The 66,056-nt window shown below is 41.0% G+C and overlaps 2 protein-coding genes across 3 annotated transcripts; one reads left to right on the forward strand and one right to left on the reverse strand.

Moving 5' to 3' along the window:
• The first annotated feature begins 10,169 nt into the window (after window positions 1-10,169).
• Window positions 10,170-57,044, forward strand: LOC118793149 (inactive ubiquitin carboxyl-terminal hydrolase 53-like). Of its 2 annotated transcripts, none has more exons than XM_036551175.1 (18): window positions 10,170-10,630; window positions 21,885-22,563; window positions 25,352-25,444; window positions 25,599-25,733; window positions 28,138-28,251; window positions 29,101-29,183; window positions 29,271-29,376; window positions 30,799-30,945; window positions 33,430-33,579; window positions 35,170-35,338; window positions 37,212-37,373; window positions 38,156-38,299; window positions 40,975-41,671; window positions 43,100-43,167; window positions 53,827-53,896; window positions 54,159-54,913; window positions 55,263-55,364; window positions 55,638-57,044. In XM_036551175.1, the coding sequence occupies exons 2-17, from the start codon at window positions 22,420-22,422 to the stop codon at window positions 55,337-55,339; spliced, it is 3,114 nt and encodes a 1,037-aa protein (XP_036407068.1). In that variant the 5' UTR covers window positions 10,170-10,630; window positions 21,885-22,419; the 3' UTR covers window positions 55,340-55,364; window positions 55,638-57,044. The 2 variants fall into 2 exon arrangements, with proteins under 2 accessions (XP_036407068.1, XP_036407069.1); XM_036551176.1 differs by lacking the exon at window positions 10,170-10,630 and adding an exon at window positions 13,602-13,704.
• Window positions 57,045-58,799: 1,755 nt separating this feature from the next.
• On the reverse strand, window positions 58,800-60,138 carry LOC118793421 (fatty acid-binding protein, intestinal-like). The gene is made up of 4 exons (XM_036551596.1): window positions 60,072-60,138; window positions 59,558-59,730; window positions 59,299-59,406; window positions 58,800-58,992 (listed from the first exon to the last, which is right to left on the reverse strand). Exons 1-4 carry the CDS (start codon window positions 60,136-60,138, stop codon window positions 58,942-58,944), a joined length of 399 nt encoding a protein of 132 aa, XP_036407489.1. The 3' UTR covers window positions 58,800-58,941.
• Window positions 60,139-66,056: the final 5,918 nt, after the last annotated feature.

Genomic DNA, 66,056 nt, shown 5'->3' on the forward strand with positions numbered 1-66,056 from the left:
GAAGCAGGCTTCCCAGCAGACTAGATTTGAGGAAATTTGGGGATGAGATCATCTTTACAAAGAAGTGGATGACATTATCACTCCCTAAGTAAACATTTCCTGAAGAATTTTATCAAATTATTTTGTATTGTAAAAATTTATTTATTAACTTATTTGAATCAATTTTAAATAAATTAAAATTGACCCAACTACATATTGATTGAAAAAAAGACATTTATAATTTAAATATTTACTTATAATTTAAGTATTTATAATTTAAAGAATTTCTACAGTGGATTACAGCACAGGAAATAGAAATTCAAATTAGGGACAGAGGAAACTTCCTTCAACAGCCATGTTACATTTGGTTCCTGGTTAAAGACACTGCCTGTGTAAAATAGATATATTGGCAGGGGTACAAGCCAGAACAAAACAGATTTAAAAGAGAGTTTGTATCAAATGAAATTTTCCTCTTAATAACAGAAAATAAAGTGGTTTTGTACAGAGAGAATTGCTATAGAAACTAATGCAGCCAGTCAACCGATGTTAAACTCAATATTCCGTGCTCATCTCATCCATAACTCTCAGGTAGTGTAGTATTACAAATGCATTGTTGTTTCCAGGATCTAATTGAGTTTTGTGTACTTGTTCATTAATAATTCATGTTCACAGCCTGCATGGTTTATACAGTAACAACATTTTTTAAATTTTGTGGCCAACTTGTGACCAACAATGATAAAAACTTGTGGCCAACACTGATAAAAACTTGTGGCCAACAATGATAAAAACTGGAAAGGCACAAGTTTAGTAATGATGGATGGTCACAACAGCTTGGAAAAAGCAGAGTCCATGCAGAGAGTTCAAGAGTTCTCAGCATCCCAAAATATCCCTGAAAAACCTGGAGGATTCCAGTTCAGTGTCAGAGTCAGGTTACGGCTGAGGTAGGTTAAGGATGAGGGAGTCTCGATGCTTGGACTCAAAGTGCATAACTTTACAGAACTCGTACACAGCAGTGTACATTTGTATTGTTGCCAAACCAAGATGGGAATGTGGATGGGAACACAGATTTGAATCAACCTTCTTTTCTTCTGTTTTTCCCAGTGGTGTGTTCTTATGTTACTGTTGAGTACATGTTGGCCAAGTTGGACACAGTTATATGTGCACATTTATGAAATCTTTAATTGTCTGCTGTTTAAAAAATGTGGTAAAAATAGGGTAAAAGATTTCTCCTATATGAACATTCAAATGAAGCAATTTATACAGTAGACACTGGAGCCCACCCTTAAATGCTTAGATTCTACAGGAACATATATATAAACACACATAACAGACAGATTGGAGATGGCCAGGTAGCCCCACCTAAATTTTCACCAGATGGAAGTTAATGTGAAAACAAAAAATGGATTTCAAACATCAAATGTAATGCACCATAAATATGGTGTACGATAAGTCTCCTGACAAACAAATGAGGTCACTTCCTAAAAAGGCTTGACCTGGGCAACACCCCGGTGATACAATACGTGCTGCCAATTTAGTTACATATTAACTTTTCACAGAAATGGTTGTATACTGTGCAGACTACTGTTCTTATCCTGTAGCAATAATACAGTACTACTGTTAATTCGGTGAAATCACCCGGAGAAGCCTGCAGATTGAACACAAGGAGAAACAGAGGAAGTACCAGATACTTTGTGGAAGATTTTCAATGGAACAGGCCCTCTAAAGAATCTTGGAACAACACCATTGGAAACAATGTAGTATCCTGACCAGATCTTTCTGACATAAAGTGAAGAGCATGTTAAATGACCTTCCTTGGAAATATGAATAAACATTTTCTACTGGGTGCAGTCAGTTAACCCACAGATGCAGAAACACGGGGAAGTGAGAGCACTACAAAATTGATTTTCTTTATTTTTTTTTCACGCAGCTTCTGTCTACCAATCAGACAGTGGACTTTGATAGAAAAGAGGACCGAAGCCTTTGCATAGAAATGGTTCATACATGCTTCCAAGGTAAGCCATGAGAAAAACTATTGCAAGAACAGAATAAATAAAGCATTTAACTTTGCGAATGAGAGCAAAATATTTTTTTCCTTACTTTTTTGACAAGTATCTTGCATTTAGCAGAAATACTTCTAACCTCATAAAATTTTATCATCTTCAAAACGTCGAGACCAGTTCTTTAAATCTTAACTGCCTTTGAACTGAACTGAAATGAACTGTCCCGACTGAGCTGTGTGACAGAAACACGAGGTCATGTTGATGCCCTTCTTTGTAAAAGAGAAGGAAATTATGTGAAAAATGTAGTTGGACACTTGTGTTTTTCCATTTTTTTTTCTTCCAATGAAGACATTGGCACAGTAGAGTTCTCCTCTCTAATGACATAGCAGTGGAAAGAATAATGTGCATCTGATCCAAATGTCAGAGACCATTTGTTTCTCTTCAGACACTACCAAAGTGATTGCATCACTTCCATTGCAAAAGCCTTGACTACCAATGGTACAGAAAACAGACCAGCTGCTTGTATAAAAGTTAAACCTGGGCAACCAGCCTAAGTTAATGAAACATGGTCAACTGCCAGAGAATGGTGTTCGTGTCATCTGTTTCTCTTTTGATGGCTACAGTACAAATTTGCTCTCTTGTCATAAGCATGTGTAAAAGAATGTCTTACATTATGCCTGCTGACAACAAGAATTATCAGAACAAAATTTTGACATATTTTCTCCTTTTGTGCCTCACCCAATGATTCATGATACAACTTGTGAGATTGAGTCGTACTTTACATGTGCTTTAAAAAGTGACTTTTACTTAATTAATATTGTGTCACTTGTGTCACTATTTAACACGAATTCCAAAACTGTATAAGGACCCCACTTCTAGTTTTCATTATATTTAATTACAGTACAGTACATGGATCAATTTGTCTCAAGGATCTTAAAAAAGATGCATTGTGTGGGTCAGGTCTGAACAGTTAAATACTCATGCACTGCCTAACAAAGGAGATGGCTGTTCGTGCTTTCGGCTTTAGAGTAACCCATTGTGTGGCTGTATTTCACAATGATCATCATTAACAGATTATAATTCCTGGATAAATATAACACAAGCAACTTCACAGGTGTTGCCTACTCAGTCACCATGACAACTTTTAAGTGTAATTAGCCTCTTACGCAACCAAAGGCATTTACATTTTAGTACCTCGTAATGGGTAATTCAATCTCAGAGCATTGTTAATAAGGCCCTCAGAGCCAAGCTTGATGTTAAAACACTTGGTGGAGGACCTGAGAAAAATGTATGAATGAACATATGCCCAGCTCTTGTCATTCGTTATCCAATCATGCTTGATGGGGGTCATTATGGGGAACTTACCATTGCCCCTACAAAGAGGGTGCTAGGACAGAGATGAAATGAAGTTTGCTTTGAAGAGTGCCTGGGGAAAACATTACATATTACCTCACCTACAGAGGATGTTTTGTCACATCAGTGAAGAGGCCCTCCAACTAATCACCCTGAGCAAAAAAGAGATTCTTTCAAAATAAGATTCTTTCATAAAAGATGAAAATAAAAATGTATGGAACACATTTTTACCCTCCCTGACTCTTCCATTAGAACATGTTGAACATGTTGAACAGGCTACTCCTTATCCAGACTGATTTACATTGCTTAGGTTTACCATATTATGTACAGTATTTATACAGATGACAGGGTACACTATTTACTGATGCATTTGGTCTTATTTACTTTAATGAAGGATCCAATAGCAGTGCCCCATTTACGATTCATGTTTGTAACCTTCTGTTTACAAGCAAAACACCCCAAACACCACACTGCTATTTCTTTTGGTAGTGAATTGCCTTGCCATTGTAATGACTATTCTGTTACTCTAACCTTTACAGATTTGAAAACAGAACAATCATGTGAGTGAAAAGAGAGACTGATCTGATAGTGAATTGCAATTCAAGTATTTAAGAGTAATTCTGATAGCCCTAAGTTGCCCCTCTCTCCATTAGTTAAAGACATAGTAATCTGAATCTGTTCACATTAAGAGACTTGTAAGTAAAACTGTATGCATTTCATTGCAACTAGACAAGAGACAATTAATATAAGCACATTACATCACAAATGAATCACAAACCCATTTCAACAATCCATTCAAGTTTTGATTAGGACAAAAAGCCTGGAAAAACAAATCAATAAAATCATTTTATTGGTGTAGGTTTTAAAGTCAAGGGTATGATGAGGTGAATTCCTCCACATAGAATTGATTTGGTTATGTCAAAATTCCATGACAAATGTTCAATATAATAATAATAATAATAATAATAATAATAACTCCACTAAACAAGAATAAGGTGATCTTAAACAACTACAAAAATGTGAACTCATCTGTGCACATACTGAGCTCTCAAAACCCTGCTCTGAGTACAATACATCAAATACAGAGTAAAGCTTTTTGGAGGAAATAAACCTACAAGCACATTATATATCTCCATCCTTACACCATAATGTAAGAACACCTCTTACCACACAAACAATCAGTCTAGCTGTTTCTGTATATTTATAAAAAATGAATTATAAAAGAGGAAAAATAAATGAATAAATTATGAGATGAGTAAAACTCTGGTTGAGAAAGCTGCACTGGTTCATAGAACCCTGTCTTCTGTAGCTCTGATGCTGCAGTTACTTCTTCTACAATAGACTTAATAAAAGCTATGGCGATAGTAGTAGATAGAGATATATTGACTGAGCTTTATTAAATGTTTGGGGTATTTTTTTTAACTGCAGTTCCTGAGAACATGTCATATTTGGTAACCTTGCTGTATTTACAACAATATGTCAAATTGTTTCACAAGACCTCATGTAACCCCTATGTCTGCTTTCCACTCTTTCTCCTTTAATACAGGTGGCATGTCATTACAAGCCATCTCATGGCTATTCCATTTTAACAGACACTAGGTTTATATATAGCACTGTTTTTTATGTGAACTCCTGCCCCAGTTTTCTTTGACATGTTCATTAGTCTGACAACAATGTCTGGCCAGAGATAATTATAGAATAAGTATAGATTGACCAACCAGACAGCGGTGCTGAAAATGATTCTGCTCTGTCCTTCAAATGGCATTCCCCCTTTGCAGTGAAACGCTGTCCGCAAATAGTATTTTGCCATATGCCGTATGGGTGGAGTAATCAAGGTCACCAATTAATTGGGCTTTCAGTCTAAATAGACATGAGCTGATTTCTGCCTGTATGGGAGTGGTCAATACTGTTATGGCCTTTAATGGCATGAAATGGAAACTTAACAGGATTACTGGTAATTTTATGGGAGTCCCTGCCCTACGGACAAGTATTTATAATGCTTTCTCAGACTCCATTTTCAACTCAATATTTTTAGCACTTTTTGTGTTAAGCATAATTCACCATATTTTTTATCTTATGGCTCTGTACTTAGTTGATTGTGCTTAAAAAAGAGTAATAAGCTTCCAGATGTTGCGGACTTGTTATTAAAGCTTTAACCAACTGCAACAATGTTGAACACAACCCTAGTCCTTCAGTAGAGCTATCTCAAGTTGAGAAGTCAAGGCCAGCCAAAATCTCAAGAGGCCAATACAACATATCTCCCTTTAGCCTTGTCTGGTCTACTTAATTAATCTTTAATTAAGAATCTGTTTTTAAAGGAGACCCAGCACAGAGATGTGTAGTGTGCTCCAACTGTTAATGTCTTGTTTAATTAAGTGATAAATTCAACTTGAAACATACTGCAAATTAATACATTTTTGTGAACAAATTTTTATTGATTTTCAAGGGCAACAGGTAGGCAACAATGACAACACAAAAAATGAACACTTGTGGTAATCAAATAAATACAGAAAAAGTACAACTTTGCATTTGGCTTACATTTAATATATGGATACAGTATTTATGGTGTACCTCAATTAACATAAGAATCAATTTATCAACAACAGATGTCTAAGTTTCCTCTCTAGATGATAATAAATGGTCTAAAATTTTAAAAGTCATGCTGATATATACAGAAAGGCAACAATTCAAAGCCAAAGGCCATTTCTGTGTAGTATCAAGAAGAGTCATACTGTTACTAGTGGAGTATACCATATTGGTGAGTCCATATAGTTCGTTGGTTATTTGAGCTCTTATCCCATTGCAAACTTTAGGCTAATCCTGTGTCTTGGAAAACAGGCACACCCTGCAAACAACAGTACTACACTACTAGGTACAACCACATATAGGAGGTTTTCAGAGCTGGTATTAGTTTTATTGGCACCCTAAGCTACATAAGATAATTCACAGTCCCTTATCATTGTGTGCTGACATGGCTGTGGGGCCATCTTGAGCAAATTTACCCCACATGTTCATGTCAAAAGGCAGTCAACAATAGTTACTGAAGTCAACTTGCATATTTTCTTTGCATATACAGTTATATACAGGTTTTATATTAAGGTTTAATGAGCAGTAGATATCATCATTAATAGTACAACTAATTAGTTATACAGAACAATGATATTACTTAAGGATGCATTCTGCTCCAAGTTTTTAAAACTTTTAAAACCATTTACAAGACTACAGAAACCAATATTGTCCAGTTTCCATAAAATATTCTACTGAACAGACTAAATACAATTGCTTGCTATAGTTTAATTTCACCTGTACTGTATTAATTCTCTGATTGACTTCAGTACTCACACAGCACCCTGATTCAATGTTATAGTCTGCTCCATTTACAATATTCTTGCTTACCTACAGTCAAAGCATTTCTAGTTTTGGAAAAATATCTGGCACCATCTAAAGAGAGTAGAATGCTGCAAATGCTGTATATTTGGTAAAATGTTTTAGACTTGAATGAAAAGTTAAATTTATAAAAAGTTAAACTTGCAAATAAAATGACTGAAAATATATAGCACAACACATTAAACACATTTCCAGATTTTTTTACAAGTGACTTGAAGTTTACCTTTGCATTTCACTAAGACCGGATATGATTCCATAAGAGACATAAATCACTTGTATGCCTTCAGTTACAAAACAACGCAATCTGCATGGTGGTAGTTTCAAGCAGAACTTGAAAAACACAGTCACCATGATTATGCAAGTGACCTATGGGGTGAAAATAAATCTGCATACAAATATATAGGCAAAATATCTGCTTATGAGTCAGTGCTTGTGTTTTCTGAGGAAATACCAGCTCTGCCCACATCCACATAATTTACTATTTGTCTGTCTGCAAACAGGTAGAGTTTATGTGCATTTTGTTCTTAAGTGGATAACACTATAGTGAAGAAGAATGTATTCCATTGGCTAGATACCCACGCTCAGCTGCTGCACATACACAGATGGTATGGGTCTTCATATTGCCAAGTTTCCATGCATGTCACTAGTGTCTAAAGTTTGTCTTGTAGAACTAACCTCAGCTTCTCCTGTTTCTCACCCATGTCCAGAGAGGGATTCCTCCTCTTCTACAAATCTGCTTGGCAAATTAACCCTCAAGGAGACAATGGGCCCTAGAACAGATGATATTTACGGTAAAAACTGTCCTTCTACATCAATTTCCTAGCTTTATTACAAGCATGTAAATAACTCAACAAGTTCACTGTAGCGAAGTATACCTGCTTAGGGATGTGGTATGTGGGCCATGAAAGAGTCAGACAGGCTTACAGAACAATTACTTGACAGCTAGAATACTAATAATGAAAACACTAAAGAAAATGCTAAGAATACTAAGAAATAGTATGAATACTAAAAAAAACTTCACTCCAAAGGTATGATGTAGTCGTTCAAGAACACTGAGTATTACACAGTATTTTTTATGAAGTTGTATTGAGGGGATAAACTGTGGACATAAAAAACAGGATCAGAATTACTGTGCTTTCTTCAGTTGTGACTCTTTGATCAGAGGTCAGAGAGGACGTGGAGAGTCACATCGCCAGATCTTCTCCCAGCAGACCTTCCATGGAAACACTTAAAAGCGAGGATTAAGGCAACACCCGAAATCTGTGTGTGTCACTGCAGGAAGTACAGAAAAGCATTCCTGCTCTGTATGCATGACAAGGGTCATGCTGATACAAATCAAAAACCCTCCTGTTTATCCATTCTAACTGGCAAGAGCTGCATCTCTATCCATCAACAGATAGAAGGATTGTGCTATTGTAAAAAAAAAAAAAACTTTTACCATAGACATACTCAGTAGAGTTGTACTGTTTTGTTTGTTATTAAAGTAAAGTTGCTTACAGTTCTGTTTGGCTGTGAGTCTCTACAGGGGTACCTGTGAATAATATTTTCAGACTTGTATTGACCATCTTTCACACGGTGCCCCCCTCAACAGGACCTCTATTCAGTGTTGTTTTAGAGGTAAGCCTATGAAATAATGGCTAGCAGATTACTTTATTTCAGATTACATAAATGCTGTTAATGTACTTCTCAACTGGTTGCGTATGCAAGTGTGGAAGCCTTATGGGTTCCTTTGGGAAACCCTCCTGAAGGGGAAAGGCATTGTCTTCCCTTAGCTCCTTTCAAGTACTTCCTGGGGAAAGCCTGGGCCACTCAAATACACAGCATCCCTTTCACTGCACACTTGGATATCGTGTTTGATTTCCCCACTCATTCTTTTTGTTTAAAAAGCTTTTGAAACAGATGTTTATCTTGAATAAGACCACACAACCTTTTGGCCTGGTGTGAAAATTATACCTCATCGAGGGCTCAACACTAAAACCTGTACATATATTTATACATCGTCCTCTGCAAAATCTTCATCATGGCCTTAAATGCAATGCAAATGTGCTACTTAAGACGGGACAATAACAAACGCTAATGAGTAACCAGTCTGATTTTTTCTTCTGTGTGGGAGTGACAGTAAGATGTAATGTGAAACTTGGATGACCAACAAATTGTATGTTTTGTGACTAACTTTATATTTCTCATCATACTGAGGATTCTTTCTATACTGTAACTATAGTTGAAGGCCTTTCAGTCTGGGAAAACAGATGGCAGTAAGCTGGGTCAGTTACCCTGTGTAACTTAGTGATTGAAAATAACACACTTGAATGTGGAAAAACACTAAATAAAAACAATTGAGTGAGCAAGGAGTATTCTCTATTAGTCAGTTCATTTTCACAATCATGACATAAGCTTCATAGAGACACATTAAAAATAATTTACATAAAACAGAAGATTTACAGTTCAAATGTCATGCAGTCATTACATACACTTTTGCATAGCAGACGCTCTTATCCAGAATGACTTACATATAACTTACAATTTTACTTGGTATCAGTTTTGGATATTTACTGAAGCAATTCAGGTTAAGTGCCTGCACTGGTTTACCCAGGCATAAAATGGGCAACCTTTTGGGTTATGAACCCTGCACCTTACCGCTATGCCACACAGGTGCATAAATAAGGCTGTTCGGTGACATATTAACAGTGTTAAGCACTGAAACATTGCATAAGGCCACATTACATAAAAAGGAAAACGGCCAATTAAATCACCAGGGGTCACCAAGATTTATCGTTGACTTTGTCAATGCTAGCTGAGATAATGTTGTGCTGGACACAATGACAGAAACAACTTAAATGTAACGAGCAGCTCAAACAGAAGAGAAACATTAACTAGCAGTAATAATAATATTATTTAATGTCTATAATGATAAGACATGCTCCGTTGTACTGGGTAACAAAATAATGTTATATACATTTGCATTTCATGTAAAATAACAATATTGTGGAAGTTTTTCGACTTTATCCTTTTTAATGACAACGAGTGACAAGGATACGTGCACCACACTGCACACGTTTTAGTAAGCTTCAGTTATTCACAAAAACCACTAGCCGTATTTGTCCTCACGTACTGTATATAATCTAGAGATAGTACATCAAAGTGAATACCAACAACAAGCCACTGATAATCACTGATAACGCTAAACATGGCGCAGCGTCACGGTATAAAAAGTATAAAAATCCTTGTCCGGTTTCGGTTCATTTGTCTCATCTCACACCTGAAACCGGGGCCGTCTCCGAACGGAATGTGCTACCTGTGCAAATGGCGAAATGCTCATGGAAACTTACACACGGCAGGAAAGAACTGCGAGACAAACCCCTCCCTGGTCCGTGTGACAGCAGGAGTTGATGTCGGCGTGTGTGAGTGTGTGTGTGTGTTGACTAGGGGACTGCAGCAAATACTGTACACTAGAGGCGGGGTTTGACCTAGTCTGAAAACATCACTAATCCAGTATTTCAGGTGCCTAGAGTTGCTCACGGCTCACTACCGCCGCTCATCAACAAATACTACTGAGTCACACAACCAAAAAAAGCCGGAATACAGCGAGTGAAGGCGACAGTCACTGGCGTAAACTGGAAATACCAAGCAAGAAAGAAGACGCTAAGAAGTGCCGTATCATAATAGGACAAGAGCTTTTAACCAGCGGTTTATTATTTTGAGTGGATTTCGTTTGATACATTTCACGCAATAAAGCGCAGCTAATGCTCCACTTAGGGTAAATGTAGCTACAACACTTCCTCTAAGAAACTCAGTTTTTTCGGGACAAGAATTTTAAAGCGAAAGCTTGTCAATCAAGAAGTTCCATTTCACTGCTCTGTCGCGAAGCAAGCGAAAACCCTGGACTATCCTGCTGTTTGCACTTTGGCATGGTGAGTGTTGTGTTGTCTTATAAGTTCAACTTTTTCTTCGCCATTTTGCCGTTCACACGAATGCGCATGTGGCGGAAATCTACCTGAATCACAGGTAAAATGTACTGGTGAGAGGACGTCTTTCCAGAGGAGTACGATATAGAAACTTTAATGCACATTTAAAACACAAAGACAATAATTATAACAACAGTTGCTGTTGTTTCTGCACAATCGTGTGTTGGTTTCAGCGCAAACTGACCCCCAGTCGCGTAAAGTAAGCGTTTCGAGTCGTGCCGTTTCCGATACATTTAGCGATTGTAGCTACATGTAGCTAGCTAAATGGACATACAGGTGGCAGATATCAAAAGTTACGTCGTTAGGACTTTCATTTAAAGAAGATAACCACCGATATTCCGTCATTTATTAGGTTACAGGCAGTAGTACAGGGATATGGGTAGTGAGTATTTTGAATTAAATTATTTGATACGGTTACTTAAGAACCGGAACAACAATTTTGGACTCATTCATGTAGACAACATGACCCCATTGAAAGGCGCTGGTATCTAGACTACATGTTTTATTTATCCACTCCAAAACCTGCTTTCTTAAACCGGTTTATATTTGGCTAGATTTAATTTTGAAAAACCATATGTTTAAAATACAATTTTGTCATTGCAAAACTGTAGGCTACATATGCTGTTGCTGCAAAGTGCTCTGATTATCAGTATCTCTGTAATCAGGCTAATGTGTGGCCTCGAGTTAATTGATCCCCATTTAATGACACTGTTGTATGATCCATAATTACAAGGCCTGTCTGTCAACAAAATAAATATCTGCACAGTAGGTGGCCGAATTGAGAATACTTTCTATTCTTCAAAAGAAGACACTGTTTATTTATTGCTGCTATGCATATACGGCGTATTTATAACCCATGTACTACTACTAGTCTGACTACTAGTACTACTACTGCTAATAATAATAAATATGCAACACGTAATGAAAACGGCATCAGATAATCTTGGGAAGCACACATCAGTAACCCGACATCAGTCCCCTTTTCAGTGTAGATTTCAGTGTATCCTAAAGAGACACATATCTCATTTGCCTGCATCCTCAAAGTAATAAGAATTTAATCAAGCAGCCAACTACATTATGCAAAATGTTACTTGTTACTTTGGTTGGCCTGTGAAATGCCCAGAGAATGCAAAATATAGCATTAATATTGGCTGTATGATGGCAGATGTTTTAAAAATATTTATTTTCATCCCAAACAAAACAAAAACAGAATTGTTACCTAAACATGCCACAAAAAATAATACAGTTGTGTAATATCTGAATGTTTTGCCTACTGATAAAACTTCTGAAGCAAACAGCATTATTGACAGCACAACTAAAATGTATAGTTATGTATTGTAAATGGAATATAGTTCTGCCATGCACACTTACATTTGATGTGTTTGGTGTATCTTTTGCTGCAACGACTCAGTTGAAGTCATAGTAATTGGTGCAGTTTTGGGGTAATGAAATACAGAGGAGTGATGAGATATATTCAACATATTTTGTTTTACAAATTTTGGTAATATTATATTTGGTGTCCTTTATGGTAAAACATTGTCTCTAATGGGATGTAAATGTAATTTTGTGAGATGAAGACCATAGGTGGTAGAATCTTACACTTTTATTTGAACAACTCTACAACACTGTCCAGGCATGAGTTTGTACAAATTTTTTGGTTGTCTCCCAAGGGACACTGAGGATCAGAACCCATTACCTGGTGTAATATGTCTCACTTGGGCTCTTTCTCGTAGTTCGAGTGTACTTTATTTATTTATAAAAAAAGGTTATTTGTTAGTTGTTTTTAATTTGTAACATACAAAACAAGTCCATCATTTTGAAAAAAAAACTAACATACACTTTTGTTTGTTAAATTTTTGTCATTTTTATCAGAGATCCATTCGTATCTTACAGAACAGACTACAGTTGTGATAGACAGATAGACAGATAAATAGGGGGAACATGTCCTGTTATGACCCTTAACTGACAAAAACTAGAATTTTAACAAAAAAGTTTCACAAGAAGTTGTCTTCAGAGTTGTTTCAGTGACAGTTTTCTCTATGCTCGGAAGGGGGAAAAAGTGTCAAGTCAAAAAGGCATTTCAGAAGTTTGAGGTATGTTGAAAAACCTGCTGGGGATCTAAGTTGCTATCTAATAGAGTAATGCTGAGTTTCGTGATGGAACATAGGAGGTCATTAGAAGGCACTATGGAAGAGGTGTTTGTTGAGCAGAAGGCACATTTTTGTCTGCTCTTTGGTGCAGTGAGGTGTTGCCTTCAACATGCCATGTCATCTCAGTGCCTTTGTACCAGACAGGGTGATCACACTGGATATGGAGGTGTCATTTTAGAAATCCTTCCTGTACAATGATACCATTTCCTCTGTGGAGATTTTTCACATCATCTTTGTGTGGTGTTGATAAGTCATTTCTCTTCTCCATTCAGAAGAAAAAAAATTGTACATCTTCTACTTGTAATTAATCTAATTCAAACTCTGGTGGCCTTTGTATCAAGTTGAAAGCTCCTAATGTTTTAGTAACATTGCAGTTAATGAGTAACTTTTTAGTTTTTTATTAAGTAGTAGCACATTTGGGATATTTAATTTAGATTTAATTTACTTTAACAGGGTAAATGTTTTAATATTAGGTTTCTTTATGATGGTTTAGATAGACGGGAAAGAAAAGGTTGGCAGCGCTATAGCCAGACATTTATTGGCAAGACCCTGGGAAGCCAGGAACGATTTAGGAAGTTGTCTGAATAATGCAGGGAGGATGTTTAATTTCAAATGAGTCCGTTAAATTGTGTTCCAGGAATGATTTTTTTCTCTCTCTCAGCACCGCAGCAATGCGGAGCAGTTGTGTCATTGTTAGAAAGTGTGTTATTCTGTGCGTTCTGCGGTGTTGGCGACCTGTTCTGTTTCACAGGGTTCAAAGTGCTGACCGTGTGCTGGAACGCGGCGAGCCGTGGCACTCACTAACAGCCAGCAGGAAGCTCCACAGGAAACTGGTGCTGCATTGTTGCGGGAAGCGCTGGCTCCAGTCTGGTGGGAATACTGCCGTTTTCTGTTACTTTGGGACTTCAGACGGTTCTCTGTTTTCTTGGCAAATAGTTCCAGTGTCGGTCGCGCATACTTGTTTTTTTTTGTAAATTTGAAAAAGTCTTTGAGACTGTCTTTTCACATTGCTTTTTCACTTTTTCCGAAGAGTACTTTACATTTTACTGAAAGGTGTTGTCTATTGAAGTATCAGCTAAATAAGCAAATATTTAAACCTCAGATTGGATTATTAGCAATTTGTGAATGCTGCCACAGACACACACTTTTCATCTTACCCTCTGTATTTATGGAAAACATAAATCATTTTCATTTTTTCCTCTAAGTTATTAAGAGTCATGATTTTAATCTCAAGGAATTTTAACACAATTTGTTTTAGAAGCTTATGACACTAAACATGTCTCCTTTTAGCATGTTGACTGTCCTTATAGTGTCCAGAATGTCTACAGTAGACTTCAGGAATTAATTAGGTCACCTCCCAGATTTTTATCGTGGTCCACCAGGCAAGACGTTCAAAGGGGGAATGTAACGCATGATCATCTGTCCAGCTGGAGTAGACGGCTCCCTATATTTTTTCCTGTTGTCTGGTTTGGAATTGCAGTACAGGATGCTGTGTGAAGCGGGACGTTTCCAGCTGGTCAGGGATGTTTCCTCTCCCCTTCTAAAGCGGCAATTGATGAAAATTCAGTCTAAAGTCATCAGACGGCTGCTGGATTTCAATAGTGGAATGCTGCAGACCAGGCTCCGAGGAATCTGGGTCAAGTTATATATTTTTTTTTATATTTTAAGGCTTTATTTTCAGTGATAACATGGGCTACCATTTTACAGCATGCACTGGTAACCCGTTTCTGCATAATAACTTTGCAGGTGCATAATCCTTGAATGAGGTCTCTTACGCAGCAGCAAAGGAGGTAATTAAACTGGTGAACTCTCTGAAGTGTCAACAGCAGTGTAGTGATCCATTTCCTTGCACTGTATTTGTTTTGTTCATATTGTCTTGCATTGGGAAGTTCTCACCAGTGAATTTTCCCTTGTTTGTGAAGTCTGTGGGAAAGCAATTCTGGAATGTTCACAAGTTGTTTGAGGCACAAATAATGAAATGTTGCCATTTGCCTGATGCCATGTTTTTGTTTTTAATTAGTCTATCATTTCAGTGAAAACTAACTTTAATTGGGACTGAACTGGTAGTGCCAAACTCTTGGCTTTCCATTTACTTCAGGACAGACATGGAGCTACAAGAAACCTTAAAAGAGAATTAATGTAGTCTTGTCTTAAAATGACTATAGTGTCTTTTTTGGTGTAGTCTGCTACATCCCTTTCACTGACTATTACTTGCATTTTCTGTAAGGTTTCCAAGTGATGTCTTAATAGGTTTACAAAGAAGTCCACTTTAGATCCCACATTTTTAGGCATGAAAGAGCTGTTATAACTTAACCTGACCATAAGAAACACTGAAAGTGGATGTATTTCCATTAAACTGCTATTTACAGAAACCAGTGTGAGAATGCTGGGCACTATACAACTAATGTAGCTCAAGCCAGTCTGTAATGGGATCTGTTCTTGTGAAGTCAAAAGTTAGCTAAAAATGTTGTGGCTTGAATTAAGCGAGTACTGTAAGTGGGCCGTTCACAATTAACGACCTGTCATTATATATTAGGCTGTTAGAAGGGCTTCTGGGGGCTTCTGATTGCCTTGCCTTAGAACCTTAAGTTTGACTTCTCATGTAGTCTACTGCCACAACCCTGTGAGGAGGCTTACGGGGTGGCCAAAGATCAGCGCTGTTTCTAGATGGAGTGAAAGAAGGCAGTGCGTATTGTAAGATGCTGATGGTATTGCCTCTGCTAGCTCGAACAGCTCCATGACCTGACCCCTACAAACATTTCAGTGATAAAAATGACATATTGCTTTGATAGCATGAGGTTGCAGCTACTAGCCCTGTGCTTACATCAGCGGCACACTCAGCAGAAGCATTTCAAAGGGAAAGAAGATGAGGAAATCCCATCCACACCTCCCCTGGCTCCCTGCTCTATGCTGATTAAAACTGTTGACAGGTTGAGGGGTTGGCTCCACTCCGTGCCTTATCCTCACGTTATTATGCTTCTTGGCAGGTGTTCAGTGCACATAAAACAGTAGCTTGTCATTTTGCATTGTTCTTGCAAATTATTCCTTACAGTAACAAGTGTAGAGGTCACGTCAAGCTGTCAGAGGGGCATCCTTTGTTTAATGTAAGAGATGAGTGTGGGTCCAAGATGCTGAGGGAGGAAAGCATGGAGTGCACTGCATGAGCTGATAAAAGCCACAGTGCACTTGATTAATCTGGTTTATTAACAATCATATAATTTTTCATTTGAGTTTTTTTTTTAAGGTTGTTTGAAGTGTGTGTGAGTGTGCGTGTGTTTGTGTGCGTTAGCATTACTCCTCTACTTTTCAACTATGAATAAGCGTTCCATATTAATTCAAGGACGTTACTCTAAGATGCGTGCTATTGCTTCATTAAGGACAGCTCGACCATCAGAAGCACATTTAGCCAGCTGTTCAGTCCCTGTTTTATGCATGTGCAGATTTCATAGAGACACACAGTGATTCTTCATGTATTTATGCATTTCTGCTCAATGCTCAGTAGTCAGTAAAGTGAAATTCTGTTAGCTGAAGTGACCAAATTCAAAACGATTAGCAAGAAGGAAATCCTGTCACCCGTGGCCCAGACTTCTAAGGAAGGGTGGGATCGATGTCTGTTGGTGTACTGGAGAACTGTGTGACATCATGGGGTTCGGCCTCAGGACAGCAGGGAGTGGGATTCCTCTAGCCAATAACATCACTATCCAACTGGAACACAAACTTAGCCATTAAAAACACGTAAAATCGATGGAATGAGCTACTTGATAGCCATCAGAAGTGCCAAATGAATTTGGGCATGTCCTGTGCCTAGCACCACACAGGTGATGCATCTCGTCACTCAGTTCTCTAAATTAAGTCTGGTACAGCATCATGAAGCTATCTATCAGATCAGTGCTACTCTCTATGGAAGCAGTAGTATCATGCAAAGAAACATACTTGATGTGGAGCTTTGTTTGGCACCATAAGAACAGTATTGTATAGTGTGATTTTGCTTTCAAAGGTAATGATTAGGGTTATGGTCTGTAAAGTCCAACAATGTGGTTGTGGTGACAGTAATTTTATCCGCTATATGTATGTGAAATCGATTACTGTTGTCTGCCTGTATTTTATTCTGTGTTTTTCCACTAAATGCTCGTTTTGCTGTTCTCTGCCTGTGTTGTTTATGCTCTTGCTGCCCCTGTCATATGCAGCTATTCTTGTTAGGATGACCTTGTATGTACTGTGGCTCAGGATGAGAGCTTCTGCCAAATATTTAAGTAAGCAATATATGGTTCAATAATAAAATTGCATATGGCAAGCATTACAGTAGTCATCTCATAAAGTTGCGATCTCTTCCAAAAATAATTTAGAAGTGTACACATTGAATATTAAGTTGAAAATTTTATTAGAAACAGACATTTTAGCCCTGGTCCCTTGTAGCTCACCGTGTCGATGTCTTGGTTTAATTATAATTAGAATCGGCAGTGCAAGACATGATGTTAACATATAGACAATGTAGTTTAGTGCTTCTGGTGATTTCAGATCTTAATGGCATCAGATATATGAGCAGTATTTAATGTGAAGTCCTGCACTGTTTTCACAGGGAATTTCATGTTTATATGCCTAACAGTAATGGTTCAGCTGTATTTACATTCAAAGGCTATGGTAATTAAAAAGAGGGGGCAAAAAGCATGTGAATGTTAGCTAAATATTGTGTGTGAAATAAAACAGAGTTAAGTTGGCTATTGCAACAAGCAATATCACTTCACTTAAAATATATATTCTAGCAGTAGCAGTAGATAAATATGCCCCCAATCTGCTTATTTAGAGTGGTTTAGCAACAGCTGCATTCACAGCTAGACTGTATTTAGGTGTAGTGGCTGCATTTAAAGATACTTCTTGATAAGAATTATTGTTTTGGAAGTGGGTATGGGAATAGATTGTTATACGGGCCTCCGGTTGCTTTGACTGAGAGAGGTAAACATCACAGCACAGTTTATGTGACAGGGAGATATTAAAGTAGGATATTTATTGAGACGCTACAGCTGACTTTGTCAAACACTTTCAATCATTCCCATGATTATTGTATATCATGTAATAATTTTATTTTCATGAGTCACTTTTATAATTGATGGCTTTGTTTGTTCAAGCACGTGCATGGAGTTAAAGATACTGCAGGTGAGGATCTGAACATTGAGACAGTAGTTAAATGGATATAAAGTGATTATTTCTGTGTTTCTACTCTGCCTAATCCCAGAGATGACTTTTTAGCAACACCAGGCCCTAAGCGATTGCTTTGGAATGCTGTTGCCATGGAGGGCTGTGGCAAAGTTACAAATGTGCAGAGTCCCTGGAAGAGTGTTTCGGAGAATTTTGTTTTTTTTCCCTGCAGAGGAAACCTATTCAAACAAGAGACCTCTAATGGTCAACAACCGGTTCTGCTGTACATCGCCCTTAAGCCCTCACAGTCAATTAGCAGCGGCGGTTGAGAATTGTTCGAATACCGATGGATAAATGTGGCTCAGCTTGTTTCCTACTCTCAGCTTCTATCCCTGCTGGGATACACTTCAATTCTCTTGGAGATACCTAACAATTGTAATCCATGGGTTAAAGGCTAAATCTCAGTTGAACAAGAAATTAGGCAGTATTTTTGATATTTTTGGGTGTGCATATGTACCCTGTGACATTCTGTAATTCAAACATGTAGTGGTAGTCTGGTGCATTTGAAACTGCAGTTTTTATTTGCCGGTGAAGTATCTGAGCAGTTGTTGAGAGTTGGACTGGAGGAGAGAGTGTCTTTTGCTCGGAGGGTTTTGTTGGATAGGGAAAAGCTGACCTCAGGAGACTCAGGAGGAGGGAATGTGACTTGCAGGCCAGTAATCCACTGTGTACATTATGTGGATATTTTTTTACATATCTTAATCATGAGCATTGAGAACCAGAATACAATAAAGCAGGCAAAGTGAATGCAATTACATTGGTTTTAGGAAAATTGGGTCATTAGCGGTGGTGTTCATCATCTGATAATGTTCAATAAACCTCTGAACATTCCCCGCTGAGCCCCTGTGTAATGATTCATGAATTAAACATTTTAAGAAAATTAAGTGAGCAAGTTCTACATTTTGTTAATGATTTATGTGTCTATTTTTCTTGGTCCATAGACGCAGTAAGCGAGGGCAGGTTAAGCATTTTTGGCAATACTCTGTTATACATGGGTCCTAATATAACATACCTCAGACTCTTCTGTGTTGCTTTACTCAGCATCATTTCAGATGCAGCCTTCACCAACGGGCAGTGTGGATGCCCTGAGTTATGGTCATTGAATCTTTCTGGGTAGTTTGATCATTGATCAAGCTAGTATTAGAAAATAAAAGAAGGAAAAAAAAGCAAAGACTGCAAATCAAACCTTTGCATTTTTAATACACCGTACACTCAAACAGTAACAAATGCCAATTATTAGTAGGTAGGAAATATTTACAAAGAAATTTCAAATGAAGTGTACATTGGACATTGAAACTCACATTTTCATGCCTCTGTTGATGCTGTTTTTGCAGAATTTTTTGTGTGAACTTAAATGAGTCTTTGGCACCTCAGCAGACACGCATATTTCATGAGCTCCGGTGTGGTTCCACCAGCATCAGTGTGTCTTCATAGCGGATCATCCTTCCTGTCAGTCACCAGCACGAGCAGAAAAACCGAAGCCTTTTGAGATGCAGATGATTTTTATATTGCTGTACGTGCTGTATCCCAGCAGCTGTTCTGTGTTTCTCTGTGACTGTCACACGTGGGCCTTAAATGCCACCGCAGTGTCTTTTACGATTCGTCATTCTGAATCACAAACTTCAGCAGAATATGTGTTCTTTAGCAGCTCTGCGTCCCTAAATATGTATGAACATCTTGTGTTGTGGATAGGGGCATCTGTTAAGCATATGAGTAGTGAATTGAAAAATTGTGTATGGTTTAAGGCTGTGTCAGCACTCCAAATATACACGCACATGTGCATCACAAATTCCGCAGATAACTCCCCGCCCCCCCCCCCCCCCCCCCCCCCCTTTGCTTCGCTTAAATGCAGGAAGGAAGTCTCAGGTCGTATATAGCTGATAAAACATCATTCAGGATGAGGTGATCTTATGCTCTATGATCAACTTTCTTTTTTTAGTATTAGTGAGACGGTGCTGGTTATTTGACTTTCCATAAGAGAGAACTTAGTTGTAGCTTTTTAAATGAAATCTTCAATGAGATTAATTTACACACTGGTATGGCTTAGAGAATACAACACAATCTTGTCTGCAAAGGTGCTTTTAGTAGCTGGTAAATGTGTTTTGAACAGCCAATATGTGTTTCAAAATGTATTCTAAATTCATATGCTTCCACGTTGATACGTGATCATGCAGTGCATCATATGCGTAATATTTAACTGTTATTTTATAGCTTCAGCTCAGTATCTAAGGGTTTGGATGGGATGGTGTGTTATGCACTACAGCAGCCCTGTATTCCCTTTTCTCTTTGAAGAAAAATGGGAACCTCAGCATTTGTGAGTGATTGATGTTCAGCAGAAAAGTGTAACCCTGAAAGGGTGTGACGTTGCCTCTTCCATTGTGGGTGAAAGGGTGTCTCGGAATGAAGTGCTCTGGCGTGAAACGGACAGTGGAAATGAGTCTGCCGTCTCCCTCCAGCTGCTATGACTAGACAGACTTCCTGTGGCAGTACCACAGCTCTGTGTGTCTTACCTGCCTGACAGTGAAGTGCTCCCCAGAATGGCCAGAATGTTTTTTCAATGACTATAATAATGTGTAGGATGGACTCTGAAGTCAATGTTTATTACACCAAAATGGGAATTCTTTCCCTTTTATAGATTGCTCTTAATAGCTACAGAATCTTCATAACTCCTACTTATGCTTTTACTGTTACACATGTGAACAATCTTCCGCTGCGGCCTGGGACAGACCGAAAGATTGTGATGAGCTCTGTTAATGCATAACAGTTAAGTCAATATGCTCATTAGAAGCCAGACACACAATTGCATAGAAGCCCAAAGGAATCCTGTAAAATAATCCACATGACATCTGCATTATCCAGCATGTAAACCACTTAATTTCCTAACCTTAGCCTGTGGGTTTTCAGGTCCACTGAAAGCGTCAGCAACTGAAAATACCTGCAGCATGTTTCAGGCTGAGTGGAAACACATTGTTTGTAATGGGTTCTGCCTGACTGGACGTGTTGCTGGTGACCCTCACATGCACTGGCCTGTCCAGGTTGAGGTGAGGACTGGAATGTGAGCGTAGCTTGATGCTAAGGATCAGATTTGTTTCAGTCAGTGGTGAATGGTGTGGCTGGAGAAAGCCTGCAAGATGGACTGCCCAGGCAAAATGTGTGCCATAGGGAGAATGATTGCTTTGGACTTGTCAAAGGAAAGCCGTTGGAAGCAAAGTCATTTTCAGTTCTCTGTTTGCTAGATGATATTCTGTCTTGGCATGATTCCCAATCCTGTTTAACCTTCAGCTGAATAACTGAAGAGCAGCAAGCGACAAAATGACAAAAAGATTTCAGCCTGACACTACATGATGTATATACACAGCTGGTGGTGTGATTACTGTGGGTTTTTTTTAAGTCCCATATACTTTATTTCACTGTTAAATGTGTGGAGAAATCTCATTTAAACACACATTTTGTACTATTGTCTGTAATATGCTGTTTACCGCTTGACAGTTCTGTATTTTGTTATCATCTGTTTGTAATAATAGCTCAGATTACAAAAATGGGTGTGGATAGGCGGAGATACTGCGTGGAAAGTTTCATCATAGAATTGGTATGTTTACTGGGACAAGTCACACCTTTCAGGTTCTTCTTCATGTACGTACCCCACTGAATATGCTAGTTTGATTTCACAGTTAAAGTCAACAAGGCAACTGAATGTCCTTGTCGGCATCAAAGAGAGTAATTACATACATGTGGATATTGCATACATAATTACATCATTATATGCATACTGGCATATTGGATGTTTGGTTGTTCCTGTAAAATGTTTGTTTCAGTGTGTATCAGTGCATTCTTCTCTTTACTCCCCTGTTTAGGTTGGGCCCCTCTGATATCCAATGTTGAGATCTGCCGCTCCAGAGCTTCCCTATGGATGAACAGAGGAATCACTCCCATTGATGCTACCATGGACACCAGAGCAATGCAGGGCAGCAGCATCAGCACAGCAGTCCCGCAGCCTCTTCCCAGTGCGTGCTGAAGAGGGAGAATGATCATCAAGGCAATTGCCTCACCAGCGACACAGCCGTGCTTCAGAGCCCTTGGATTACTACTCAGCACTCTGAGGTTTTGGTTTGGGTATAAAAGACATCCCTGCCAGTGATTTTTTTTTTTTTTTTTTTATTTGTGGCATTTAATTTGAGCCACTCCCTCAGACATTTCCAAGGGGGAATGTTGGAATCGCTTCCCTCTTGAGTTGGCGCAAAGAGACCAGACGCTGATGTGCAGAGAGACAGCTGCTAGTGGAATAACGAAACCTCCACGGGCTGAGGTTCCTCAAGGCTCTGGCATCTCCGTCCACCTGCCTCCCCGAGTGACTCTTTTTCCCCCCACATAAGGTGAACCTTCAATCCAATGGCATGGGTCAAGTTCTTCAAGAAGCCAGGGGGCAATCTTGGGAAGTCCTACCAGCCGGGGAGCATGCTGTCCCTGGCTCCCACCAAGGGTTTGCTGAATGAGCCAGGCCAGAACAGCTGCTTCCTCAACAGCGCTGTGCAGGTGAGCCCCCTCCAAAGTCCTTCTGCGCTGCCGGTCTGACCATTCTTGCTTTTACAATGTGTGGAGCATTTATTAAGGTCATTTTTGTGTGACGGGGGTTCACATTGTCGGTGTGTTTCTGTTGCTTGTGAAACTATTTCCCTTAGTATGGTGCACTCAGTGATCAGGTGTGTTCTTTCAACAGTTTTGATCCGTTTTTTATGATCAAATTGTACGTGCGTGCAAAAAAGCCCTCTTCCCCTGTCATAGACTCAACATAATAGTGTTAGTTTTTGGTTTTAGGAGTGATGTTTTGAGGTATTTCCTAAAGCTAACACACAAAGTGATGGGTGTACTCTTGTTTCACGTTGATTCCAAGAATGGATCTGCTTGGTGCATTGAATATTTGAAGAGCATTTCCGTATCTGCCAGCTAAGGCTGCCTACAGATGGGTCTTGAATTACTTGTGATCTTTCTTAGAAAGGTGGAGCTTGGTAAACATGCTGCTGTTACCATCTGCTGTGCAGGTGAAAGGCCTATGTTTGTTATGCTACAATGACCCTTCTTACCATAGTTTGGTTTTTCATTTGTGAAGGTGTAGAATGAGTACACGGGGCTTTGATACGTTTTCCTTGTAGAGTTATATTATCTTACTATATTATCAAAAAAGAGAGAAGAGAAATAAACACACGAGACAGAGAACACCTGGCATAGGAAAAGTAGGCTTGATATTATAAAGAGTTTGTTTTTGCTGGGGTTTAAAATGACTCACGATCTCAAGGTTCTTGAGACGAGTCTGGGAGGGGAGGAGAAAAATTATTGTGGGGGGGACCATTTTGATATTAGATGTATTTTTCCATGTAGTTTCTACATGTTTTTACACCTAATGGTAATTCTTTGGAAACCATGTTAATAGTTGCTGTACTACTTCTTAGGAAGACATTTATAGTTATATTTACCCACATTTACCCAATAATTCATGGCCCCATCCATGACTACTTTTTCGGTAAAAGGTCTTCAACATTTAGGAAGCAGTTACTCATGCTTGTGAGATCAGGATCTATTTTCCATGTGTGTGTTCAGGCCTATTTTGTTTGTCTGTGATGAGACACGTCAGCAGTGAGGAGAAACTCAGTGGCTCATTTAAAGGTCATAACCTAAAAGCAAGCATGGGGCATTATTTTCAGGAAATTAACATTTCAGGAACTTTTGAGCGTTGTTGTTTTCTTACGTGTTTGTGAGAGTGGTCATTGATGTCATTAGACAAGAGAAAGTTTGAAATAGTTAAGTCTTCAGTGGGATACATCATAAATGGAAATCTTTTGCTAGCTCGCCACTCACTTCACAAAAGATCATCCACTTATAAGTACAGCTGCTCTTCTGTAAGCTGTTGCACTTCAGCTCTTAAAGCCTCTGTTCTTCTTCTCTTGCTGTTGCAGTCTTATGTTTGTGTACAGGCAGTCAGTTGCCTGCTGCCCCCTATACTCAGCCACACACACTGCACTCGAAATACCTTGTAAAACATTACAATGCCTATTTCTGTATAGTGACAGAATATCTAGATTTAGGCTGCATTTTTTTTCCAGTTCATAATAGGGAAAAATTCAGAGGCGTGGCATCTGACATGGAGATTGCCCCAACAGAAACATTTGAACTTTGTGTTTGTGTCAGTTCGTGGAGTTCCGGAATGCTGTTTAGAATACAAGGAGATTCTGCTGTGTGTTCGGCTCTCTTCTCACTTGTCCTAGCTGCACTGTTTTCTTTTTCTCTTACTTGCAGACAGGTAGTTGTAATGAGTCTCCTGAAAACAAGTAACATAACCCACATATATTTAATTATGCCGCTAAATTAAGGCACACCATATTACATTCCATGCTACCATTCAGGAGGCAATTGAATATGAAATCTCATAAGCCAATGGATTTTAGATAAAGGCAAAGGATAAGTCAAGATGGGCTGTGTGGCCTATTGTCATCGTTATGGTCTTCTCATGTTCTTGGTATTATTGGTAAATTAGTATCGGTAAACTATGCTTGTGATTACATCACACGCTATCTAAAATTTGCAACAAAGGTTTTCCTGTCAGGCCCTTGAGTGGCCTGATGTCCGCTTCTGGGAACTGAAAGGGGCTGATAAAACACGAGGCCTCTGTGGGCAGCCTCCCTCATCCTGTCACACTGAGTCATTAGACACACTGCACAGTGTGTTTCTTAAAATGAAAATATTTACAGGACTTTCTGTCCTCCCCTCCATATCCCTGCTGGAGCCCAGCTCTGTTCCCTGAATCCATCAGCTGGGGTCTGTGGTAGTTACTAAAATCCCTTGTTGTTTTCATCCTAATTTGGGGGGGGCTGTATGTAGATTGAGAGGGGGGGGGGCATGCAGGACTCAGCAGAAGTAACCCCCACCCCACCCCACTGTCTGACAGCCACACAGCCCCTCCTCCTGCTGCCCACTAACAGGACAGCAATGAGTCACATTACAAATTTCTAACACTCACAGCATCCACCAGAACAGAGAGTGGAGAAGTTAACTGTTTAGGTGTATTGTGTTTCCATTTTCCATTCCCTTTATATCTTTTGCGTGTGTGAGGTTTTGGACACTGCATTATTTTTGACAGACTCACTCTTGCTTAGTGTAAAATGTGACAGGAATCCATGCTTCTTGTCACAACAAATGGTTGTAGCCCAGCTTACGCTGGCACCGATACAAAGGTATTGAAGTATGAAAGGCTTAAAGCTGATGCGCCTGTTTGTGCAAACTCACCGAATGAGGAGGAGAAATGAATTCACCTGACTCCCCGATGCAGGTGCTGTGGCAGCTGGATATCTTTAGGCGGAGTCTGAGGCAGCTTCCTGGCCACTTCTGCCTGGGGGAGGCGTGTATCTTCTGTGCGCTGAAGGTAGGCCGTGCCTGTGTTGTGTCTGTGTCTCTGTCTAGAGACCCTGTTTTTACAGTACACTTCACTTTCAACTTTGGGAAAGAAGAAGTTTGGCAGCCTGAAGATTCGCTTGATTTACCCCCCCCCCCCCCCCTTCTTTTCCCCCACCCCGCAGAGCATCTTCACCCAGTTCCAGCACAGCAGAGAGCGTGCCCTGCCTTCAGACAACCTGCGCCACGCCCTGGCTGAGACCTTCAAGGATGAGCAACGGTTCCAGCTGGGCTTTATGGACGACGCAGCCGAGTGCTTTGTAAGTCCCGCGTGCTGACCGTGACCCCGGTAGGATGAGGGCACCCGGGCCCCCCTGGGCACTGGACCAGAGAGGAGATGTGCTGTGACAAACGCCTGGGCAAGGTTACACAGAGAGGCCCTCTCCTGACAGGGCCTGCAAAAATGATCAAGGCACGTTACGCAACACGTGTGACCTCTTCTGCCCGCTCGCTCTCACTGTTAATACTGCGATGGGAAAGCACATGCTGTAATGGGCACAGTGTATCATTAAGACATGTTCATTTAGTCCCGCTTACATTTGTTAGGGCTTCATTTCACGCTTAGCACTAGTGAGAGGATGTAATTGAATTTCTCTGCTTGTAAACCTTTCCTGCTTCTCCTTCCTCACTGCTTTTTATGTTTATGTTTTGTACTTTTTTTGCATTTTGCTTGGATCCTCAGATCATTAAATCCCTGGAGACTTTAGATTTAGAGTGTTTTTGCCTGTCTGATTCATTTCTGTGAAATGCTTCTGTACTGGATGACGTGGTGGCTTGTGTAGTTCACAGCCTTAATGGTATTTATATGAATGACTAAGCTGAATTACGGTTGTTTTGAAATTGGGTCGTTTTGTCCAAAAACCTCTGGCTATGGTTCTTGTCTACCAAAATCATGTTACAGTATATACTGTATACACATTCTTCCCCAATTTTGGCATCAGCGAATATTTGTTTATAGGGTAAGAACATCATTTATGTAGTCATTCATGCGACATGGTGTTCTCAACTGGTCTGTGTGTGTGTGTGTGTGTGTGTGTGTGTGTGTGTGTCTGTGGACTATGTATACAAGGTGTCTTTTCCACAAGCCTATATTATACGCTGTTCACATTGGTATTTGTGCCTACATGTATAGCAGAGTAATTAAAACTGCTCTGTACAGACGTATAATTATTTCCTGTTTAGCGCAGCAGGTTTGCGGGGGTGAAATCATCCCCACGGAGGAAATCATTATGGGGTAGGGACTAAACATTAGAGTGAGGTCTTTCTATCTGCACTAGTGGGTCAGAGCAGAGGTGGGTGATGTCTGAAATGACCAAGGCGAGTTCAGCTTAGGCTGCCAAGGCAGTAAACACGTAAGCGATTGACCCAGATCAGTGTCTTTTCACATAATTATTTATAAAAAGTCTAATCCTCGGGTTCCTGTGGTTCCGATTCAGTAAAGACTATATTAAATAAATAGTTGGATCTACAGAACTAACAGCCAATTAAAAATAAACTTTACAGCAGTTCTGGGAGCCAGGAACAATAAAGTACTACATCAAGAAATGATCGGTTCCTGTCAACAATGTGTGTGAGGTCTTGTAACGTACTCTTCCCTCCAACATTAGCAGTGCTTTAACGACAGGTTGCATCCTCACTGCCTGCTATACATTTGAAGTAGCCTCTGTGTAAGTCTGTAAATCTGTAAGTTTTTTTTTTTTGGGATTATTTTTTTAAAAAGAATACTGAGGTTCACAATACCAGAAACTCTAATCTAAATCTAAAAGCATTGTTATGAGTCTATCATCTGTAACAATTTTCCTGTGAAGAACAAGGTCTCTAACAAGTCAATGTTCCAGTATCAGAAGGAGTTGTTTGAAAATCTTTGCTCTTCCATCTACATTACTGTTATTCCTTTTACAAGTCTAAAAACTATGTTTTTATGAACCAAGTTTATTTCCTTAGCAACATCAGTGTATTTAAATGAAAAGAACCAGACCTCTTTGTACATTTGCAGGCATTGCTTAACTTGGGAGGAAACCAGTGACAGTAATACAGGCGGTAATGACATAGTCCCTGTCTTGTCTCACCTCCTAAACAAATAAAGAAAATTTAAAAAGGGAAATCCAGATGCATTAAGTGGTTTTCTCCTTGTTTCCGGAGCATCCAGTGTGTCTTCTGATCTTGAGCGTCCCGAGAGCAAAGAACCTTTTATTTCTATTTGTGTTTTGCGGGGCTGATTTTTATGTCTCCACAGGGTCTGTCCTTTTGCCTCAGTGAACCCGTTTTCTCTGTGAATGTGTTTTCTTCTCAGTTACCCTTGTCTGCCTCATTAGCAGGGAATTTGTACTGACATTCTATCTACATCACAAGACCAGGATCCACAGTTTCAATTTCTAATTTACTTTAGCCAGAATGGGATTCACAGTTGAGCATAATTGAACCATTATTGGAGATTATACGTTTTGTATGAATATGTCTAAAATACAACACAACTATCCGCACAGGCACTGTTTCCTGTTTAGCCTGACTGACCGCCATACACTGTCCACGTGTTTAGTCTGCTCAGTTTACTTTGGCTGTTTATGCCAAAGCAGTCCAGTGCAGATGCATTACAAACCAAAAGTAGCGGCAGGTTATCGTGTAGGAATGAAGGGCTCATGTGTTTGTCTCTTCGTCTGAAAGGAGAACATTCTGGAGAGGATTCACCTACACACGGTACCTGACATAGAGACGGATGCCTGCACGTCCAAGTCCTGCATCACCCACCAGAAGTTTGCAATGACTCTTTATGAGCAGGTAATGGAGCTGAAACACTCTGCACACTGTTCCTTTATAGCCCCATGCATTCAGCATTGTACTCAGTATATGAACAACATACGCAAATCGCACATCCAGTGCAGCTCTCCGTCAGATGGGTAGAGACGTCTTATGAATAAATCACTGTTCACAGCGAGCGGGGCACTGCCAGTCCTGTTCTAGTCAGATACAGGAAATCTGTCATCAGAAAAGATTATTTGAATGTGCTGATGAAGAGATATTTTCCTCACACATAAGCTAGCAGCCTGAAAGGGCAAGTCAATAGCGGTTTTCCCAGTCACTAGCTCTCAAGACCTTGTGGAAAGGTTACCATACTGTTGGGATTTAGTGAGAGGGAGTTCAGGCAGGATCAACAGGAGATCAGTGAACTGGAGCTGAAACAGTGCCATGCAAGTGTCAGCAAGATGTGGTTAGCACCTCTAGTGTGATTAGAAACTTGCACAGGCAGCATAAGGTAACCCAGTGAGGATTGATGATTTCACACCTCCTGGTTTCACTATCTGAGTGAGACAAAAAGCTTTTAAATCAAGGATTTTTTTAGTGGTTGAAGATGGTATTTTTGATCCAGCATCAGGACTGATCAAATCTAAGTTCACTTTTTAAAAAAGGGCTAATTTAGAAGTGGCCTACTGAGCTGACACCAGCCGTGGTAACACACATGTTTACGGTAATTTGATGCGTTTTCCATCCCCCCCAGCATGCTGACAAAAACACCTCAAGGTGTCATTTGTCCCAAGCCTGAAATGACAGGATAGATAATTAGTGTTGTGGAGTTGTGTTTTTAATTGGCACCTAGCTAATGGCCTTGTTTGTGTTCCTTCCCTGCAGTCTGTGTGCCGTAGCTGCGGGGCCTCCTCTGACCCTCTGCCTTTCACAGAGTTAGTGCATTATGTCTCCACCACGGCCCTCTGGTAAGCGCTGCTCTCGCCAGCCACACTGTCTTTTTCACTGACCACTGACCATTAATGGCCTTCCCTTCCCCTCCCCCTGTTTCCCAGCCAACAGGTGGACCGCGTGTTTGAAAGGAACGAGAGACTCAGGGCTGACATGTTTGGGGAACTGCTGCAGGCAGCGAGCACCAGTGGGGACCTCAGAAATTGCCCGGTAGGTGTCCTCTTCACTGCCTGTCCAGGGGATGCAGATGTGTCATTCCATCCAGTAGCCAATCCAAATCCAATGAGTTCTTTTGGTTGTTTATTTTAATGTGCATTTTAGCACTGTATGTTCAGTTGGTTTGTGTCAGATGGACTAGATGCCCACCTGGGAAATGAAGACAGCAGGAAAATCTCACCCGCTGCTTTTGAGAAAGTTGTATCCCTGTCAGGGGACTTCATGATCATGTACATGCACGCACACACACACACACACACACACGATGATGTTCTCTGGAGGTAAGGTGTCAGCACACACTGCATTTTTAATGTGCTGACACCATTTGTGATCTGAGATGACCGTGGTGAGCTCAGCTGTGCAGATAGCATTGTACTTAAGCATACAGATCTAATGTCAACACAACAGTGGTTATGTTCAATGCACATATAGGCATTTTACGTTATTTCCTTGTGTTGTTCATTCAAATGATGACCTACAAACATGCTATAATCAAAACAAAAGATATAGCCACCAAATCAATGTTGGACACATTAAAAATATCTCATTTTCACACCAGTCTTGTTCGACTTGTTCCCATGAGACATTCTGATGTCAAAATGAATTTATGCATGAATAAAATATTATTCATACCAGCCATCATTGGTCGTGTGGTTATATCGTCTTCCACCTGCTTGTAAAAGAAAAGGATTGGCAATGACTCTGTGCGTCTGAGGCATGTGCAGTGTTGAGTTATCTCATTGTGTGCGGCTGTCACATTGTGTTTGAGCAGAGCGCAAGGAGAAGCTGCCATTCTAGGCTTGAGATAAAAATAGTCAGACTTATCCTCAGTCAGCTGCAACTGCAGCACACCACTCCACTTTACCTCAGTCTCATGCAAGTACTTCATATGCTGCACCTTAAAACTGCTCCACCTATATGTGTGTGTGTATGTGAGTGTGAGAGACAAGACAGCATTGATAGTGCTGCTGAAGCAGCATCTTGCAAGCATAAAGCATTAACAGACACTGTGGTGCTGCTTGGTTTTATGACTCCATCCTACGCTTTCTGCATAGCATTTTTGCTTCTTCCCACCTTCAGTTATACGATCGTTGCCCTCAGGGGAAAAAAAGTGAACCAAACGAACCGTCCAGTTAATGAATACTGGTCTAAGAAGTGTGAAGGCTGTATTATCATAGATTATAGATATGATATAGCCAAAATGCAAAATAGCGCTAATAAGACCGGAGGCGATATGATAACAGGGCTTAGCCAATCATGTGGGTTATCATGTTTTCCCTTTTCGCCGTTTTAGATAGGTAGATTTGTGAGATGAGCCCATTGTGTCTGAGATTAATGTGAGCAGGTCCAGTGTCAGCGTTGCATCCTGCTCTCCTGCATCTCACTCTACTGTCTCCCTTTCCTCTCTCTGCGCAGAGTAACTGCGGACAGAGGATCAAGATCCGGCGTGTGCTCATGAACTCCCCGGAGATCGTCACCATCGGCTTTGTGTGGGACGCCGAGCAGTCCGACCTCACCGAGGATGTCATCCGGTGTCTGGGTCCACACCTCAATCTCTCTGGGGTAAGGGCCTGGTCAGCTGCAGAAGCACAGTCCTCACAACGCTGGTTAGGCAAGGAGCGTGCGTACAGTACAGGCATGTCTCTGCAGTTTACTCCCACTCAGCTGGAGACATGCATTAGGTGTAACACATGGAGTTTGTGGTATTCTTCAGTTTCTTATTCTTCAGCTATGAAGCAAAATCACTGCAGTCCTCTGACACAATCACGTGCAGCCAACAGTGATTTTTCATGCTATAAATCAGTGTACCTCAGTGAAGTGGGTGCTCATCAGGTGATACATGCTACTCAGCTGACGTTATCTGAGCAGCTTAAAGGTGCTGGAAGAATCTCAGGGTACCTGGGAGTGCTGAGATGAGGAAGCCCTGACCAACCTCTACCCACCGTTATCCCTAGTGGGATGAAACCAATTTATTCTGTCAACGTGGGTGCCCGATTGTTGTTGGCAGATAATGCGGCCAGTTTCAAACCAAGGCTGTAGGGCACAGATTTTACTCAAGACATCCCCTAGTTGACGGAGCCTCTCAGGAGAACCCCACAACTCTTCTTTTATCAGCTTTATAGAATTGTATTTGAGAAATGCAAATGTCTCCCTGTGAACAGTGCAGACATATTTTAGTGCAGACAGAATATGGGAAAGCCCAGTGGAGAGATCCAGAAGTGGCCTAAAACTTAAGCGAGATTAGAACATGCTTATTCAACAACTCAACATAATCTTCCCCTGCCAGGCTGTAATGATAGATTAGAAAACTGGTCCGATTAAAGTTGTGAAGGCACTGATTACACAGAGTGAAAATGTAGGCAAAACAGAATGTAAGAAGCATGGTTGCCTCTAGCTCTTTATGACTGTGGCTTTTTTAGATGGCTCTTGCATGTCTAAACCTCATTTGGATGCTGCACAGAGAAAAGCTGTGTTTCGTGGCGTGTTTGTCCACAGTTTTAGTATGTTTGTTTTTTTTTTAAGCGGAAGTTTTTTTTTGTTGTTGTTGTTAGTTGTTGTATTTTTGCAGCTGTCGTTACTTGACATTACGTGCCCAGCGCAGTTTGTTTTAGCTGCGGAAAACATATGCGAGAAATAAAGCGGCGCTTTATCCCCGTAAGTCTGCGGTTGCGTAACGGCATCAGATGTGCGGTCCTCTGTCCCTGCTGCTCCTGAAGCCTCACCAGGTTTGTTTCATTTATGCCTCTGGCCCCAGGTACCTCCGTGACAAGACGCGCGTGTGAAGTGCCTGCTTTTATCTCCCTCGCATGCGTATATGCACCACTGCAGGCAGCGTTGTTTCTGTCTGAGGATCGCTCTGTTCTTTGTTCGAGAAGTGTGTCCTCAGAGAAGCTGTTGCGCAGGCCACAAGATGTCCAAATCCAAATGGTCCTTTTGCTGGTCCTGTGGTTCAGAACATTTTCCGGTTTGTGTCCAGGAGGAAGACTAGCTGTGTTCATTTGAAGGCTGCCTGGATGGATTTCCATTGCTGCTTTCCTGGATTTGCATACATTCCAGTCACGGATTAGTTTAATAGAACTCCGGAGTTTCACAAAAGGCCTGATTCATTCTTCTGCTGAGACATGTGATGTTGTTGGTTGTTAAAACGCCCTCCCTGGCATCTATTGTTGAAGGTCACCAAGAAACCAACTATTCAGTCAGAGAGGGAAAGAAAAATGAGGGGAAAAAAAAAGGGTCTCTTTGGCGATCTCTCTGCCACACACTATACGACCTTTGTGTGAGGGGTTCTTGGAAGAGGAGCCTTCAGCTGAAGCTGCTGTTGTTGTCATTGAAATACTTAGATATGCGTGTGTGTTGGTGTGAAACACGTTCACAAACACACTCATACAGTGCGCAGATGTCTCTGGAACTGAAGTCAGGGACACAGTCCATTGAGTTCATGACAATTTCATTTTTACATGTATGCAAAACGTTTACAATACCTTGCATTCAATCTAACCAAAGCCCTTTACTCAGCATTCACTTTAACGACGATTCAAAAGTGGCCATATCACAGGGAAGGTGTCTTCATTGTGAACTGTGAAAACTGGGAACTCCTGTGTATTGTAGATCCACTGTACAGCATAGTAAGCCCAACCTTTCATTGGATTGGTTTGGATTTCCAAGAACGTGTAACTACAGTACCAGTCAAAAGTTTGGACACACCTGAGATGATGGGAAACATGCATTCAAAGAGGTTTAATCTAAAGACTTACGCGCAATTTGTTTTTTAGGCATCAACTTCACTATTTATATTTGTCTATGTATGATTTTTTTTTTAATTAAAAAATATTTTTGGCTGCTTTGAAGAATCTAAAATATAAGAGAGTTTTGATTTAACACTTTGGTCACTGCATAATTCCAGTTTGTGTTATTTCATAGTTTTGATGTCTTTACTATTATTCTACGTAAAGGAAACCCTTCTATGAGAATGTGTGTCCAAACTTTTGATTGGTACCGTATGTCCATTTTCAAACCCCTAGCTTGTGTGATGTGTGTCTCCCTCAGCTGTTCTACCGGGTCACTGACGAACAGGCCAAAAAGAGCGAGCTGCTCCTGGTGGGGATGATCTGCTACTCCAGCAGACACTACTGTGCCTTCGCTTACCACACCAAATCCTCCAAATGGGTGTTCTTTGACGACGCCACTGTGAAAGAGGTGGGTTTTTCGCACCGGCGGCCTCTGTTCTGCTTCAGGTATTCCACTTTTCATTTCCTGGTTTGTCAGCACTGTGCTGCTTTAATGGGGTCCTTTCTATAGAAACGCCAGGAGAGTCTGCAGACATGGGATATCATGCTGGGGCAATGAAAACAAATGGTGCTTTGCACAGATTAGTCCTGCATAAAAGCAGAAAAATCTGGAATTGCTATAAATGAAAAAGTGTTTGAGGCAAATCGCTGCTTTGCTCAGACTGGGTAAACATCTGTTCCCAATGCATGGCAACTCACTGTAACATCGTGGCAACACCAGTGAAGTATCTTTTTTTTTCCCCACCCTTCAAGTAACCTAAAAACAGCCCTGGAAATGCAAAGTTCATTATTCCAGGACTACTTACCGTGCTTGACGAGAACAATAAAAGCAAGCCCCAGCTCTTATTTTATGAGTGAGAGATCAGAAAGCACAGCAGCCAGCTGTGGTATTTATGAGCACTTTGTTAAAAAAAAAGACACTCGGTGGAATAGGAAGGTTGCTCCCATTGATCCGCTTTAAGAGGTGGGCATGATGATGGTGGTTTCGGTGCGGCGGCGGGACCTCCGCGCGGCTGTGAGGTCCAGGGGTGAGGCCAGAGGCACACTTGCTGTGGGTAAGTTTTACAGCGTGTTGAAATATGGTGGGATGCCTGTGCGCTATACATCAGCCGCCTCTGCAGCGTGAGCAAGCTGGCTCTGCTGGTTTATAGGCGTCAAACACGCTCGCTGAGCAGCCGCACCTAACATATCGCCCTCGTTCTCTTCTTCTGTTTGCAGAGCTCCGTGTAGCCTTAAGCACGCACACACAAAATTGTTCATTCATGCATTTGTTTATTTTTTGAGCAACATTAATGTGCAGTACCTTGTCATATGTCTGTACAATCAATTTACAGTGAGAAACCTGGGATGTAGATTTCAGTAATAATTACCAGAGCAAGAAAGCTCTCATAAAAACTGGTAATGTTTGGTCACAATGCCCATCTAGCCTGTCCCCACCCTGCCCAGGCTGCTTTGCACTCGGGCAGCTTGGTGCATGTAGGGTATGGTGCAGAGGAGCCATGTGAGATGCTCCAGGAGCCACGACTGCTTCACTAGTTCTTATTTTATTCCCATTGCGTTAATTAAGGAGTTCACCAACATCTGTTTGCCTCAAGTCACCCTTTGTGGCATTTCAAGACACACACACGCCCAGCCACTGTGGTGAAATATGCTTGTATTTCTAATAATAAATTTATAATTCAAGTCAAGGGAGGTGATGTGTTTTGTAATGCTCTGAATGTGACCCACTTAGGATGTCGTTTTGCATATTGGAGATTGTTCTAGCTTTTCCCTTGGAAAAAGTTTACTTTTCAAAAGTTAAAACTGACGCTTATTTTAAGGCATTGCTAAGTCATGCCTTCTATAAGGTTCCATTTCCACTTTCTTTCTACCAGAACTCTTAATACTACTGTGCCAATGTGTATTGAATGCTTTACACTATATATTTATTGGCATATATGGATATGTGATTTTATATATATATATATATATTTTTTTTTTTTTTCCCTTCTACTTGTAGATTGGATCTAAATGGAAAGACGTGGTCTATAAATGCATCCGGGGCCATTTCCAGCCACTCCTCCTTTTTTACTCAAACCCTGACGGAGGGGCCGTCTCCACTGAAGACGCCCCCAGACAGACTACCATGTGCCCCCACTACAAGTCGCCAGTCAATGGAGAGTTTGCAGGTGAGAGATACCTTTCAGCTAAAGTAGGAGGAATATCTGAGTGATGAAACTAGGCTCATTAGGTCCCCTTGTGCCTTTCATGTTTATATATAAATAGATATATTCCTATTCAAAATAGATATATATATCTATTTTGAAAGGAGACATGGGTATTTTTAATATCCCACTTGGTCCTCAAGGCACTGAAACATGTGACCTTGTCATTTTGCCCCATTGAAAGATGCCTTTGTTCGCTCCATGAATTCCATAAGTTCACAATTTTATATTTCCATGACCTGAAGAAAGACTGGAGAACCCTTCCAGAAATACTACAAATTCTGGAAAGAGTATTGAAATAATTCAGTGTGTGCTGTTGGAAACTGCTATAAACTGTCTTGTACTGAGGTTAGCATTATACACAGTATACAGAATTGATGCACTAACAAGTAACTCAACACTTATGTGTTGATCTTAATGCCTCAACATTTCCTCATTTCTGCTTGAGAGGCCAACAGATATTCTGTTTGCTTTCAGCAGGTTTACCTGTCACATTTGACCCTGCACACACATTTGTGAATCATTTATTTTGTTGTTTATCCTCTACCAACGAGCTGAACTGTTGTTAGAGGGGGTATTTTCTTCTTACGTAATTCATCAGAATCACAAATGGTTCATAATTCAGTCTGTACCTATCCTTAACAAGGGGGGTCTTTATATAAAGTGTTACTACTTCAGCCTGACAGCCACGGGGTCCATAAAAGTTTAGCTAATAAGACCAATAGTAATCATTTGGAAGTAATGTGTGTTACAGCACGGTGCCAAAATTTCATTGATGTTTAAGCTCTCCAGCTGTCCTCAAATGCACCCAGAGCAAACTATTCCACCATGCCATGGAGTGCTGTGGTTTGCTGTGAGGTCTGGCTTTTATGGGACTTCTTTTCCTCTTCCAAATAGAAGGTTAGCAAAATAGAAAACAAATGTTACTTTTTGGTGCAAGACAGAGTCTTTTTTGAGTGAGTGTGAGTTTTGCTTGCCCACGTTCTCTCCCGTTGCACGCAGCTCCTGAAGCCTGTCACAAACGTGTTAGGCCTGGTACTGCTTTTGTGTAGCCTCCTTTCTCCTAAGCACTGTCTGTCTCAAACATGGACTGCTTTGCATTAGTATGCTCGATTTGAAATTGAAATAGAAAATTCACTCAAATTTTTGCATCACTTTACCTTTAGGAGCCTGCCGTATTGCAGAATAGTCAATGAATCAAAATCTAAACCTAAAAATGAGAAAGAGTTTCTCTCTGAAACAAAGAGCTTTTTATATTTTGTGCATACTTCGCAGTCTAGCTTGTGAAACCCACTCACGAGTCTTAACTACCTTTGGCAAGGCAAGAAGTTGTTGATGACAAGAGATAAGCATTTGTCCTGTCGATTAGAGCGCTTGATTTATTTTTGCTTTTATCTCTTTTAATGATCTTCCCTAAACTCTGCAGACTGGCAGCTCTCCACATCACAGCCATGGGGCTCTGTCCTGCTGGGAGAGCTGCCATTTTCAGAGGAAAAGCACAACAATTAAACAGTGAATCTGTAGGGGATAGGGAGCCATATTAATTCAGATGTAAGTCTGTTGTGTGTCAGCTTGAAAAGAACTGACCATATTCAAAGGGATTAGCATGGCGGGCTGTACCTCACACAATACACTGCAGGTACCACCCTGCTGTTAGCAGCGCCAGCATAATTATCATTTGTAGTCTGATTACTGGTATCGAAATAGATGTCAATGATATGTCGCAGCTTGTACCTACAGCTCGGCCAGGGAAAGCAGCCGTCCATTTTACATCTCACGCCTTCCCTTCTTGTCCTTTTTTCCCCCGTCTTTTTTCTGTGCTGCTAATTTGACCCAGTGCATGAAGTTCCGGCTCCTGGCACCAAGAAGCTGGAGCTGACCAGGGAGAATGTGTCTGCGCTGCTGTCCAGCCAAAGCAGCTTCAAGCAGACGCAGCAGGCGCCTTCCAGCTCGGCCTTCAGCAGGGGGAACGGGCAGACCAGCGGTGGACGGGGGCCAGGTACCACCGGGGGAGATGGGGAGGCTTTCACTGGAGCCCTTCATTATTACTTTGCATTCCATCATTATTGTAAAATCTAATGCCTCCCTTCTTACTCCTTTGGCAAGAGCTAGCAGGTGAACTGTTTGATATATTTACTTCCTTCCACACATGAGAAAATATTACCACTGGCTTAGGGCTTTTTTTTTGAACAATAAAACTAGCTTTTTGGGGACTAGCTGTTATTGCGTTTATCCTCACATTTCATCCATCTGTTTAAGATTTCCATTTTGACTAGATTACCATAGCTAATTTACAGATAAAAAAAAAATATTAATGTGTGAAAAAATAATTTTCAAATAAATATATTTTATTATGCAGTCACAGTATGTGGAATACCTTATAAACAGATGGGAAAATGTGATTTTTGTGAAGAAGGACTGAAATTCATGGACAGCTGCAGGTAACCCGCTGTGGCAAACTGACCCACATTAAGCAGGAAGATGGAAGAGGATGGTTGCCAATGAGATCAGAGTCATATTACTGCTATGCACTGTTACCTGTTGCCTCTGAAAGATTCATGAAGTAAACAGGAGTGTGTGTGTGTGTGTGTGTGTGTGTGTGTGTGTGTGTGGCTGGCAGTCAATCCAGAATAATCCAGAATAAATTTTCCATTTATTGTATACACACACACACATATTGGCCCTCTGCACAGTCTCTCCATGTGCAGGGCTCGGGGGAGAGTCATCCAAGCCTGCAACTTGCCAGGTCGTACTGAAACTGCTGTCTGTGCTGTCCTACAGTGAAAATCATCCCCAGCGACCCAAAGGGCAGATTCCGGGAGATCTCCAGGGAGTGCGCGCAGAGGGCGGGGGAGGTACGAATGCACCTGTCCAAAAAGGAGTCGGACAGAGGGCAGCGAAAACAAGACACCTTACGGCACAGAGGTACAGCAAAGGCCCCTGGTAACTCCACTACTAAAGCCTCTGTCTGCAAAGGATCATTCTGATTTATGCCTCTCGCTACCTCAGTAACCGCTCACTGTGAACCGCTCCTCCTGGTCCTGGAGCAGCAAAACAAAGCAAAGATCTAGCACAGTATGCAGTGGGTACTTACTTATGTAAGATAAGATTTGGAGAAATGGTGTAAAAGAGCGGATTACTGGTGACGTGAGTGAATGCCATTGTGCTGGTGTGTTATGCAGCACTCAGCCCAGCTCTCTCTCTGTAGTCACGCCAGAGGCTTGTGAAAGCTGCCACAGTCACCAGGCACCTAGATGATGTCAGGTGCTGCACAGAAGCAATTCAGTAACAGTTTTTTTTTCCTTTTTATTACATGGTAACCTCTGGTATTAGGTTGATTAAATTCTAGTAATCTAAATGCAGAAAAGGATCAGTCTCACACACAGCAAACAAGTGATCGGTACTCTCGGCGGCGCTGGAGTCTGTGTCAGGAATGTAAATCCAAGCCCAGATTACGTCAGCGAGCCCTCCTGCTAAAAGCACATTGCAGAACCAATGCCACTGATGGGATCCCGTAGCTCTCAACTAAGAGCTGTCTCATGAATTAGAACGTCAGCATTACCAGCAGATTTGCCATTTGCAATTAAGGAGCGTGTCAAAGTTTTGATTTAATCCCTCCCTAGGCATGCAACTTTTGTAACACACTCATTCTCGCGCTGTCTCTCGTGTCATAGGGCTGCCGTACACTTTGCTAAAGGGATCACATGACACGTCATGTGATAAAGACCATTTGCATGGGCATTTTGGATCAGCGGGTTGTCTTTAAAACGACATAGGCTGCTAGCTGCCAAATGGCTAGCCAAGTGCAATTCATATCAGGAAGGGGAAATAAAGAGAGAAGAAGTGCCTAGGATGGTTGCAGGGCCATGTGTACAACAATGAGAGGTACAAGAGTATGAAAGGGACATTATAACCAAAAAAGTGACATGCTCTGTTTTTGCTCTGTCACACGTCACTTACTACAGAGTAACGCTGCATACAGACAGAGACAGTGGGTGCAGTACGGGGAGTCTCCGCCCCTCACATTCCTCCCCTCTTTTTTTCTTTGCTTTTTCGTTTCGCTCTGACGTTGAAGTGTGGAATAGCTGGCATACTTTGCAGGCAGGTGGCTAGCTACGCAGACAAGGATCCCCTTTGTTTTATTTGGTTCCAGAAGATGGTAAATGAAAACGGAGGGCTTATTTTATGGCATCTGTCAGTGCTGTTTGCTGTGGACGGTGAGGAAAACGCCCAGCGGGATTCATGGTGTCCTTGAGAGCTCCGTGAATGGCCACAGGAGCACAGCGAGGGGTCAGGAGGAGCAGTGGACAGCAGCGGTATCCCACAGGGAATGCAGCCCTTCGCCAGTAATATTATTAGAACTGTCATGGCACACGAGAGAGAGAGAGAGAGAGAGAGAGAGAGAGAGAGAAAGAGAGAGAGAGAGAGAGAGAGAGAGATAGTGAGTGAGTGAGTGAGTGCATGAGTGAGAGAGAGTGAGAGAGAGTGAGAGAGAGTGAGAGAGTGTGAGAGAGTGTGAGAGAGAGTGAGTGTGGAGTGAGTGTGGAGTGAGTGTGGAGTGAGTGTGGAGTGAGTGAGTGTGGAGTGAGTGAGTGAGTGAGTGAGTGAGTGAGTGAGTGAGTGAGTGAGTGAGTGAGTGAGAGAGAGTGGAGTGAGTTCATACTCTGCACAGAAACAAATATCTTCCTCTGAGAGATGTCCTGGTGATAACTGTTAGATTGTGCCCTGGGGTGCCTGGCACTCTCTTGCAGGATGCGAGTTAGGGAAACCGCGTGCCAGGTGCACTTGACCTGGCACTGCTTGCGTGTACCAGCAGCGCTTTGCATCAGTGCTGTGGGACAGATGTAATGTCAGCCAGAACACAATGCCCGTATCAACATTACCTTGCACATTAAGAGCAAGTCCTCTTTGTCCATCACTGAAGGCTATTAGTGATGAGGGTGGGCTTGTATTGGTAGATATATCAGATCGCGTGAGAGGGCCGGACCCGCACTACAGCTGCAACGTCTGGAGGCCCTCCAGTCACGAGCAATGGAGGATTGTAAACTTGTTTTAATACCAGTGTAGCAGTTTGGGTGAATGACAGCTACATTGATTTTTCTGTATTCATTCCAGAAACAGGCAAACTGTTAAATGCTTTGCATTTTTTAAGCTAAAGACTGTTCTGTTCAAAAATGCACCAGACAATGTGCATTGTTTAGACACACCCATTCGTACAATGATCTGCTTTGTGGGATCCAACCCAATCTGATCTCAATTCTGATATTAAATGTTTTACTTTATTTGGCATTTTTCCTCCTATTGAAAAGCAGCATGATAAAGTTTTGTTGGATAGTTTGAAGGGAGCAGTATTTGATATTTTCCCCAGATGGCTGTAGAAGTCCTTGAGGACTGTTTACCATTCATGATCAAACAATGTGAGCGCATTTTTGTGAGATGTAAGGATTGTGAGTCTCCTTTTAGCAGATGAAAAATATTAGAATGGACATAACATGCAGATACTTGTGCTTTCATACTGCTAGAGGTTATTCTGCAAGGGTATACAAACTGCAGAAGCACCTGTAGTTCTATTAACAGGGCTTTGTCTGACCTTCCTGTAGATACGTTTCCAGAGAAGATGTACTCTCGATCAGCCTCGCCCCCAGAGAACGGCTTCAAGCAGTACACGGAGCAAAGGTTGTACAGCAGTCAAGGGAAAGGGCCGTCCCAGACTGAGAGGGTCCCCCACCAGAACAGGGTGTCCCAGGAGCAGCGACCACCCTCCAGAGTGCAGGTGCTGCCGAGCGCCCACGGTCGAAGGTTCGAGCACTCCAACGGCTACGACACAGACAGCAGCCAGGACTCGCGGGAGAGGAGCCGTGGCAGGAGCAAGCCCTGGAAGCCCATGCGGGAGACGCTGAACGTGGACAGCGTGCTGAGCGGGCTGGATCACCAGCCGCACAGCCCCCGCCGCAGGCCTCCCAACCAGGAGAGGGCACCCTTTGAACGCGAGCACCCCTGGGCCAGGGACGAGCGCAAGCAGAAAAGCCTGATGACCATCTATGAAGACGAGCAGAAGCAGGAGACTGGGAGCCGCAGCTCGTTAGAGTCTGACGGCAGGGGTAATGCGGACAAAGACAGGACTAAGGGCGGGGCCAGCCTCATGGTCCACAGTGACAACTGGAAGATCCAGCGCACAGAATCCGGGTACGAAAGCAGCGACAGGCTCAGCAACGGCTCCACCAATCTCGACTCTCCTGTAGTGGAGAACTTCGCTGCCAAAGAGTTGAGACCCATACCAGAAGTACAGCCGTCAAGGTAAAAGCTGATGTTTTAAATGAGCTTAAAGCAGGCTATTTAAAGAGGCAAGGCTTATTCCCCAAACTTTTGGGGGTTTATAGGTTTAAAGCATGCACTGATGCCACAGAAAATACAGTATAATCCTAATAGTACTATGTCAGATTTTATACATGGTCATCCATGGTTTAAACACAGTCATTGTAATGGTCATAAACATTCGGTCATTCTGTTACACCTTAACCTCCTGGCTGTCTCTAAATTACGTATGTGTAATAGTTGTACATATTGTATCAAACCAGCATCAAGGTTTGAGTCACTCAGACAGCTCTTGCATCAGGAATGTGTTCTAAGAATAGAAGATAGTTCTTTATACAGAATGGAACTGCTCAAGTGTTTTGCCCTGAGCAGCAGATTGTCAGTGTGGTGGTACAGTGCAGGTCTTGTGAGGAAACAGAGCCTTATGCACAGCTCCCAGTAGGGGACACCAGTCATTTATTGGTCTCGCATGAAAAACACAACCGTGATTGGCTACTCGTTTCCCCCCAGGAAAAAAACAAGCCTTTTCTGCACGCTAGCGTCACTAATCAGGGGAATTGTGTACTTCCTGCCTTGGAGAGAAACTAATAAACTGATATGTACAAACAGGAACACCACTGCTGTCTGGCATTTGGCAGTTTTGTGAAACAACATTTACCATTTACCAACCGTACTGCAATTTGTATCATGTATGTGTCCAAAGACATTAATTTAATAATTTAGTGTTACTATACTGACCTATACATTACCGATTTTGTGTTGTTCAGTGTGAAAAGAGCTTGGTAAAAAGGCTTGTAGATTGTATTGAGTTAAAGTTGAGGACAGTCCCTCATATGGTCAAGTATGTGTGTGTTAGAAAAAACAGTCAATACCAAAAACCCAGTAAGAAACCTCACAAACAAAGCAGAAATAAACCTCCGTGTTTGTTCCTGGCTGTAAAGGCCTGAATATGCTACTGCAGATGTGGGTGAAAAGAGAGTGAATGAAGCATGTGTTCACATGCAGATGCCTGAAATCAGGGCCTATTATCAGAGGAGAACAGATGGTCCAATGTCGCGGCCTCCACTCTGCTTGGTCCTCCACAATCTCACACCTATATTGATTCTCCAGATGCCACTGCATTCACTCAATACTGAAAAAAGGAGCTCAAAGCAGGAATATATACCGTGCATCATATACGTGTGTTTGTGGATAAGTATCAGATAACATTGCAGCAGATTGTCCGCTGTGCAGATGAGGGGTACCTTTTTTCCTGCTCTTGCCAGGGTTTAGATTAAACTTAATCCCTTAAAAGGATGGGAACGGAGCACTGTGCATGCTGAGACAAAGCTGAGCGGGAGGCCCTGCCGAAGTGCTCATTAACGCCATTTTCATGTTTCGCTTCACTGAACTGAAAATTTTGTATTCTAGGCACCAGCTCCATCACAACAGAATCGATGACTCGAAGACAGACCTCTCGCACTCACCAGTTTCCTATGGTAAGTGACAGGGTCTCCTGGTCCTGTGACATTCTCTGGAAAAAAAGCCAGTTATCCTCTGATACTACATTATCAAACATTGGTGAAGGAGGGAATAACAGTGATCCAAGGAAGCTGGACCTTCAGCCATTGGCAGATGGAAGGATTTCAGTGTGATGCCTTCGTCTGTCAATGCAGTCAGTCTGTGCCTTTACCCCTCAGGTGTCTGAATCATTACTGTTGGTTAATTCACAAGATTTTGTAGCTGTCATTTTGTTTTGAATTTGAATTCAGAGTGAACAGTAATAAAATAAAATGAGATATTTATTTCAGAAAAGAAATGAAGAGTTTCCAATGAAGAGTGGGTGTTGGGGTGTGTGTGGGGGGGGACAGAACAGGCACTGTTCAATGGCTGGCCTATTTGCCCTCTAGTGGTAAAACATTGTTACAACTAATCACTGCCAAAGCAGCTGTACAGTGTACATGCTCGCAATGGCACAATACAACTCAGGATTACCTGTTTTGGGGGTGGGGTCGGGGAGGGGGGGGCACAGAGCCAAGCTGAATAGAGTACAGCCATGGAGCAGAGCTCAGGTGGGGAGTTGAAAATGTTTAAAACATTTCAGTTTGCACAATGCCTGCACAAATGCCAATGCTTGGTAAAGCCAATAAGGTGATAAAGAAGAGTTTATTTTAAAAAATGTCTGACAACTTGTAAAAATCAGAAAGGCATATGTCTTTGAGCAAGGTACAGTAACAGCTGGCGCTTCCCTCAGGTATTGGATTTTGTGTCTTTGATTTGAAATCTGATAGATACAGAACAGTAAAGACTGCCCAATGTCTAGCCCTTGCTGGCAGTGTTTAGACTGGCTCTGTACACCCGGATGAAAAGCACAAAGTTATGCTGCTTTGGTCAACAATCAGTGTAAGATGCTGCTCTCAAGAATTTTAATTGTTGATTTTAAAAAAAAATGTTATTTTATTTTTAAATGTGATGTTGTGATTTGTAGATCTGTTCTTCAGGTATGAGCTGTATGCCCTGAACATACAGTACATGCTTTTACCAGTAAAGCTCTATATATTGGCACACTGTATATCCCACAGCAGGTTGCTCACCCTGAATAAGCAGAGCTGGGTTAAGCTCTTCCTCAGTTCGGAAACATGTTTTCCATGACTTACATCATCGAAATGTGGGTTATACACAGCAGAATAATGTGCCTGCATGAGTCCAAGTTTCCTTGTGGAAGGGCAGCACATTTCCTGGCCTGTATTGTGTTAAGTGCAATGAGGTGTTGCTTTCAATAAGAGAGGTCCTATCACAGGAAGCAGTTTCATGTTGTACTCTATTAGTCATAAATAACCATAATTTCCTGATAATATCTCAGAATGATATGTTGTTACTTAGTAAGTTGACTCATTAGCTATTAAAGAAAACCTGATGCAACTTTTTGTGAATGTTTTGTGAACACTTTTTCCATGTAAGGTTTAGGCACAAACAAAGCATCAACAAGTGAATGGCAGAAAAACTGAAAACAGAAATCAAGTTGCAAGTTGTCTGCAATATAACTGTCGTGTAATTTCTGTCAGACTCCCCTAATTAACTTCCATTGGTTTTGCTGTTTGATAAAATGAAGAGTAAAGAGTGAAGATAATGGACTTTTCAGAGATGTAAAAGCTGATTACTACCCATGTAGAAAGCTAGCCGTAATGTGTATTTTTATCACTGGAGCGGATAGAGGGAGATTACATGAAAGGAGTGGAGGGGTAAATGTCAATGCACCCTTCCCGTGCCTCAACTGACTGATCATATGATTGAACTGTCTGGTCAACCATCCTCACAAAAACAATACCTCACAGCCCATGCAGTGTAATCTGCATCTCCTATCTAAAAAACCATCACAAATTCCCAGAAACAAAACCACACGCAAGGAGTCCTCGTAAAAGGGATAAACTGTCTGTGGCTCCCAGCTGTGCCCAGCCAGTCGGAAAATGAAATGGCTCGGTTGTCAGGAGGTGGCATTGCGCATCAAGTTGTATGAGAGAGTGAGTGAGTGAGTGAGTGAGTGAGTGAGTGAGAGAGTGAGAGAGTGAGAGAGTGAGAGAGTGAGAGAGTGAGAGAGTGAGAGAGTGAGAGAGTGAGAGAATGAGAGAATGAGAGAGTGAGAGAGTGAGAGAGTGAGAGAGTGAGAGAGAGAGAGAGAGAGAGAGTATATATATGTATGGCTGGCAGTCAATCCAGGAGAAATGGTTCATTTTTTACTATTAGTTGAAGAATGGCTCTCCCCCTCCCTCTCCTTCTTCTCTAATTCCCATATATTCATACGTACGTAGTACATATAATTTTGTTGTTTTTCCCCATTTTTAACCAGCTTGTTTTTTGTAATTGGCAACTGTATGTCAGGCTTGTCTCACCATAACAACCCCTGCTCTTACGCAGGAGTACAAGGCAGAGTCATGCACACCAAGGGCAACTATTGTTCACACTACAAGTGCACCAGGAAGCAGACACCAAGAGTTAAGCACACCTTTCTGACATCATCTAAGCAACTCATAGACGCCCAAATGAGTCTCCGCTGTGAGGGAGAACGTTGGCTGATATACCCACCCCTTGATAGAACGATAACTTACAAAAAGCTCACTGCTTTTTAATGCTGCACTGCACCTTTAACTAGTTGGTTGCTAGCAGTTAGCAGTTCTTTAAAAGTATTTTTTCTGCCCTTCACAGACTAAACTTGGCTAAACTGACTTAATTCACCATCAGAGGTATAAAACTGTCACTTCACTGTAATGCTGATTCATCATTTATTTCAGGGAGACTGATTTAAGCTCTGCAATTATGCGAAATGGATTTATGTCATTTAGCAGTTTCACAAAACAGTAATGTTTTGTATCACGGTCTCAAAGAGGCATATGGTTCAACTTGAGAGTGTGTACCACTTATGAATTTTTTAAATTCTTCATTACTCTAATGGATATGCCAGTCTGTGTGTGAACTGTGTGCTTATTTTCCTAGCCAGGGTTAGTTGTGAAATATGTGTGTGCTGTGCTTTTGCTTCATGTTGAATTTAAGAATAGTGTTAATTTCTTTGCCTAAGCAGTTATTTTTGACCCTGGAATGTCCCTCTTGGTCCATATACTCCATCTACAAATTTTATTGACAAGCTGCAACCAATTTGTTTAAAGTCACTTTGGCAGGAGTTCTCAGTATTTTGCTATGGCCTGTCAGGGCTGTACTGATTTTGGTGTCCATTAAGAGCTGAATTCCTTTTTAAAGGTTAGGAGAATAACAGAACAATAATAAAAAAAAAATCAAAGTGCTTTCCACTACCTTACTTAACAGGGAGTGTTAACATGCACAGGATTCAGAATAGAAACGTTGTAAAAAGTAGTTTATGAAGACTTTGCCTCCTTTTGTCTAGACTGGTTGTTAGTCTTAAAATAGCATTGTCTGATCATAAGTGCAGCTCCTTTGCTGAGAATGAGCTGGGATTTATGTTACCTCTTGACCTTTCGTGGAATGATTTGCCTCTCTCTCAGCCCAACAGACAGTTATGTCGCCTTGTTTCTGGAACTGTCTGACCACGGCCTGCTTGAATTGATGCTTACAAGGTGCATGACATGATTCACAAGACTGTTTTAAAGGTCATCGTTTTCAGTGCTGCCTCTGAGAACTGAGCAAAGACCAGACGCCCTGGCTGGCCTTCCACAGGTTATAAATCTAGTGCTGCCCGCTTGATTTACTTTGATTGGCTCTTGTTGTGAGACCTGAGCCATGCTGAGGGCTTTTAATTGTTCACAAGCGCGTTAGCACCCTGTTCCCTGCGCTAACGATATGTAGCCCTCCATGGTTCCTCCCAAAAGGAATGCCAGCCTGGACCATAAGGGGGGGGGGGGGGGGGGGGGGGGGGGGGGGGGGGGGGGGGGGGGGGGGAGGGGGGGGGGGGCGCACGGACTAGGAGCCAAATTTCCCGATCAACCCTTGCAGCTTTTTAGCCATGCATGGACCTCTGGGTCAGCTGGGAAGAGAAAATAACACTTCTATTTATAAAGTGGAGGACAGTGTCGTGGCGTGTGTGGCCTGGCCCCTTGCGCACAAACCTCTGCTGCCTCCGCATGTCCACACGGACAAACTGCGCAAGGCTGTCTCTCTGCCTGTGCCAGGTCCACCATACTGCTCCTGCTGACCACATTATTTTTTTTTGTCCACAGTAATTTATTGAAAGCAATATACTCCCAATGTACATTTGTATCCTTTACATTTTTTTCCAATCTTACCTAGCCTGTTGTGCCTTAGCATTAGCTTAGGAGGAAATTTATGATGATTTTGTGATGATTTTATGATGTGTTAACAACACTGTGGAAGGATCAGATGTGGTACTCTGCCTTAAACACTGTGGTGTTAATGTTCTAACTTAAGGCCATCTTCATCTTCGTCCTCTGGGAATAACGTTTCAGTCATAAGTGGTGTAAGTGCAGCCTTAAAAGTCATTACCAGTTGGAAAGCAATGGAGGGAATTACAACAATTTGCATATTTCATGTCAATGGCATGGTAATACATGACACGTATTTGGCCAATTTTAAATACACCAAAACTGACAACGGTTCTCTGAAACTTTTTTCTCTTAACTTTTGGCAAGCTAATTAATTACTTTTGAGAAAAGTGAATTGTACCTCTGTGAAAAGAAGCAGTTTTGTGTTAGTTATTTGTCCTTATTAGCCAGACCAGATAAAAGACACACACACACACACACATTTCAAATACATCCATCACAAGCTGGGGAAAAAAGTGATTTGTAAACCTTATAAAATATATTTTGACAGATTTCAGATTCTCACATCTAGCATGAAAATGTAATCATGAATATTTCTGATTTTGCAATGCCAAATACAGAGATCGGACGTAGTGACACATGGGCTATGCTCGAAGTGGCACCGTTTCAGCAGTTTTTCAACCTCTCAAAACTGCACTGCAGTTTTTATGCATATAAATATGATTGATGCACATAAAATAAAATTGCTGCTTGTCTACAGACAATAATATGCTAATACAGTACAGCAGAGAAAATTACACCTGGCAAGAAATGAAAGTTTCATTTCATTTCGAGAAGAGGTTACACCCCTTATTTCCATGCAGGCATTCACCGAGCTGAAAGACATTGAGAGTCGGTTGGATGTAATTTCTTGACAATGCGGAGATGGTGTTCCGCAAATAATAACTCAGCGGAAAGCCATTGACCTTTCAGACGTCCAAAGAGAAGAAAATATCAGGCTTCATCGATGACTTTCTGGTAGCTTTCAGCCTTTGCTCCTGAAGGAGCTTGGCATCCTTGTGTGATACAGAATGTTTGGTCAGCAGGTTGCCGTGGAAATCTGACACCGGCAAAGAGCATACCTCGCCATTGGGGAGATTTTTTTTCCCCTGCCTCTCTCTGATTTGCCTGTCGCTGGCTGAACAGCCCAGCGAACAGGTGTGTCTCTGTCAGCAGTGCTCCAGTGTGATCTCACCCCTGTGCTCCGCCCTGTTCCCCGTATCAGTGTGCCGCCCTGGGATTTATTGCCTACAGAGGCCTGACCTCATATCCGAGAGCCCCGGGCATGCAGAGGCAAGGCCTGCTTAACCCTTTCCAGACGCCTGAGCTTCCAGCAGGGCCACAGTGATAAATATGCCCCCGCTCTGAGTCTGGTGCTTCTCAATTGTCTGAGTCAAAGGTCATCTTCAGTACCCTGGTGTTACAGTGCTCAGCTTGATATGAGGCGTTACAGTGGGCACTGCTTTGAACACTGAACTTTAGGACTTGACATTCAAGTCATCACCATTAGTAATGCTTCAGTTTCCAGTGTGGTTCAGTCAATGGTGAATAATGGATTCTGTTAGAAAGCTTGCACTGATTTGTCAATGCAAAGGCAACATGTGATTTGGTGCAGCTGATCTATGTAACAACAACAGACCCACATGAAATACAATGTACAGTCCAACAGACTTCAAAAATCAACAACATTGACCAACAGCATTGATGTTTTTTATGGTAAATGAGTTGAAACCAGTTGATTTGATTGAACTGGTATGTGATGTCTTTTTTTTAAGCAAAGTGTGGTTGCTATCACTAAAGAGCTGCTGTCCCGTGGGCCCTGTGCTGGAAACCGCCTACATGGTGGCTCAGCAATAGGGATTACGGTTGGGGTGGGGGTGGGGGGTTACACAGTAAAAGTTTTTTTTTTTGTTTTTTTTCTTTTGTCACTGTCGCATGCAGACATACAAATGTTGTCCCTGTCAGTTCTAAATTTAACACAAAAACCTAAACAGCCACTTAAATAAAAAAAAAGAGAATCCTGTGGTGATTATGAAGCAGCACAAGGGATTTAGTTGTTTGTGGCTCGGGAGGGAGAACTGAATGTGTTGCTGCTGCCTAGCGTGGCAGCCGCCTAGCACTGCAGTGTCATGACTGCAGAGTGCAGGGACCGTGCAGAAGCGAAGCCCTCGGGGAAGCACTGCAGCCCATGGCTCATGCACGCATTGTTTTCAAGGCAGACTGCATGAAGCAAAACATCTCTGAATCTGATATAGACAGACTGGCTCAAATATTGCACCATATTCAGATGAGTGTGCGCCTGCAGAGAGAGGCGTTAGACTTGAAAAGCATTGGAAGCACAATTGGTAGTACAGTCTCATTGACTATCACATAGAGTTAGTCATGTGATAGTTTTGCTCATTTCCACATCTGTCACCTGACTAGTGCTGTAAAATTACTCCTTTAGATATGGTTTCTGAAAGCAGATTTCTAGTGCAGTATGTATTATTGCTTTCAAGATAACCCAATTTCATGTACAGCGCAAAGTCCGCTGTAAAAAGTAAGAGGAAGTTTACGCACATGCTGTTATTGACTCACCATACATGAAATAATTACAATACATGCAAATTCAAACAAGATCTTGAATAAAAAGCATGAACTGTAATATCACGTTTTAATGTTTAAAAATTAAAAAAACATGATGAAAAAATATTTATATATGAATGGAAATTCAATTATGTGTTTCAAACTACAAATAAAACAATGTCATCAAGCAAAAGTCATTATTAGACATGAACATTTACATGAACAAAGTAGGTTCAAGGCATTATATGAGGTATGAGTAGAGGTAAACAGGGACCAGGGCAGATCTGAAACATTAGCCATGTAATCTCTTGCATAAGTCTCAGGTGTGGAAAGAAACCAGTTTTATTGAAGACCGGTAGGGTCGGTCAGATCAGGTTCAAGGCAGCTGATACACACAAAAGTATTTGTTATATATGTGGCTATGAGCTCAAATAGTCCTTTTTTTAAATCAGAACTTCAATGGCTGTTAATTACCAAATGAAGAAAAAGAGATTTTGTTCTTCGTTGCTAATATTTGTGACAGAGGACCTAAAAATGAAATAACAGGTATTTCATTGATGTTATTAAGTTTCCTGGCCAAAAGTGTGAGTGAAACCAGATCTCTTGGAAGTGAGTCGTCAGTCATACAAAAATAACTGCAGTTTCATACAGTGCTTGTCAGCGGAAGTGGGGTTCAATTATGTGAACGTTTGATAAAGGGAGTCATAGAATACCTGCGTATCAGCTCAGTCGAAATGGACATTCCTACTAGTGAGGGGCTAATGCACCAGTGCATCAGCTGCTAGCCATCACATCTTTTAAACAGAGACAGCCATTCTCTCACACTGACACAGCTCTGCTTGAAAGAGACATGTGGTACAGCTGTGCTGGTAGGAATCTGTGAAGGAAATGCATTACTTCAGACAATAACTTGTTAACAATGCTTCTGTTAGTACTGCAGCAACACAGCTTTAAGACACTTATGTTACTTTTTTTCCCTTGTTTTCTGCCCATTTACACTGGTTCCTTGTTCAGCTGATGAGTGGCTGAGATGAGATAAGATAACATTAGTTCCAGCTGGGGCTGGGACATGGGTATTCTTGGTCATGGTTTAGACCTAATAAGACTTCATATTTAAAGTTTCATTCTACCTATTTGTCTTTTTAGCATTAGCAGTTACTCTTCTTTGAATCATGGTTACATAAACTTGTATTCAATTGTGGGCTAATTTAATTGGTTTAAATGTTTTTTGTTAAGATCTAGAACAGATTTGTCCCTCACAGAAATAATACTGGAAAGCCACTACCTAAAACCAAGTATTGGCAATGCAGAACTCAGGCCTTCTCCTTAAATAGTCTTATTTCACACAGGATTGTCTGTTTACTGGTGTTGTTTCCATGGTTGCCAAGCCAGCAGATGTGTTTGTGCTAAAGATGGTAGTGGAATGAGCTTCAGACCTGACAATCCACGCACTCTCCCGGGCTGACTGCATTGGCTTTGACACTTGTCACCACAACTGTGTTATACAAAGAACAAGTTATGACTTCACCATTCCAATTCAAACTTGCGAGAACAGCTTTGTCACCTGTGAACACATAAACTGCACTTTCCTGTCCTTTCACATTACTCTTATATGGCGGGGGTGAAAGCAGGATAACATGGATATATATGTTGCTCAGAGAAGTGCTCTGTGCATGGGAGTGATGATGGCCTTTTCTATGACCTCTGTTAGCTAAAAGCGCAGCACAATTGACATTTAAGCCCTTCGCTCATTAAACTATGCATATGTTTACCTTTTTTAATTTCTATCATTAATTACAATGTTCTCCTTTAACTTCAAAAGGATAGTGCATTTGATTTGATACAAAAATATGGAACAGATTTCACATGAAGTAGCAAGTAGAAGTATGTATGTCACATGTTTATATTAAGCTGCAAACCCTAATTGTTAGAGTAACTTTAGAGTTCAGGTCATTCAACTTTCAGTATGTTCCATTCCTGTTTTTCTTCTTTGCTCTAAGAGTGGCCTTTAGACTAGAATGTCCTGGTTCGATAGTCTAGAGATATATCCGGCTGTGAGATTTTCAGTGCTCTAGGGCTGATTTAGGTGATAGCTGCAGCTTGGCCTTACAAAGTTTGGTACCACACTGTTCTGGTGTTCTGGCATGGCTTTCACAACATGCTAGACTTTGCCAGATAGAAACTTAAGTGTTCCTAGAAGTGGCCATATCCATGGAAGCACAGACACAAACAACAGCAGTGGTGTGTCCTGCTGCTTATTCCTGGAACTTACTTTTTCTCCTCCCTGTTTGGGCCGCAGCAGCTTAACAGTTCTGTCTCAGGGTACATTCCCTTCCCATTTCTCTCTGTAGTGCTCTTAGGGCTGCAGGGATTGGTGTTTTTGCCTAGCCTGCTACCCACTGTTGAGAGTGTGGCCTAGGGTGGCTTGCCCCCAGACATATCTGGGGAAAAATGTCTCTCTTCTTACTTAGTCAGAAGAAGGGTGAATTTGTGCATATTTAGAGGCCCACTGTCTGCATTCACATCTGAAGCGCCGAAAGCCTAAGAGGGAGATTTGGGCCCTGACGGCCACACGGCGCTGGGCAGGCCTCGGCCCCTGCTGAGGGCCTGCTGAGCTGTGAGGGCACAGGCCCGGACCAGATTAGACAGGCGCTGGCCCCAGGGCTCTCTGCCAGACTCGGTTTCTGCTTTGATACATCTTCACAACTGCTGGGCGAGACACTGGCAGTGACCTTGGTTAGATAACATGTCTGTGCTGGAGCCTCACAAGGATGTGTTGTTATTGTAGACTGTTCATGAGAATCGGGGAAAGTGTGCGCTCAGTGCTTGTTTCCACTGAAGATTTCCAGGCTGTGTTTTTAGTTACGTTGATTATTTTAAATGCTGGGATTTGAAGTTTGTGAGGTCATTTTGTAATTTAATACTTAATAATATTCTATTTCTCTTGAAACAACCCCCTGACACACACACACACACACACACACACACACACACACACACACACACACACACACACACACACACACACACACACAAACACTCATATCTTTGGTTGATCTTAAGATGACTGTTTTATAACTCAACTCAATTATAACTCAGTTTCCATTGGTTGGAAGTGTCTTTTTTGTGCCAGGTCATTTGGCATTCAGACACTCAGCTAAATTGTACATGTTTTTTATTAAAACATTTTGTGCCAGGTGCTATAGTGATTAGCATGAGAAATGGGATTGTCTGTGTTCAGTTTCCAAATCGCTCATTATTTTCAGTCATAATGCACCACTGCACTCCATTGAGAATCATATTAGATGTTGTGAGTGAGCCTGAAATGAATTGTGTAAGCTGATTGCTTGATTGTTAGAAGTGGAATATTTAGTTAGTGTAGCAATGACTCTGTCCATTGTTTTTTTCTCACTGTGTGTGGTTGATTAAGTGATTCTTGTTAGAGTACATTGTACTAGAAGCAATAGTAAAGTACATTTACTAAACCGTTGGGGTCAGTGAAGGGATGTTTTTCTATATTGTAGGTTGACTCTAATCTCTTTTGGTATTGTACTTGTCCCATCTAGATCTTATCCCCCAGGAGACTGTTGTTTCTGGTCTTCATTCCTCTGCAGCACATAATTACCTAATTGAACTTGTGTAATTATGCACTTTACATAGTCAGGGAAACTAAAAAGTTAATAAAATCAGTTGGCCAATTAACTTGTTTGTTTTCCACTTTAAAGAGAAGTAGCATAATACTGCTGACCTAAACAGCCATAAGAAGGTGAGGGGTGGAAACTAATGTGTCTGTTTCTCTTCTAGTCCCGCCACAAGTGAAATCTCAAGATGGTCACGATGCCCACCCCCTCAAATCTAGTCCAAGTTTACAAAGGTAACACTTAACAAAACAATCCGCATCACAGTACTTTTGCTGGAATGTTTGGCTGCATATATTGTTGATACTCTATAATGTTGATAGATTACCAATTAGCTCCATTACGTGTAACTAATTTAAGTCACACCTGAGTTTATGGGTAAATGATATACAGTAAGGAAACACTGTCTAAGGCTGTATGGAACAGTGCAGAACAAGGAATGAGAATTTGTATTTGGTGTGATTTATTGTGATAACCTATGTGTGGTTCTCTTGACAGAAGAAAGGCTTTCAAATACACCCCTGGGAGTTTAGAAGGGATGGATGGTGTCGATGGGAACCCCATGTTGCTGGAGGTGAAGCACCAGGAGGTGAATGAGAGGGGTCACCGCAATGGCGGCCTGGCCTTGCAGTACCTGAATAAGACCAGCAGCTCTGAGTGGAACAGCTCTGACGATCTGGCCAGCCCCTTCTCTGAGCTGGAGGACAGCAACAGCAGCAGTAGGACTGCCCGCGAACCGTCACAGCCTGTGTACCAGAACCTGGCACCACCACTACCTCCCAAAAGATATGCACAAAGACCAGCTGCGCACGCCGCCCACAACCCCCGGCCGCCACCCAAAGCTGCCACGCCCCTCCCTGGCCTCTCACCAACAGTCCTGCAAAAGAGGTCTGCGCTCTTCGGGGAGCAGAAGCCCTCCTCGGACACCAGCTCCAAATCGGGCTCCTCCGACCAGGAGAGGAACGACCTGTCCGCCAGCGAGAGCGAGGAGAGGTTTCCTAACTCCAGATCCAGCGTAGTGACCACAGCGGCGGGCGGCAGAGTCATGCCAACCACCTACTTCTCTGTAGATAACTGCATGACAGACACCTACAGGCTCAAGTACCACCACCAGCGACCGCATCTGTACTCCTCTGCCGATTCCAGAGGGGGCGAGCAGACCTCCTCTGGGGAGAGCGAACTCGGGGACACCAGCCACCCGGGTTCTGGGGAGGTCCTTTCCTCAGAAATCCCCAAAAACAGGGCTGAGACAGGTACCAGTTGTTTTGTTTTTTGGTTTGTCCAGACATGGTATCTTAATTAAATTGCCCCTTTTTTGTCCTGTTTGAGGTACCTTCTTTCAAAGAAGACATAAAAATGAGGTGTTGACCCACAGTTAGTCATAAATAGGGGGCTCCCTGATGTCCCTGCCAAATTCTTAATCTGGCCCTTTAATCATTTCACAACCTTTTCACAACCTCTGCCCCTCCCCTCCCCATAACCTCAGGCTATCACTGAAAGGGAGTTTTCATTTGACCTTCCTTTCACCTTCCTAGCCAAAACTTCCATAAAATAAAATTTGGTTCTGTTGTTGGTTATATTGACCTGTTCCTTCTATTGTAGGTCATTCGACCAGTAAACCTATTGCAAAATGGCGTCCGGTGGCTCCCAAAATGTTGGATGAACATGGCTTTCTGTGAATGGACTTCCCGTCCATAGAATGGGGTATGTTATGTGACTGATAAACAGAAATGGGTAGCCAGTGAATTTTGAAATATATTTGCATTTTTTCATGATGATTTTTATTCCACCTTCTTGGTGTTAGTATTTTACTCTCCATAAGAAATGTACTAGATGAAACATCTCATAATGGTGAGCTATACACATTATGGTAAAGTTTGCCCAGCAAATATATTTGAATCTCTGTCCCAGTAGGTTTTAACAAATCTTTAAAAATGTGAAGTTCAGCTTAGTATAAAAAAGTCACTTTTCTTTCAGATGGGAGATGGAAAATCAGACGTCAACCTGGATGCCAAATCGGATCCACACTTGAAGCTGATTGATCCCACAAGCTAACTGATGTCAGTGCTAAAAACCCTCAAGGCAGCATCATATGCTACCTGCATCTTTGCATTTTTAATATGGACCACTAGATGGCAGTCTATATCTTTGTACATTTGCACAACGGCCAAAAATGGGACGATCCATATACAAGATAATTTTAACTATTGTTGTTTGTGTCTTATTCTGTTTTAGTAAATTAACAATCATGGGCTTGGATTACTCTAGAATATGTCTTTTCATTTTAACCATGTTGTGATAAAGGAACGAGCTGACTTTCTGTAAAAATACAAATGTGAGTCCATTAACACCAATTTTACCTACTTAAGAACAGTTCAAGGTGTATTTGTGTTCCTGTATTTGGACGGTATGCTCTTCTGCTACTTTACTCTACTAATTCAGTACGACAATAGTCAGGGGACACTCTGATGTGTCTTTTTGTGTACCAAACGTGATATTCTTCTGCCTTTCACAAAAGAGATGAAAGAGATGAAAATCACTATTGACCCTTTTCACCATGGTAACCTTGATCATCATATATTGAATTCTGGTGCAGTCAAAGCCTAGTGTTTTCTGTGATATTCTTTTCTCTGAAAGACATCAAAATGAAGTAGTGGAAGGGCTGACTGTGCCTTGGAAGGAGCTTGATGACAAAGGCTAACTGCTGTAAGGCTGGGTGACATGAGAGTGTTTGTGTTTAGGTTATGAAAGTAAAGAATCGAGATCTTTTAAATACGTACTATTAAATAAGTGTAATGAGATCCTACCAGCTCTCTTGAACAGCCTGAGACAGAGAGAAGAGAATTTACGTGTTAATTTATGTTACCTTTCTTGTGTATCTCCTATTCCCAGCTGCCTTTTGAATTCTGCATGAAACAGCAACTCTTGTTCTTGGTCACATTTTTTTTTGTTTTGTGTGTTTCTTTTTGTAAAAAAAAAAAAAAAAAAAAAAAAAAAAAGTTCAGGTTCCCACTCACCTGCTTACACCGTATGCAGATCCTTCCAAACAGGAAATATGTTACATGTTGATTCTATCACCCACCAAGCTGGATGCATAGTTTACTTATTTTGCTCACATACTTGCACAGATTTCCTTGACTTCTCGTATGTTTTCTATGTAAAATACAAACCTTATATACTTTGTTTTGGTGCCAGTATGTGTAGAGAGCCAGGGACAGCTTCAATGTCTTAAATCGGAGGGAAAATGAATTGTTTGCCTGCTTTTTCTGCAGACTAACAGCTTTTGTCACCTGAGGTTATCAGCACATTGCGTAAAATTTATCTGGAATATTTTTAGCAAGATCTTGTTCTTAATAAGAAGTTTTATATATTGATCAGCAGATGCAGTGCCTTTCTATTTTTCTATGTATAGCATGACTTAGAAGAGAGTCATGATTTGTACAGTATGTAATTTTTGGAGATGCTTTTGTAACATCGAAGTTCTTTTTTTAATTAATTAAGAATTGTTCAATAAACATTGATTTTATTTAACCATGAATATTTTATTTGTCTCTATTAAAAGGCATATTCAGACATCCAATCAGACATTATATTGCATGATTGAGAGCTTAGTGTAGTGTGTGCAAGGTTGTTGACCCATACCAATGCTGGAAGGGAGGGCAGTGTAGTGTAGCAGGTAAGGAGCAGGGCTTATAACCAAAAGGCTGCTGGTTTGAGTCATAGCTGGGGTACTGCCTTTGTACCTGTGGCCAAGGTACTTAACCCACAATTGCCTTAGTAAATATCCAGCTGTTTAAGTTGCTCTAGATAAGAGTGTCTGCTAACTGACAATAATGTAATGCTGGGAGTTTTTGGGCAGGCCCAGTTCAGAAACCATTTTCATTTCTTTTATGTCTATGAAAATGGACAAAGTTTCAGACAAAATAACTAAAAGTCTTTGGCCAGATACAAAACAACTATACACATACCAAGAAAAAAAGTTGGTACCTGTTCATACTACATCTCTGGTAAATAGTAAAAAGTTGCAGTTGTGTTCCTGCAATATCCTGAAATATCTAACAAATGCTGCACAGGCTGGTGGAACCGCTTTCAGCAAACTGTGCTAAAAATGGAAGTGTTTTTAATCCATGTGAATGAAGCGCATTAGCATTTTGAACAAGCTAAGTGATAAAAGCATTAGTTCCACCAGTATTTTGAATTAGCCTCAGTGATTATTGTAAGTGGAGCTGCAATTCATCATTTTTTTTTAATAAGTGCCTATTTACTGCCAAGGAGGCTAGTGAAAATTAACGTCTGATACCACAAGAGGACCATGTATATGCAATCTCTTTAGGAGACAGTGTGACCAAAGCTATGAAATACACTGATTTTCATGTTGTATACTGTGATGGTGGTGAGAGAATTAAAGACTCTGCAGGATGTGTGTTTATTGTAACAAGTCCTTTTCCCTGGGTGGTTTAGCTAGTTTTTTATGCATTAACTCCCATTGTGGAGAACACTGTTATGGCACAGTGTTGTACAGCTGATCATTGTGAAAGCCTCTTAGATGTCAATCCAACATCACATCTACCAGCAGCAAGGAGACTTGACAGACTTTAACACATTTCATACAACTCTTCAAATTACTACAAATATTGCTGGTGTTGTTCAAAATACCACTGTTGTGTTCTCCCATGCATCACACCATGGACTGTTAAATATTTTGCTGTTGTTTCTTTCTCAGTATTCGAAATGTGATCTGCAAGCAGGGCTTATGAAAGCAAGTCACATTAGTTATGAGAGTGATACACACTCTTATCTCAACAGGAAGTTTTGGCTTCCCTTTATCAAAACGATTTCATTTGAAAATGCAGTAACTGCCACATCTCTATGTGTATTTAAGAAAATTCAGTTGGTCAAGCAGTGGAAGTGAGTGTGTGATAACATGACCATGCCAGTATCTATATTAGCATCGGTTTGTTTCTGACGTAACCGAATATTTGAATTTAATGGAACAATTAAATTTGAAAAAAGGCTTTGAGAGTTAAAAATGTCTTTATTTATTTATTTATTTTTTTAAGTTAACCGATTGAATCATTGAGTGCAAACAACCCATTTTCAATGGAATGTGTACATGGAACATCTTCATGCAGGGGTGTATAAAAATGAATGTCTTATAATGAATCAAACCTAGTTTGTGTGCACAGGAAATTATGACTGGGTCTGAAACGCTGTTCACATTCACGTCCTGGAGCAACACTGAGCTGTGGCTGTAGGTGACTGAATCTTGGGGAGAACCCTGCTAAGCCCTCTTGAAAATTCTCTTGGCATCCACTCCGTCATAGCTGTAGCTCTGCAAAAAGAACAGAAACGACCAGTTTAGACCCTCTATGGTCCTTTGCAGTACCTAGTAATGTCACACCTCTTTTTTTTTAAATGTGTAAGTATGGACTTGAAGCACTCATAAGCATCTGGTTGAATTGCATCCTCTGAGACTGATCCTAGGATGCAAGTGTGGCATAAGGAGCTCCAGCTGCAGAAGCCATTTTGAAGAAGCTACTGTCCCCCTTTGCCTCGCTTCTTCCACTATATAAGACTATTCCATTACACACTCATTTTTTGTCACTGCTTGTCAGCCAGTCAGAATAGTGGTTCTCACCTGTACGAGTTCATCCCCAGCTATTGTCCTGGTGGTGATGAGTTCCTTTCCATTGTCTTTCCTAGTGAATTTCCCTTTGAGCACATCTCCTTCCAAGACCCAAGTACCCTACAGAGGCACAGTAAAATCGTGATTGAAGGGAAATGTACCCCGGTTGAGGTATTTATACTGTTCAAACAGCTGGTCTAAACATGATACGTCCATCATTTAAAGCATCTGTCTGGAATAAAGTATAGTCATTTAAAGATGGCATACTCACAGAGACTTCAGTTCCATCTGCCAGGGCATAATCAAATTGCATTCCCAGTGTGAACTCATTGTCTTTTGTTCGGAAGGTGCTAGATTCCTTCACCAGAAACTTGTCTCCTGTTTGCTGAATGGTGATTTTCAGGTTGTCATGTTCAGCCAGCTTCCTCTTCATGACATTGATGCCTGTTGACAACCGCAAAAAGTAATTTCAGAGCCGGTCTCATACAGCGGGATCCACTGCCAAACCAGGCCAGGAGGAAAAGCAATCAGATAATTCCTGCAAAGCACCACTTTTTTGCTTTTGTGCATTCCATTCAATGCATCAAATGATGCTTCATTTCAGAGTAAGCCTGTGTTTGCCCATTTATTAAATGGCTATGGCTGTGTCAGCTGCACAGTGCTGCATTGCCCTCCACAGGTCTCCACAGTAAACCGTGGCGGCAGTCAGGGGAAGCAACTTGATAGGAGCACCCCAGCGCACCGCCATTTTGTCCTGTTCTTTCAAACTCTTCCAAAGGACTCACCCATCTGCTCCATGAACTTGTCGTAGTTTTCGTTGCGGTCGACTTTCCAGGTTCCGTTGAACGTCATGGTTGCCGGTTGGTGGGTTGTTCCACTGAGGGAGTCCTGACTGAGCTGGAGCCTTTTAAACGGCAGCTGGCATTAACGCACTCTCTTATCTCCCTTGATTATCTGTGTGCTGATGTGGCCGTTTAAAGCTCATGTAAAATAGAATTGCTTTTCAAGGCTGCAAAGATAAATGAAAAAGAACAACTCCCACTGACGACATGCCAATATTGCTTTACAATACACAGGGTGAAGTGATGTGTGCTGAGGCACAAGATTGAATTCTGATCATTCAGTGATCTGATCTGTAGCTGTAAACCACAACAGCATTTCGTTAACAGTCTCCACCATTAATGAAAAACAGAGCTATACCTTACACAGATGGTTATATTACTGGCCTACTCAGAGTGGCATTATTGGGATGGGTTGGAGGCATACTGCCATACCTATACGGGACAGGGAGTTTCCTACAGGAATACCTCAACACACCAAAAGGTATGAAAGACATTCCTTTCATCTGATGAAGTCACATGAAGTAATTTAAGATTAATTCAGTGCCCTGCATATTTATTCATAACCCTGACTAAATAGGAACCACAACCTAAGAAAGGTTGTGTTCATTTACTCATTGATAGAGAATACATATACTTCGTACATGAGCGATTCATTTGTCGAGGATACATTTACAATTTTTGTCCTGATGACAATGATATGAGAACTTGTGATAAGAGCAGACTTATGATAACAGATGGTCACATGATAACATATGCTTTGGTGTAGCAATATAAATCATGACAAAACAACTCATAATACTTTATTTCATTGATACGTTGCACTCGACACCACTTCAGAAGAGACCTTTGGAATTGTAAGGTACTACTAAAACCCGGTGGAAGAAAGCCAGTATTTTTGTCATATGATATAAATGCTGAAGAGTTTACATTATTACAGGGAAACTTCATCCAAAGAGGAAGGGTACACATGCTCATACAACTGTATGTGTATGACTGTATAGGCGTATTCTTTCAATGTACATTTTGTAAGAAACTTAAGGTTTTGACTTATAATTGCCCTCTGGGAGATTATTCTGTAACTATGGTTTTGTTTTGGTTGGTTGGTTGCCTTTAATTGAATTTCAGTCAATATCATTGGTTTTGTAAGGACCCTAAATGCATTTTGGCATCTAAGTCTCTGTGATGTAATGTATATGTACAGACACACCTTTTTGCAGGCAAACCCTGACCCTCATAGATGATCTTTAGCATATGTAACACTATCAATAAACAAGTCAGACATAAAATAGAAAAGTCTCTCACATGATGCATGTTTAAGAGGAATTACACTGTGCTAAAGTATGTTTCTAAATAGTGAGGAAACAACTGAACACCTTTTCACAGTATCTGAACAGTGGATCCAGGTATATGTTTACTTGCTGAGCAGAGCACTGGAGACCAGTAACAGCTTGATTTCTGGCACCGACATTTTTATGAAACAAAAAATCACGCAAAGTGGTCCACAAGGTCAAATTAAATACATGAATCCAAGTGTTTTTTAGTGAAAAAAATTGACTTTGCTCTGTGCAGTGATATTAAGGTTAAAGTACTAGCATGTGGTTCCTATTTAGTCAGGGATGGGAATAAACAAGAATTATTATTTCCATGCATATTAATGCATATTGTGGCAACATTCCAATAAAGAGTTAAAAAAAGAGGATTGTTATTAGCTTGTTTCAACACCCAGAAAAGGTAGACGCACACTTTACAAATACCTCATATATGTATGAACAGACATATTAGAAAACATTGTATGGAATAAAATATATTTGTTAGAGTTTAAGAGCACATTTCAAAAGTCATTGAAGGAGACATCTTTGTTGTGACCCATCCGTATGACTGTCTTACATCTGTTGCCTGCTACACCTTGTTACCTCTTTCTAATGATTTTATTGCACACAATAAAGTCTTTAGTGACTGCTTTTAACCCACAGATTTGTAATGGTTGCTTTTTTGTCATACTTCAGTGCATCTTCCCTGCATAAGCTTAAGGTTGAATGGCTTTTCAACTGGCATATCAATTTGTAGTAATTCTAATTAGTATACTAATTAAACTATATAGCACAGTAAGTAAAGCCCTCTTTATTCATGTATCAATGAGATAATATCCTTATCCTGCTGCATGATATCAAAAACATATTAAGTTCATATGCATCAAGATATGACATTATGCAGTCCACAATGCATAAATACCATAAACACTCACATCTTATTTGACTTAATCAATGTGTTTAGGTGGGTTTAAATGAATCAAATAGCACATGTATACCAATACCGATAAGTTTAACTGCATATAGAGGGGAACACCAGGCTGTTATATTCAATGGGTCTATAGGTTTTCGCTTTATACTACAGGTGTACAATGAACAGGCTGACACATTTACACATTGGATTAGACTACAGTGTATGCCCAAAGTACATGTTAGGGAACATCTGAAATGACACTTAACAGCTTCAACAGAAGTGTGTTTCAACTTGTTAAAGTAACTTCATTTTTTTGCTCTGATTTTGATAACTATTGAACGACAGAATTTTCCCTCTGAATAGACAGTCCTCTTATTTTGTTCCATTGTTGATGTCCTAGATTAGAGACACGTTGACTGTTCTCACCTCTCAACAACAGAAGAATTTTCCATCTGGAATACTTACATGAATCAAGGAGGATTACATGTGAATCTTGAAAATATGCTTCTTGACTGTTAGATCAGCATAGAATTGCAAAACTGCAACAGAAAGTTGAAAGCAGTGTAATGAAAGGAATATAAAATTGAATTATTTACTTGTTTGCACACACACACGCACATGCACACACACACACACACACACACACACACACACACACACACACTTAACTATTATACATAGCATGTAGCAGGCTTCAATATATGGCTTAAAGAAGTCAATGTGATTGATGTATAACAATGTAAGAGATTTAAATTGTTAAAGGTCAGACATTTTTCAGATAACAGAGGCAGATTATGTTGACACACCCAGAGCACACAGACTAAAATGATGAATTGCCAGCCCTCTGGAAATTCATATAATATGGATAAGGATGATGATCAGGATAAACCTATGGGCAAGGGAAAAATGCCAGTACGTTTGAGTATAGACAAATGTGCTCAGCCCATCTTCCAAAATCACACGGTGAGACCTGATGGAAAGACAGCAGTCACTTCTAGAAAAGAATGTCACTGTAGCCACTTGTAATGAACACATCCTCATACCTGTGAATATCCGTGTGAAAAGTGCCGGAAGACAGCGTGCTCCGCCCGCTCTTCAGCCTGTGCGTGGAAAGTATTTTTTCACGCACCAAAGGACACGCTGTGCTCTCTGTAAACTTCAGTAAGACACCCGGGAGACCCTGCACCCATGGGTCTGCTGCACTGCCCAGACTTGCTCTCCCCACATGTTCCAATGCAGGGGGGGAGGCACATAAACTCACAGACTCACAGGTCTAATCAAGATAAGACATTTTTCACTACTATTAGGCCAGAGTGTCCTTCACACTACAAAACACTTTCCTGCTTCTAATATAGAATATTGGTACTGGGATACGGTGTGTTTCACATTAAAGGCACCGCGGCATTATATCATTCCTTATCATGGTTAGCAGTTGTCTGAATAGAGTCAAGACAGATCATAAAAGGGATGTATAGTATGTATAGTGTATGTGCAATGTAAACATACTACAGTATGTGTTGGTGTAGATATTAAGGGGATATGACTAACAAAAAAAATTAATTTTTAAATGCAACTGAACCTCCCCAAATAAAAATGGACATTCAGGAATGGCATTGGCCTTGTTAAAAAGAGGGAACCTCTGATAATATATCAGATGGCCTTTTACATATCTGTCTTTAAGGCTACACTTTTTAAAAGGTTATTTTCAAAAAGAGTGGAAGTACTGCCATATGGTCATTGGTCATTTCTAAACTTGGTGAAGCTAAGTGGCAGTGTGGGAGTGTTGCATATTGGTAAGGTGCAGGGCTTGTAACTGAAAGGTTGCTGGTTCAGTTCCCTGCTGGGGCTCTGCTGCTGTACCCTTGGGCACGGTACTTAACCCCCAGTTATCTCAGTAAATATCCAGCTGTATAACTGAATAACATACAAAAATTGTAACACATCTAAGTTGCTCTGGATAAGAGCACCTGCTGAAAGGCAATAATGCCTCATATTCCCTAATAGTTATGGTAGTGTATCTCCTTTATGATCTGTACTATAGATATGGTAAAGCAAGTTCAGACTAATTGCCTGTTATTTCCAGGGTGCCGTATGTTGTAAACATGGGCACAGAATGCCCACAGGGATGTGTGCCACCCTCACGGTGGTAACAGTCCTGGTTACTGCCCAACAAGGGTGACAAGATCGGAATAATGAACAACCGGGGTATCACTAATTACCAGCCTTTAGTAACTGTTTGCCATGTAATACAATTTTGTTATTGTCAGCTTTCTCTCCAAAGAACCAACTGGCGCCTGCTCGAAAGTAAACACCTTCAACTTAGGTTCTTACTCTATGTGAAAGAAATTTCGCTATTGAGACAGTAGATTGTTGCTGTGAAAACACCCTCACCCTGTCTCTGCCTTACAAGAGTTGACATAAATATACTGTATAATCCATATTGGTTTCATAGTAATCCATAGTATAAAATGACACTGACACATTGTTGGAGGCGGATTGAATAAATACAGGCATATTATTAGGGACAGACTTGTGGTCTTATTCACACTTTCAAAATGCAAACAGGCAGAGTGTCTAGGATTCATTTCCCTCCATTTCTGCTGTGTTATTAGCACATTACTTCTGCTGGAATGTGCCACATTTATTTGGGAATATTACAGAATCAGAACATGTGAAAACGGATCTGCTCACAAGTAGCCAAAAATAGCTCTCCATACGGTATAATCCATTGCATAGTTTTATTGATTTCTTAGTAAAGACTTTTTTTGCCTGTAGGCACTGAATGCAAACAGTGAAGCACTGATGTTCCCTAAAATGAGACATGTAGGAAATTCCTGGAAAGGTACCAAAACTCACCTGTAATTGCTATTGGAATCAACGCATCACTAACAGAGGTATATTTTCCAGTGTACTTAAGTGTATGTTTGCATACGCTGTAAACACATGTACATATGGACCTTCCACAGCTGGCTTTGAATGAGTTTTCTTGTTCTCAGGGGAGGGGTGCCACCTACAGGCCAGCTGTCAACGTGTTGGTAATTCCTCATTATCAGACCTGCCAGAATTCAGCCCTATGCAGCCCCGCTGTATGATGGTCCTCATTCCAGCCAATCTCTTAATCCATCAATGTAATCCAAAAAAAAAAAAAATGTATTTAACTTCTTCAATGATTTTGTGTCTGTGAACTGAGATTAAGAGTTTGCAGGTTTTGTTTATTGTCATTTGCCTTGTCTTTGTTACAAATACAGTACATAAGCCACACAAGTACAACTTTAGTGTGCAAATCATTGTATATGGTTAAGTCTTACAAGAGAATAAAAGCAATTTATGCACGTGGATGGAATAAAAACCTGTCTCCACAGAGTCTCCCCCGGACCAAGTAGGGTCTGCCCCTTCATTTATTGAGTAATTAACAGGGGTATTTTCACACCTACTTTGACTGTTTGCTACAAATGTAAGAGCAGTTTTGTTCATTTGGAGGTATCTGTGAAACCTTGACAGTGATACAGTCTCACCAGGATGCAAATTAAACAAATCCAAATTCACTGGAACCTAATCTAGTACGTTTTTTTCATCTACCAAAACAGTGGCAGGTGTGACAGTATATGCATTCAGTTTCAATCCGAAAGGAAAAGTTGTAAAGAAATAAATGTACCAAACTGTGGTGTCCTGAAGTGACGTTTTTGCGTGCATTTCAGCTTCTTT

Source organism: Megalops cyprinoides, chromosome 18 (genome assembly GCF_013368585.1).
Source record: "Megalops cyprinoides isolate fMegCyp1 chromosome 18, fMegCyp1.pri, whole genome shotgun sequence".
Taxonomy (NCBI): Eukaryota; Metazoa; Chordata; class Actinopteri; order Elopiformes; family Megalopidae; genus Megalops; species Megalops cyprinoides.

Coding starts and splice junctions, on each gene's coding strand:
- LOC118793421 (XM_036551596.1), bottom strand. CDS start 60,138: ATGACGTTCAACGGAACCTGGAAAGTCGACCGCAACGAAAACTACGAC. Junction 59,731..60,071: donor CAAGTTCATGGAGCAGATGG/GTGAGTCCTTTG, acceptor GGTTGTCAACAG/GCATCAATGTCATGAAGAGG. Junction 59,407..59,557: donor CAGATGGAACTGAAGTCTCT/GTGAGTATGCCA, acceptor GTGCCTCTGTAG/GGTACTTGGGTCTTGGAAGG.
- LOC118793149 (XM_036551175.1), top strand. CDS start 22,420: ATGGCATGGGTCAAGTTCTTCAAGAAGCCAGGGGGCAATCTTGGGAAG. Junction 22,564..25,351: donor TCCTCAACAGCGCTGTGCAG/GTGAGCCCCCTC, acceptor TCCCCGATGCAG/GTGCTGTGGCAGCTGGATAT. Junction 38,300..40,974: donor AGACACCTTACGGCACAGAG/GTACAGCAAAGG, acceptor ACCTTCCTGTAG/ATACGTTTCCAGAGAAGATG.